The sequence below is a fragment of the Rana temporaria genome, chromosome 4 (genome assembly GCF_905171775.1).
Source record: "Rana temporaria chromosome 4, aRanTem1.1, whole genome shotgun sequence".
Taxonomy (NCBI): Eukaryota; Metazoa; Chordata; class Amphibia; order Anura; family Ranidae; genus Rana; species Rana temporaria.
The window spans coordinates 271,547,324-271,619,412 of record NC_053492.1 but is presented as its reverse complement, the minus strand read 5'-3'; the positions used below and the strand labels follow the sequence as shown (position 1 = coordinate 271,619,412).

The following is a 72,089-nucleotide window of genomic DNA, read 5'->3' as shown; positions in this document are numbered from 1 at the left end:
AAGTGTCAAAAGTGTCACTTAGTGTCCGATAAAAATTCCATAGAAATATCCCATAGTTTGTAGACGCTATAACTTTTGTGCAAACCAATAAATATACGCTTATTGTGATTCTTTTTACCAAAAAGATGTAGCAGAATACATATTGGCCCAAATTGAAGAAGAAATTATAGTATATTTTTGAAAAAATAATATTCCATGTGTTTTATAGCACAAAGTAAAAAATATTGGATTTTTTTTTTCAAAATGATTGGTCTTTTTTTGTTTTTAATGCAAAAAATAAAAACCACAAATACCACCAAGAAAAATCTCTATTTGTGGGAAAAGGACATCAATTTTATTTGTGTACTGTGTTGCAATTGCCAGTAACATAGTGCCGTATCGCAAAAAATGGCCTGGTCATGAAGGGGGGAAAACCTTCCGTAACTGAAGAGGTTAAGTGGTAATATTATCCACTCTATGATACTACACAGAAATCAGACCACAAGCAATTTGAGAATTAATAACATAAATGTATTATTAACCACTTCAATACCAGGCACTTACGCACCTTCCTGCCCAAGCCAATTTTCAGCTTTTAGCACTGTCGCAATTTGAATGACAATTGCGCCGTCATGCTACACTGTACCCAAATGAAATTGTTATCATTTTGTTCACAGAAATAGAGCTTTCTTTTGGTGGTATTTGATCACCTCTGCGATTTTTTTTTTTTTTTTTTTACGCAACTAAAAAAAAGACAGAAAATTTAGAAAAATATAATTTATTTTTATCTTTTTCTGTTAATTTATTTTGTAAATAAGTAAGTTTTCTTCTTCAATTATGGGCACTGATATGGCTGCTCTGATGGGCACTGATTGGCACTGATAGGCGGCACTGATGGTCACTGATGAGCACTGATAGGCGGCGCTGGTATGCGGCATTGATGGGCACTCATAGGCAGCACTGATGGGCACTCATAGGCGGAACTGATGGGCACTCATAGGCGGCACTGATGGGCATTTATGGGTGGCACAGATGGGCACTGGTGGGCACTGAGAGGTAGTACTGATGGACACTGAGGGGTGGCACTGATGATACTGATGGTGGCATTGCTGGGCATCACTTGTTTTTATGTTGTGCCCATGTTGCCAGTCAGTGCCCATTTGTGGGTGCTGATTGGCATCTATTGCGAAGATTTTTTAACATGTGGATGGCCATGGGGTACATACCTGGCCATCCACATGTTGCCCCCTTCCCTGGTGGCTTCCCTGGTGGTCCAGTGTGGGCATCTGTGGGGGGGCTACGCTGATAAACAATCAGCTTATACCCCCCTGTCAGGAGAGCCGCTGATCGGCTCTCCTCTACTCGCATCTGTCAGACGCAAGTGAGGAAGAGCCGATCAACGGCTCTTCCTGTTTACATCGTGATCAGCCGTGATTGGACACGGCTGATCACGTGGTAAAAAACCTCCGGCCGGAGGCTCTTTACCAAGATCAGAGATGCAGGGTCTCCCCAGCTTTGTTTCTAAGGCACAGCAACTCTCTATGTAGCTCAGTCTCTCTCTTGGGTCCTCACATGTCTGTCCTTAGTATAGGCAAGCACCTCATTGGTCCACTCACACTTGTTTTCACACACTGCCTGCCTGGTGTCCTGCACAGACTCCAACAACAGGTCTGTACTGTCTTATTCCCCGCACTGGCTGTCATTTTTTTCTTGGGAAAAAGCTGTATCTCTCCTCCTGCTGACACAGAGCATTCTGGGTATTGAAGTCCTGCAGTCCCTAATCTCCCAGTGTCCTTTGCAAGAGGCATCATCACCATCAGATCTTACCTTCTACTCCCAAGAGGGGTGGCAGGAAGAAGCAGGAGTGAGCAGAGGATTACCCACAGAACTACTGTGTCAGTAGCTGCCTGCAGGTTGGGTGAGTCGGGGGTTGAACACACACATGCACTTGCTCAGCCCGCTCCACACAGCAGCAAAAATGGAGAGGAGAGAGCCAGCTGAAGTCCACGCAGCCTAGGGCTCCTCTCGGCAGTAACGCAGCAGCAGGGGAGGGGGAGAAAGGCAGATGGAAGTTCCCAACACAGAACTGGCAGGCAGCCAGCTACACTTAAAGGAGTTGTAAAGGTTTGTTTTTTATTTTCTAAATGGGTTCCTGTAAGATAGTACATTGTTGGGTCACTTACCTTTTCCTTCTATTTCCCTTCTTAAAGGGGTGGTTCCCCCTAAAACACATTGCTAACAATAGATTCGTAAGACCCGTTACACTGCGGGTAGGCTGGTTTTTTTTTTTTTTTTTTTTAAGTACATACCGATATCTCCCCGTCTCGTTCCTTGTCGGTGGGCGTTCCTAGTTGATTGACGTTCCTCGGACGGGCGCGTACGTGACATCACGACTTTCCGAAAGAAGCCGAACGTCGCTGCGCATGCGCCGTATAGAGCCGACTCTATACGGCGCATGCGCAGCGACGTTCGGCTTCTTTCGGAAAGTCGTGACGTCACGTACGTGCCCGTCCGAGGAACGTCAATCAACTAGTTCTGCCCACCGCCTAGGGACGAGACGGGGAGATCTCGGTATGTACGAATAAAAAAAAAAAAAAGCCAGCCTACCCGCAGTGTAACGGGTCTTACGAATCTATTGTTAGAAATTAGTTTTAGGGGGAACCACCGCTTTAATGTTTTTTTTTCTTTGTCTGAATTTCTCACTTCCTGTTTCTCCTCAGTAAGCTCGCCCCCATCATCCGAGCGGTGGTTAGTCAACCAGAACAGCTTACTGAGGAGGAACAAGAAGTGAGAAATTCAGACAAAGAAAACAAACATTTAGAAGGGAAATCGAAGGAACAGGTAAATTGATCCAATGCACTAGCTTAAAGGAACCTATTTAGAAAATAAAAAATAAATCTTTACAACCTTTTTAATATATACAATTGGATGATGGAAGTCAGAAGAGCTCCACTACATACTAAGCTCTGGGGAACATTCTCTTGCAATGTGCAACTCCTCTTAAAAATTGAGCTTCATATTTATATATTTAGTACATCAACCCTAATGAAACTCTAGCAGACTTAAAGAGCAATGCCACTTTTGTAGAGACAAAACAATCCTCTCAGGGTGATCAATGTACGATGCAAGGGTTTTAGCAAACTTTATTGCAGATTCCTATCTGTTTTTGTTCTGAAGAAATGTCTATTTGTTTTGCCATGTCTTGCCCAGAATGATTCTGAATGGGAGCGGTTGATTCATTTAAACTATCTCACAAAATATTATTGCAGAGGATGCCTAAATCCTGACTTGTACATTAGTGCAGAATTCAAACGCAATGTTCCCCAAGTACACTATCAAGAAACTGGATGTTCAGTGATGCTGGGTAAGGATGAGCTTTATATTCGAGTCGAACATGAGTTTGAGTCGAACATTGGCTGTTCGCCCGTCTGTCGAACAGCGAACAATTTGGGGTGTTCGCTGCAAATTGGAAAAGCCACCTTTTAAAAGTCTATTAGAGAAATCAAAAGTGTTAATTATAAAAGTTAATATGCAAGTTATTGTCATAAAAAGTGTTTGGGGACCTGGGTCCTGCCCCAGGGGACATGTATCAATGCAAAAAAAAAGTGTTTTAAAAACTGCAGTTTTTTCGGGAGCAGGGATTTTAATAATGCTTAAAGTGAAACAATAAAAGTGAAATATTCCTTTACATTTCGTATCTGGGGGCTGTCTATAGTATGCCTGTAAAGTAGTGCATGTTTCCCGTGTTTACAACTGTCCCTGCACAAAATGTAATTTCTAAAGGAAAAAAGGTAATTTAAAACTACTCGCAGCTATTCATGATCTGTCGGGTCCCAGCAAAACAGATCAAAGTTTTAAAAAAAAAACGGCAACCAACGGCAAACCAAAAAAAAAAAAGACATCCTTCCCATGTTGTTCCCATGTTGAGGGCATGTGGCCTGGTACAGTTCAGGAGGGGGGGGGGTGTGCTATCTCTTCTCTTCCTCTTTCCCTGCGGCCTGCCAGGTTGCGTGCTCTGATAAGGGTCTGAAATGGATTTTTGGGGGGAACCCCACGCCAATTTTTTTTTTAATTTTGGTGTGGAGTTCCCCTTAAAATTCATACCAGACCTGGATGAATTTTTGGGGGGAACCCCACCCTATTTTTTTTTAAATGGCGCGGGGATCCCCTTAATATCCATACCAGACCTGAAGGGCCTGATATGGAATTTTGGGGGAACCCCACGTTTTTTTTTTGTTCGGGGTTCCCCTTAATATTCATAGCAGACCCAAAGGGCCTGGTAATGGACTGGGAGGGGGGGCTGCCATTTTTTTCAATGACTTTGATCTGTATTGCCGGGACCCGACAATTCATGAATAGCCGCGAGAATATTTCACTTTTATTGTTTCACTTTAAGCATTATTAAAATCGCTGCTCCTGAGTTTTAATATTTTTTTTTTGCATTGATACATGTCCCCTGGGGCAGGACCCAGGTCCCCAAACACTTTTTATGACAATAACTTGCATATTAACCTTTAAAATTAACACTTTTGATTTTTTATGTTCGTGTCCCAGACTCTAATGGTGTTCGCGTGTTCGAACAAATGTTTTGCCTGTTCGTATGTTCTGGTGCGAACCAAACTGGGGGGGGGGGTATTGGGGGGTGTTCAGATAATCCCTAATGCTGGGTGCTGTAATTACCATAGGCTGGAAGCCATGGATAATCAAAGTGAAGAAAATGTCATCAGCATACCAAGCATTCCACAAAAGGGTCCAAAGCTTTATTCTGTGGTCACATGAAATATATACAGCAATGTTTCAGAGCCACGCAGGGCTCCTTCTTCACTTGCCTGACATAGAGGCCCTGCGTGGCTCCAAAATGTTGCATTATATTTATCATGTTACCATGGAATAAAGCTTTGGACCTTTTGAGGAATCCTTGGTGTGCTGATGACATTTTCTTCACTAAAGTCTTGTACACACGATCTGATTGTTGGCAGGGGATTGTCTGTTGACAGACTGTTGTCCTAAAATCTGACCATTAGTACTCTCCTTCTGACAATTGTTGGCCAACTTTCAGCCAACAAATGATGGATGGCAGGCTAGTACATTTTCGGCGGACAACAGTTTGTTGTCTGATTTTCGTATTGTCAGTACACAAGTCCATCACACAAAAGTCAAAAGTACAAACACGCATTCTCGAAATCAATGCTCACCAAACATGAAATTAGCAGAAGGGGCCCAAAAGGGTGGCGCTCAAGAGCTGAAAATCCTCGTAGTACGTCACCACATTCGTGTTTGTTGCCCGACAATTGGGTACCGTTAGTATCCAAGACAAGTTCCTGGCACACACCCTTTGGACAAAAATCAGACGCTCGTTTGGCCAACAATCAGCTCGTGTATTCGAGGCTTTAGTGCACAGTTCTTTACGCAAGTGGGAAAATAATTTTTTAAAGGCATTCTGTACATTTATTAGACAACCAGCCAACAGACGTGTCTCTGACTGGTTGTATCATGCCTGTATGTCTCACTGTCTTCATATGCTTATGGCTAGCTTTACTCACAATTTTTTAAGTTGACCTCAGACAAAAGATAAAGTGTACTTTATGAACTATGGTGCTGTCCCTGTAGGCACATGCAAATCATTACACTCTTCCGTGAATTATTGTCGGGCAGGAATCCCCTACATGTAACTTACCCAAGATGTGCAAAATAGAACTCATGTCTTTTCTCTTCATTATGTGATGTTTTCCTTTGCTTTGCATTGCTCACTGCCATCTGTATGAACATCTCCCATTGCTCTTCATCAGGCACTGTTGGTGACTGGAAAAACAGAATGACAGTGGCACAAAGTGAGAAGTTTGACATTGTTTATAAGGAAAAGATGAAGGGTCTGCCTTTCAAGTTCTTCTGGGACATCAATGATGAAGAAGCAAGCATGATAGAATGATGTTGCTGGAGAGATAAGCTATTACATATCTCTCCAACTGCCTGTGCCAATGAAACCTGCTCAATTAATGGGGAAATGTACACCATAGCCTCCTATACAACTAACACTTCTAATCATTCTTCCCTGTCTCTTGATACTCTCAGTGGCTCCTCGTGTGTGGGCTTCACATCATTTTTCAGGTTCTGAAAAATGACAAAAAAAAAATTCGAACATGCTCCATTTTTTAACATCGTTTTAAACTATGCCGTTTTTCGGGTTGTAGAAAATGATCGTGTGTGGGCTAAAACTACGGAAAAAACCTGCGCATGCTCAGAAGCAAGTTATGAGACGGGAGCGCTCGTTCTGGTAAAACTACCGTTCATAATGGAGTAAGCACATTCATCACGCTGTAACAGACAAAAAAGCGTGAATCGTCTTTTACTAACATGGAATCAGCTAAAGCAGCCCAAAGGCGAATGGAACGTCCCCTTTAAAGTGCCATCGTACGTGTTGTACATCACCGCGCTTTGCTAGATCATTTTTTTAAAACGATAGTGTGTAGGCAACATCGTTTTAATGATGAAGTTGGGAAAATTTTGTTTTTTAGACATGCTGAAAAACAACGTTTTTTTTTCATGCTGAAAAATGATCGTGTGTACGCGGCATCAGGGTTACAGTGCCTTGCAAAAGTATTAACCCCCTTGGGTTTTTTACTTATTTTGTTACATTACAGCCTTTAGTTCAATATTTTTTTAATCTGAATTATATATGATGGTTCAGAACACAATAGTCTAAGTTGGTGAAGTCAAATTAGAAAAACATATACATAACTATTTTTCAGAAATAAAAAACTGATAATTGGCATGTGCGTATTTATTCACCCCCTTTGTTATGAAGCCCATAAAAAGCTCTGGTGCAACTAATTACCTTCAGAAGTCACATAATTAGTGAAATGATGTCCACCTGTGTGCAATCTAAGTGTCACATGATCTGTCATTACAAATACACACCTTTTTCAAAGGCACCAGAGGTTGCAACACCTAAGCAAGAGGCACCACTAACCAAACACTTCCATAAAGACCAAGGAACTCTCCAAACAAGTAAGGTATACTATTGTTGAGAAGTCAGGGTTAGGTTATAAAAAAAAAATCCAAATCTTTGATGATCCCTAGGAGCATCATCAAATCTATCAAATGGAAAGAACATGACACAACAGCAAACCAAGAGACGGCCGCACACCAAAACTCATGGACCGGGCAAGGAGGGCATTAATCAGAGAGGCAGCACATAGACCTAAAGTAACCCTGGAGAAGCTGCAGAGTTCCACAGCAGAGACTGGAGTATCTGTACATAGGGTGACAATAAGTTGTATGCTCCATAAAGTTGGGCTTTATGGTAGAGTGGCCAGAAGAAAGACATTACTTTCAGCAAAAAACAAAATGGCATGTTTTGAGTTTGCGAAAATGCATATGGGAGACTCACAAAATGTATGGAGGAAGGTGCTCTGGTCTGATGAGACTAAAATTTAACTTTTTGGCCATCAAAGAAACGCTATGTCTGGCGCAAACCCAACACATCACATCACCCAAAGAACACCATCACTGGGAAACTGGTCAGAGTTGAGGGAAAGATGGATGGTGCTAAATACAGGGATATTCTTGAGCAAAACCTGTACCACTCTGTGTGTGATTTGAGGCTAGGACGGAGGTTCACCTTCCAGCAGGACAATGCCCCCGAACACACTGCTAAAGCAACACTTTAGTGGTTTAAGGAAAAAATTTAAATGTGTTGGAATGGCCTAGTCAAAGCCCAGACCTCAATCCAATAGAAAATCTGTGGTCAGACTTAAAGATTGCTGTTCACAAGCGAAAACCACCCCAATTCCCGCACCTTCACACCTCAGATTACCGTAATTCCTACACCTCCACACCTCAGATTACCATAAATCCTTCACCTTCACACCTCAGATCACCCCAATTCCCACACCTTCACATCTCAGATCACCCCAATTCCCACACCTTCACACCTCAGATTACCGTAATTCCTACACCTTCACACCTCAGATTACCGTAATTCCTACACCTTCACATCTCAGATTACCGTAATTCCTACAAATTCACACCTCAGATTACCATAATTCTTCACCTTCACACCTCAGATCACTGTAAATCCTTCAACTTTACACCTCAGATCACACCAATTCCCTCACCTTAACACCTCAGATTACTGTAATTCCTGCACCTTCACACCTCAGATTACTGTAAATCCTTCACCTTTACACCTCAGATCACACAAATTCCCTCACCTTCACACCTCAGATTACTGTAATTCTTGCACCTTCACACCCCAGATTACCATAATTCCTTCACACCTCAGATCACTGTAAATCCTTCAACTTTACACCTCAAATCACACCAATTCCCTCACCTTCACACCTCATATTACTGTAATTCTTGCACCTTCACACCTCAGATTACCATAATTCCTTCACCTTCACACCTCAGATCACTGTAAATCCTTAACCTTTACACCTCAGATCACTGTAAATCCTTCACCTTCACACCTCAGATCACCCCAATTCCCACATCTTCACATCTCAGATCACCCCAATTCCCACACCTTCACACCTCAGATTACCGTAATTCCTACACCTTCACACCTCAGATTACCGTAATTCCTACAAGTTCACACCTCAGATTACCATAATTCTTCACCTTCACACCTCAAATCACTGTAAATGCTTCAACTTTACACCTCAGATCACACCAATTCCCTCACCTTAACACCTCAGATTACTGTAATTCCTGCACCTTCACACCTCAGATTACTGTAAATCCTTCACCTTTACACCTCAGATCACACAAATTCCCTCACCTTCACACCTCAGATTACTGTAATTCTTGCACCTTCACACCTCAGATTACCATAATTCCTTCACCTTCACACCTCAGATCACTGTAAATCCTTAACCTTTACACCTCAGATCACTGTAAATCCTTCACCTTCACACCTCAGATTACCGTAATTCCTACAAGTTCACACCTCAGATTACCATAATTCCTTCACCTTCACACCTCAGATCACTGTAAATCCTTCAACTTTACACCTCTAATCACACCAATTCCCTCACCTTCACACCTCAGATTACTGTAATTCTTGCACCTTCACACCCTAGATTACCATAATTCCTGCACCTTCACAGCTCAGATTACCATAATTCCTGCATCTTCAAACCTCAGATCAGTCCAAATTTCTGCACCTGGCACCTTCAGAACACACAAAAGGCAACGCAGGTAGTCACTCACAGGTGTCAAAAACAGTAGCAGGAATCAGCAGATTCCTGCTCCTGACATTTGCATTTTGCCTAAACACGTGTGCAAATGTAGCCTTAGAGCAGGGTTTAAGAGCTTTTACTTTAGAAAACAAGTCACCAAACCCTGTTATAAAGTGCAGTTCCCTTTTAAAACTTCTAAAGTATTGGTTCCAAAGCCAGTTATAAAGCATGACTCACACCAGAGTACTCACAAAATCAGTTATTAAGCAAAACTTCTTTATAACTAGCCTCTGAGAATGGGTTTTGTGACTAAAAGCCAATTATAGTATAAATTATTACTCACAGAGCCATGTATAAATTATTACTCACAGAGCCAGTAATAAATTATTACTCACAGAGCCAGGTACAAATTAGTATGCACAGAACCAGGTATACAGGGGGCGTGGCGACCGGGCTCTAATATGGACGCTTAGCCCAGGAGCTCCGCTCGTTCACCGGAGATATCAGCGCACAGCAGCGTCCACCAGTGCCTCTCACAGCTCCACTTGCGGGCATTCGACCGCGGACCTACGGCGGCATAGATCGACCATGGGGAGAAGCAGGAATAAGCCCCAGCAGCCGCAAAAGCTGGATGGCTTCTTCATCCACGCACGGCGCACACAGCCGCAAAATGGCGGCGCCGCGGGAAATGCCAGGCAGGACAATGTCCAGCTTCACGGAGGTGATCCGGCTCATAACACAGATCACCCGAGCCTGCCGATCAGTGCTTCCTCCTCTGATACGTCTAGCCCCACGACCAGGAGCCCGGCAAAGTCCAGACAGCGGAGGGACTCTCCGCCCAGGCAAACCAGTGAAGGTATGGACGTTACAGGCCCTCACCTCTCCTCAGCTGACACGCACAAGCAGGGAAGGGATCCCATAGCAGAATTTCCCACTGCAGACGGCCCAGTATCTGATACCATGATGAAGGAGATGCTGCTCTCCCTAAGATCCTCTCTGCAGTCTGATCTGATTAGGGGGCTGAATGAATGCCGCAGAGAAGTGCAGGGACTGGGACACAGGGTGCACACAGTAGAATCCAAAATGGAGGACTTCACCTCATCCTACAACACAATGGTGGAAGCACATACAGCTCAGGGTGAAGACATAGAATGGATTAAAGACAAGCTCTCGGACCTCGAGGACAGGTCCAGGAGGAACAATCTCAAGTTGCGGGGTGTCCCTGAATCGGTCCCTCCCAACCAGCTCCTGCAGTATGCCCAAACCCTGTTCTCCTCACTGCTTCCTGAGGCGACAGCACATGATCTGCTTGTGGATAGGATCCATAGGCTCCCTAAACCATCCTTCCTACCTGATGATACACCCAGAGATGTCCTGCTGAGGGTCCATTTCTATCACATCAAAGACCAAATCCTCCAGGCTTCCCGCAAACCAGGGGGGCTCCCTCAGCAGTACGCTACATTTAGGTTGCTGCCAGACCTGTCCAGGCACACCTTGCAACGCCGTCGCAACCTGCTTACTATTACTAAGACGCTGAGGAACCATAATATCCTCCACAAGTGTAAATATCCTGCCACACTTGTCATTACTCATAATGGGACCTCGGTGTCCGTGTCCAAACTGGAAGAAGGATTGGGTATCTTGCAGCAATGGGGCATTCTCCCTGAACAACCGGCTCCACACCTACCCCGTCCGGGTGTGCGACCCATGCAGAATGATTGGCAGGTGGTGTCTCACAAGCGCTCCTCTAAGAAAAAAAACGGTGGTATCGCCTAATATCGTCCCACCACAGTTCTCAAGAATCTCCGGAGAAGAGAGTTTCAGTTCAATTCTCTTGTTCACCCCTTTTCTACCTATAGCAGCTACGTCTGCATGGGGATCCGTTCATGGATCCGTTTCTTACCATTTTTTCACTGAATTTGTTTTTTGTTCTCGTTTCTTTTTTCATTTTTTTTGATGTACACAGATCCAGAGACGTTGTCAGAACCGCCGATGTGGAGGACGTTATACCGGGTGCCTGCTCCTGCATGGTACGTCAACATGCCCGGAAGGCCCCCTGGGGAACAGTGAGTAGTAGTAAGGCACTTATGCGAACTAGTTCATACCCCGCAATGGTTGTGAGTGTCTGCGCTGTGGTTAAACTAGTGGAGAATGGACAGGGAAGCAGTGGTGGTGGAAAAGGGGAGGGGAGAGGGGGGTGTTTGAATCAGGGGAGTCAAACGTATACAAATGCAACAAAAAGTGACCTACAAAAAGGTGAATCTGATCCTAGCTGGACTGGGTGATAAAACACAAAATAGACAATGGATAGGTAAAATGAGTGATATACCTAATGTGTACTACAAATGACTGTGAAATGCATGCAATTGCAGTGAGTGGGAACCCAAATCAATGGGAATCACAGTGAGGTAAAAAAGTGACTTGAATAAACAATAAGGTTGAGTGCCAGAGTCCAATAAGTGAAGGAGTGCAACCCAATTCAATCCACGGATCGTGCAACCCACACCGTTGGGTGAAATAAACGGCTTACCTCCTGGTTGTCACTCACACATAAGGTAAATTGCTGGTACTTCAGCCTCTAGTTTGTTGAATATCCTCTTAACAGATCACAATTTTTGACCATACATGTAGAGAAAAAGATAAATGTATATTGTAGCTTGGCCTCCTGCCACTCAAACGAAAAAGAAAAGGTTTCTCAAGGATGCAGTGGGTAAGTGTACACTTACACAACTCACACTGTGTATAAGGGGAGGGTGCCTGTCTCCACGAGCGCCGCGCTCGTATCCCGATCTTCTCACTGTCAGCACTCAGCTCCTCAGATATCCGTGGAAGCGGCCGCTCATAATCGAGTAAAGGAGCAGAGAGGGGAGAGGAGAAGGAGGAGAGGGGGCGTATCGCGTGAGACTGCACAGCACAGCAAAACTTTTAATAACCAATAAAATGAAAAACTCACATTGAGCAGGGAAAATACGGTCACATCTCCCCTCCCCTTTTCCACCACCACTGCTTCCCTGTCCATTCTCCACTAGTTTAACCACAGCGCAGACACTCACAACCATTGCATTTACTTTTGTCCTTCATTGGAAAGACTTCCCTTTCTGTTTGCTGCAGTTCCCACCCCTAGTTTAACATTTTTCCCTCCCCTTTTTTCCCTTGCCACTCCATTACCTATCCATCACAGCGCAGGAGTATCACCCAGTTCCATACACTAGTTCATACCCCGCCTGCAATGACGATCACATTTTTATCTCTTAATGCCCGGGGTTTGAATCACCCTGCGAAGCGTTTTTCCATGTGGTCGGAAGCCACAAAACGGGGCGCAGACATTCTCTGTGTTCAAGAAACACATTTTCAACTGCATAAATCCCCTCCTTGCTCCCATAGGAACTTTCCGTTTGTTTACACGGCCTGCACTCCAGAAGGCAAGAAAGGGGTTGTACTGCTTGCCCTCAAGAATTCCCTCTCCTTCCAGCCTAAAGACACATTCATAGACAAAGGTGGCAGATTCATTATCGTCTCTGGGGACATAAACTCTAAACCTTACACGATCGTATCGGTGTACGCACCCAATAGGCACCAACTTCGTTTCCTGAAAAAAGTTCTAAAAAAAGTGCATCCCATGAAGTATGGAAATCTTGTGATGTGTGGCGATTTTAACATAACTTCAGACCCTAGAATGGACACAACCTCTGGCACATCCAAGAGAGTGCAATCACTTCAGGCTCTGACACACGCTGAAGAACTGTTTGATGTTTGGAGGTGTCTACACCCTACTGAGAGAGACTATACCTATTTCTCGAGTAGACACAACTCTTACTCTCGTATAGACATGTTCCTGCTGGACAAGTGGCTTCTGCAAAATGTGGACACAGTGACAATTCATGACATTACGTGGTCAGACCACGCTGCCATTTCCATGTCGGTAGTAGAAAGGGGAGTTTCTTCCTCACCCCCCATATGGCGTTGTAACACAACACTTCTACAAGAACAACATTGTCAAAAACATATCTCCTTACACATCCAAAACTACTTCCTAGATAACGCTACCTCGGTTAATGACCCTTACGTAGTGTGGAATGCACACAAAGCCTATGTGAGGGGCATACTAATTAAACTGGGCGCCACAGAAAAGAAAAAGAAGGCCCAACGGTACAATAAAATCCTTCTGGATTTGAGAGACCTTGAAGCGCAAAACAAAAACTCACCATCACCTTCCTTAGCCACTAAACTGTGCTCTCTTAAAGAAGACCTTAGAGAGCTATTGACCCAACAATACGACAGACATTTCAGCCGTCTGAAACTAAATTACTATTCTAACGCCAATAGGGCAGGAAAGTACCTAGCGAATAGGCTTAAAGCTGCCCACACCAAAGTAAGGATAGCCTTCCTGAAACACCCTACTTCACAGCATAAGGTTGTCAACCCCCAAGAGATTGCAAACCAATTTGCTGACTATTATAGTTCACTGTACAATCTGCACTCGGATCCCGACACGCCACAACCAAATACTGACAAAATCAAAAAGTTCTTGAAAAACATACAACTTCACTCTCTCTCGGAAGAGCAGCTTAGAGAACTCAATGCCCCAGTCACCCGCCAGGAAATAGAAAAAATTATTATCTCCCTCCCTAATGGAAAATCGCCAGGCCCGGATGGGTTCACGAACGAATATTTCAAAGTATTTCGATCTGTCCTATTGCCCCACATGTCAGGTGTTTTCAACAAGGCTGCAGAATCTGCAACCCTTCCCCATGAGATGTTAAGAGCACACATAGTGACACTGCCAAAACCGGGTAAAGACCCCAACACCCCTGCAAACTTTAGGCCCATATCCCTTCTCAACACGGATACCAAAATATATGCTAAACTGTTGGCTAAAAGGCTTACTAACATAATACCTACACTCATACAACGCGACCAAATAGGATTTGTGAGGGGGAGACAAACCTCAGACGCCACAAGACGTATTATAAATGTGATCCACCGAGCTGAGGTAACCCGAACGCCTTCTCTGCTGCTCTCCATAGACGCAGAGAAGGCATTTGATAGAGTTCACTGGAATTATATGGGACAGGTCTTAAGTAAGTTTGGTTTCCAAGGGAATATATTAAATGCTATCATGGCCCTTTATTCGTCTCCATCCGCACAGGTCTTTGCTGCTGGGTTTCTGTCCTCATCCTTCCCGATCTCGAACGGTACCAGGCAGGGTTGTCCTCTGTCTCCGACCATTTTCAACCTCATGATAGAACCTCTAGCGGAGGCTATCCGCTCTCACCCACTGGTCTCGGGCTTCCAGTTTGGCTCTCGCAAACATTCCATCAACTTATTCGCAGACGATGTTATCTTAATCTTGTCTAATCCAATTGTTTCACTGAAAGCCAGACACGATGTCCTCACTGAATTTGGGGAGATCTCCTACTACAAAATTAATTTCTCTAAGTCCCTGATACTGGACCTAGGAGTCCAAACACACATTAAAGTGGCATTGCAAAACCAACTCCCTTATACATGGAGCAAGGGCAGCGTTACTTATTTAGGTTTAGTCCTCACGAATAGGATCGCCACACTTGCCAAAGCTAACTTGCCTCCTCTAATAGCCAAACTGGAAGCCCAGTTCAGGGACATGGCCAAAAAGGAAGTGTCTTGGATGGGTAGGATTGCGGCCTACAAGATGATGATCCTGCCACAAATTTTATATGTGTTCCGGACTCTTACAGTCCACATCCCTCACTATTATATTAAGAGTCTGTCAGAAATTGGGTGGAAGTATATCTGGAATGGTAAAAAACCCAGGTGTTCGCGGAACAATTTAATCTCCCACAAAACAGCGGGGGGAGCGGGAGTAGTTGACATCCATGACTATCTGTGGGCGACCCGGTTGGACCAAATAAAATACTGGTTTAGAGACGCAGACGCACCTCTGTGGGTAGATATTGAAAGGGAGATATCACCGCTGAAAGACCTAACACTGTTACTCTCAGGAGATGGTTGGGCTCATTGGGATGTAGATGGAATGTCACCACCAATGCAAACCTCCATCAAGACTTGGAGGCTACTTCTGGAACGAACACAACACGACACGCGACTCACTGGCCTCGAACTGCCCCTACAACTCTTGGAAGCCGAGATCCCTGCTCTAAAAGTACAGGACTTGACTGAACGGGGTATCCATCGCCTATCGGATCTATATGAGGGTGTTCGACACAAATCTGCACAAACACTTATGACGCAATACCGACTACAGACTACACATTTCTTTAAGTGTCTGCAAATTACACATCTTACTAGACAGAGGCCCCCGCCACACGTTGACCTTCCGGGTACAATATGGCATTTCTATACCACAGCTACGCAGAATACGAAAGGCACCTCGTTCTTTTATAATTTGTTCCAGAATAAGCTGCAGTTTTCCAAAACGGCAGCCATGCTCAAGTGGGAGGGGGACTTAGGGTCATCTTTTTCCGATGACCAATGGAAACGTGCGGACAGGGCATTACACGGGGCTTCTCACTGTGTCAAGCACTGGGAGTTGGGGATTAAGATGGCAAACAGATGGCATTATACCCCTTTTAGGTTATCAACATACTTCCCTGGGACATCCTCTAATTGTTGGAGACAATGTGGACAAGTGGGGAACCTACTACACATGTTTTGGCACTGCCCTACTGTCAACAATTTATGGAAACAGGTTTTCCGACTAATCTCCTCACTGACGGGGTATACCCACCTCGCCAGACCCAGCGCTAGCACTCCTCCATTTAAACATTGACAAATTCCACCACGACTTCAGACAGGTCATATCCCATATTCTCTTGGAAACACGCGCGTTGATACTGCGCAACTGGAAAAGCGACAAAGACCTTATCCTATCTGACGTCACAAAGGCAGTTCATAGGAACTACTCGTTTGAACGACTACTGGCTATTAACTCACTCAAATGCCAAAAATTTGATGAATGTTGGTCTATTTGGCCCAAGCACCTATGACTTACTGAAAGGATGTATATCTGATGCTGTGTATATCTCTCTTCCTTATTGTTTCAGTATTTTGCTTTTCTTGTAAAATTGAGAAAAAGTTCAATAAAAAGTATTGAAAAAAAAAAAAAGAACCAGGTATACATTTTACTCACAGAACCAGTAATAAATTATTACTCACAGAGCCAGTAATAAATTATTACTCACAGAGCCAGGTACAAATTATTACTCACAGAGCCGTAATAAATTATTACTCACAGAGCCAGTAATACATTTTTACTCACAGAGCCCGGTACAAATTATTACTCACAGAGCCGGGTACAAATTATTACTCACAGAGCCAGGTATAAAAAAGATCATAGTTATCATTAACCACTTTCATACCAGGCACTTACCCCCCTTCCTGCCCAAGCCAATTTTCAGCAATTGCGCGGTCATGCTATACTGTACGCAAACAAAAAATTTATAATTTTGTTCCCACAAATAGAGCTTTCTTTTGGTGGTATTTGATCACCTCTGCGGTTTTTATTTTTTGCTAAACAAATAAAAAAAGACTGGAGATTTTGAAAAAAAATAACATTTTTTTTTGTTTCTGTTATAAAATTTGGGCACTGACGATGGGCACTGATATGCAGCACTGATGGGCATTGATAGGCAGCACTGATGGGCACTCATGGCTGGCACTGGTGGGTACTGATAGGTGACACTGATGGGTATTTATGGGTGTTACTGATAGGCGTCACTGATGGGAACTGATACGCGGCACTGATAGATGGCACTTATAGGCATGACTGGTGGCACTGGCAAGCATTGCTTATGGGCACTGATTGCCATCTCCCTGGTGGTCCGTGTTGGCATACCATGTGTGAAAAACTCTGGTTGCCATCCTTGGTGGTCCTGGGTGGGCTGCGCTGATAAACAATCAGCACAAACCCCCCCTGTCAGGAGAGCAGCCGATCGGCTCTCCTCTACTCGCGTCTGTCAGACGCGAGTGAGGAGAAGCCGATCAACAGCTCTTCCTGTTTACATCATGATCAGCCGTTATTGGACACGGCTCATCACGTGGTAAAGAGTCTCTGTCAGACTGACACACCGCAACAACGATCGCTGCGATGCATGTTCTTGGGGGCGTGCAGCAGCTTGTTATCCTGCGGACGTTATACGACCTCCTTTGATATATGGTGGGCGGCAAGTGGTTAAAGAAAGGAGCACTCTCTTGCCCTGGAGTATCGGATCTAACTCCTTCACAGGCGGGAAGAGAAGTGGGCGTACATTAGCCACACTGCTTTCCCTATATGCGGCCGCAGCACCTCTTCGGCTTTTATGTGCAAAGCCAAAACTTGAAAGCCAGCAAGGTGCTGTGGCTGCATATAGGGAAGGTGGTGGCCTTGGCTTCTCCTCCTCTCCTGACGTCCTGGTTGCCAGGTGACCAGTGGCTGTGGCTTTCAGTTGCCATAGTGGGGAATGGAGAGACTTTCCGATCCCCCCACCATCACCAGGCATATGTGTGCATATCCTCCCACGGCCGGCACTACCAGCTCTTTTTAAGACATGCGGCCTGGCGGCCCCCCGGTCTTCCCTATGGCCAGTCCGGGCCTGACCACAGCGCTCACTGGTTATCTCTGTAAAATATCAAAGCCCTGTCCATATCAAGGGTCCTGTCCATTATTCCATGCAGCGTGTGCTCCAACATGTGAAGGAGGCTTCTTTCTTCCTAATATCAGCAACTGCAAGATTAAAGGTTGATATACGGTAAATAATATCTATACAGTGGAAACTCGGATTGCGAGTAACGCGGTTAACAAGCTTTTCGCAATATGAGCACTGTATTTTAACATATCCTAACTCGGTTTGTGAGTGTTGTCTCACAAAGCGAGCAAGATTCAGGCCAAATCAGTGTGCAGTACAGTGTTTGGCCTGAGGTGGGGGGGGCGCCAGAGTCGTTCAGAAATGCACAGAGTCTTTCCGGGGTTTGCCGAGGTCAGCCGAATTGTCCTCTGGCCTTTCCGGCTGTTTCCTAGGCACTCCGGTGCCCCCCGCCTGTGGCCGCATGCTTATTGCATGCCATTGAAGTCAATGCGGAACAAATTATTTTTGTTTCCTATGACTTCAATGGGGAAACTCGCTTTGATATGTGAGTACTTTGGATTACGAGCATTCTCCTGGAACGGATTATGCTCGTAATCCAAGGTTCCACTGTATATGTTTATGTGTATATACATGTGTTTGTAATATATATATATATATATATATATATATATATATATATATATTACAATTACAAACACACACACACACAGTAGTTATAATGTATTTTCTTTTAGGACCCATTCACATCTGAGCAATGCAGAATTGTTGGCAGAATTGTGTGTAGAGCCTGGTTACTTCAAAGTACCGGTGCTATTTAAATTTAGAGGGAGATCAGAGTGTAGTTAAACTCTGATCTGGTTAAAATGTTCAAATTGGGTCTCTGTCTCGGCTTGCCTGTGCTGTGGGCTCATTCTGTTGTACTAGGGTGCTTTTCCCACCCCGGTGCTGTGGAGTCAGGGTTTGGGTGCTCTTCCTCGGCGGCCAATCGGGAAGGTTGAGCCTCGCTTTGCATGCTGGGGGAGGGTATTTATGGGGCAGACGCCATTGGTTCTGGGTCTTCTTCAAGTGCGGCATCCATCTTTAGGGTGTCTGCACTGCGGCACCCGGCATTATGACCTACCTGGTTGGGGCATGCGTGCCACGCGAAGTTCCTGGTTCCGGAACCATGTGGGTCCGGAACATTTGAGTCGTGGCGGTGGGCCCAGTGATCGACTGGGTTCCCAGTCCTGAGGATCCCAAACGGTATAGCTGTTTGGTGGGGAGTCCATCTGGGGAGAGCCAGTGAGAGGCTGGCGATCCAATAGGGTCTCGACAATCCACCGGGGATCGAGGCATCCAGACACTGGGAGGCTTGTCATCTGTCAGTCAGTACCTGAAAGAAATTAGAAGGAGATCCAGGTGTAATTCCACTAAGGAGTAGGGATGAGCCGAACACCCCCGTTTGGTTCGCACCAGAACCTTAGAACGGACCTAACGTTCGCGCGAACATTTAGAACCCCATTGACGTCAATGGGACTCGAACGTTCGAATTCAAAAGTGCTCATTTTAAAGCCTAATATGCAAGTTATTGTCAGAAAACGGGTTTGGGGATCCGGGCCTTGCCCCAGGGAACATGTATCAATGGAAAAAAAAGTTTTAAAAACGGTCGTTTTTTCTGGAGCAGCGATTTTAATGATGCTTAAAGTGGGAAAAAAAAGAAAAATTCCTTTAAATATCATACCTGCTGGGTGTCTATAGTAGTGGCACGTGTTTAGAACTGCCCCTGCACAAAATGAGAAAAAAGTAATTTAAGACTGCTTGCGGCTTTAATGTAATGTTTGGTCCCTGCAATATGGATAAAAATCACTGAGAAAAATAGCATGGGTTTCCCCGCCCCCCTCCCCCCAGATCATTACAAGCCCCTTTGGCCCTATATACTTTGAAAAGCAGTATACAGGCGGTGCAAACAAGACAGGGACTGTAGGTTTGTTGTTAAGTAGAATCTGTTTGTAAAAGTGTAACTCCAGCCATAAAATCGTTTTTTAAGCTTTTCTGAAAACATAGTGAAGGGTTATCACCCCTGTAACATTTGTTTTGCTGTCTGTGTGTATCTGTTCAGAAGATTGCACCTCACTTTCTGTCCCAATGACAAATGATTTTTTGAAAAAAAAAAAAAAATGTGAAACAAGGATTGTGATAAAGCATCAGTGGACAGGAGACACCTTTTACAGAAGAGAATTTCCCTTCCTAGGGGTAGATTTCCTCTCACTTCCTGTTGTCTCCTTCCGTTTGCAAGTAGGAGTCGTTTGTAAGTTGGATGTTTGAAAGTAGGGGCCTGCCGTATATACTCTGCATAAATTTGCGCCCTAGGTGTTGGTGTTGCCACAACACTGTAAGCCCTCACAGTTAGTCTTGGTGGGCGCTGGAACACCCTGCTGTGAAATATTAGATCAAGAATTGTAATTACATGCCCCTGTTGAACAGGGGCTGAAAAATTGGGCCTTAGGCACTGGTGCTGGTGCCACAACACTGCAACCCCTCACAGATACACTAGTTGGAGCGCAGCAATGAGCCCGCTGCAAAGTATTGCATCAAAAATTGTAATTACACGCCCCTGTTAAACAGGGGCAGAAAAATTGGGCCTTAGGCACTGGTGCTGGTGCCACAACACTGCAACCCCTCACAGATACACTAGTTGGAGCGCAGCAATGAGCCCGCTGCAAAGTATTGCATCAAAAATTTTAATTACACGCCCCTGTTAAACAGGGGCAGAAAAATTGGGCCTTAGGCACTGGTGGCGGTGCCCAGAACCAACAATGTTCTTACAAGCTATCAGCAAGATCATTGAGGAGGAAAATGATATTCACTCAGCATAACAAGATAGTCACTCAACATCAGCATAGGCAGTCTTGAAGAGATCTGACATTTCAAAAAAATTATTCAGTTACATCAGCATTAGGTGCTTGGTAGCTGGTGGTGATCCAAGCCTGATTCATTTTTATGAAGGTCAGTCGATCGACCGAGTCGGTGGAGAGGCGCACCCTGTGATCGGTTACAAAGCCTCCAGCAGCACTGAATGTGCGTTCTAAAAGAACGCTGGATGCAGGACAAGCCAGTAGCTCAATTGCGTACTGTGCAAGCTCTGGCCAGTGATCCATCCTCAAGACCCAGTAAGCCAGAAGATTTTTGGTGGGAAAGGTGTCCAAGTCTGATCTTCCCCCTAGGTATTCCCGCACCATGTAAAACAGACGCTGGCGATGGTTGCTGGAACCGGTCATACTTTGGGGCTGCGGACTAAAAAATTGTCTGAACGCATCGTTCAGACACCCACCTTCTCCACCGCTCCTTCTGTAACTGACCGAAGCCTCAGAAACACGTTGTCCAGGACCAGGATTTTGTAACCCCCAGTCTCTGGGAACGTGTTGCAAAGACCTTTCTGCAAGGCCTCCCGAAGATATTTCATCTTCTGCTCCCTCTGCGCCGGCAAGGTAAGGTCCGCAACCTTATTCTTGTAACGTGGATCAAGGAGAGTTGCCAGCCAGTAATGATCCCTCTCCTTGATAACACGAATACGAGGATCCTTCCGTAGGCTTTGCATGATCAGGGAGGCCATGCAGCGTAGGTTTGCTGAGGCATTCGGTGTGGAGTCCTCTGGGTCACTGAGGACGACATGATCCGCAGCCACCTCATCCCAGCCACGTACAAGTCCATGGGTTCCTTGGGACTGTAATGTGTGCTAGGCTCCACCTCCATGCTGACACAATCCTCCTCCTCTTCCTGTGTGATAGGCAGGCAAGCAGGAACACAGTCTGGATAAAGGGGGCCTTGAGAGGTAAGGAAGTCCTCCTCTTCCTCCCTCTGTTCTGCCTCAAGGGCCCTGTCCATTATTCCATGCAGCGTGTGCTCCAACATGTGAATAAGAGGGACAGTCTCACTGATGCATGCACTGTCACTGCTCACCATCCTTGTGGCCTCCTCAAATGGTGACAGGACAGTGCATGCATCCCTGATCAAGGCCCACTGGCGTGGGGGTTCTTGGTCAGGTTGTATTCCCTTTTGGAGGTCTGCCAGTCGAGCACTGGCATTATATGACCGTCGGAAATGCACACAGACTTTCCTGGCCTGCTTCAGGACATCCTGTAAGCCTAGGTATCTGCCCAAGAACCGCTGCACCACCAAATTAAGGACATGAGCAAAACAGGGCACATGGGTAAGTTGTCCCTGTCGCAGGGCGGAGAGAAGGTTGGTGCCATTGTCGCAAACTACCATTCCTGGCTTAAGCTGGCGTGGCGTCAACCACCTCTGAGCCTGCCCCTGCAGAGCTGACAGAACCTCTGCTCCAGTCTAGCTCCTGTCTCCCAAGCACACCAGCTCAAGCACCGCATGGCATCTCTTTGCCTGCGTACCTGCATAGCCCCTTGAACGCCTATGGAGCACCGCTGGTTCCGAGGACACATCAGCACAGGAAGAGGCCACAGAGGAAGAAGAAGAGGAGGGGGTGGAGGAGAGAGGTGTGTCACAACCAGAAGTAGCATTTTGGAGGCGTGGTGGCGGAACAACCTCCAACACTACTGTACCTTGTCCTGCGTCCTTCCCAGCTACCAGCAGAGTCACCAAATGCATTGTGAAAGATAGGTAACGTCCCTGTCCATGCCTGCTGGACCATGAGTCAGCAGTAATATGCACCTTACCACTGACCACCCTGTCCAGCGAGGCATGGACATTGCCTTCCACATGGCGGTAGAGAGCCGGAATCGCCTTCCGTGAGAAAAGGTGGCGTTTGGGAACTTGCCACTGAGGTACCGCACATTCCACAAACTCACGGAAGGTGGCAGAATCTACCAACTGAAAAGGCAGCAGTTGAAGTGCTAGCAATTTAGCTAAGCTAGCATTCAACCGTTGGGCATGGGGATGGCTGGGAGAGAACTTCTTTCGGCGCTGCAGCAGCTGGGGCAGGGAAATTTGCCTGGTACAATCTGCCATCGGTGTACCGATAGTAGATTGCCCGCATGTACTAGGCTGTGACACACCTAATTCTACACCTTCAGTCCTATCAGTGCAGGCTTCAGAGAGGACTGAGGGTATAGTGGGGTTGGAGATCCCTGCTGATGAGGGGCAAGGGGAGGTCCGCTTTTTTCTTTGGTGTGGGTCTTTGAGGTACGCTTGCCAACGAACTGCATGGCAGGTCGACATATGTCTGGTCAAGCATGTGGTGCCCAAGCGGGTGATGTTTTGGGCACGCGAGATACGCTTGAGACATATGTTGCAAATAGCAGCCGTGCGATCTGATGCACTCGTCTCAAAAAGGCCCACACCAAAGAACTATTGGAGTAACGCTGAGACACAGCAGCGCCCTGCACATGCGTAGCTCTGCATTGTGATGCAGTCGGTGTGCTGCCCTTAAGCTGGCCCCTGGAGGGCATCCTGCCTCGTTGGAGATGTGCCTGTGCCTCATCCTCCTCTCTCCTATCAGGCACCCACGTAGAGTCAGTGACCTCATCATCCCTTCCCTCCTCTTCACTGTAGAAAACCTGGCAGTATGCTGCAGCTGGGGGAACATGACTGCCAGATTGCTGTCCTTCTTGGGCACCCCCTCTCTCTGGGCTCACGTTACTGCCTTCCTCTTTCTGTGTACCATCATCAGAGCCTTCAAAATGCTGCGCATTCTCATGCAGCATGTACCCAACACTGAGGTCAAACAGTTAGGGGAACTCCTCAGGAGGACATGGTGGGGCTAGGGAAGGAGTGAGTGATGCCATTGAGCAGAGGAAGGAGGATGCCTTGGCAGCTTCTTTGCCAGACAAAGTACCCTGAGCCTGAGTGAGAGAGGATGAGGAGGATGAGGACAGCTTGGTCATCCACTCTACCAAGTCTTCGGCATGTTGCGGCTCAACACGGCCAGCTGCCAAAAAAAAGGACGAGTGTGTCCAACGGCCATGTGCTGATGATGAGTGAGTGAGAAACTTGTAAAGCGCAACACATGCGATTTGAATCGCCTCTGGGTGCTGTATCCATTTCATGGGTAAGGAACCCCTTGACCTCAGAAGAGATGGGTTTTAATCTTTCTCCTGAAGGCCAAGTGGTCCGACTCCAGTCGGATGGTGGTTGGTAGTGCATTCCACAGGCGAGGTCCCTGGTCTGCAAATCTTCGATCTTCTTTGGACTTCGATTGGGGTTATGGGCTTTTATTTTTTCGCATAGATATTGGGGGGCGTTGCCTTGAATACACTTATGTATTAGGCAGAGTGCCTTGAAAGTGATTCTGTCTTTTACTGGCAACCAATGAAGGGATCTCAGTGAAGGTGAGATTGATTCCCATGTTTTTTTTTCCGGTCACCAATCGAGCAGCCGTATTTTGAACGACTTGTAGACGAGTGATTTGGTATTTGGGGAGTCCTAGATAGAGGGCATTTACGTAGTCGAGTCTGGAATTGATGATTGTTCCCACCACGACTGCAATGTCCTCTTTCGGGATAAAGGGCGTGAGTCTGCGTAGTAGGCGCAGCAGATGGTGGGATCCGCTGACTACAGACCCTATTTGTGCATCCATTGTCATGTAGGTATCGAAAATGACTCCAAGACTTTTGACTTTGGTGCTAGGGGTGATAGTTTTACCCAGAATGGGCGGGGGAGTCCATGTTGACGCGGGGTGATTTTTCCGGTTGGCGTGAAACAGGAGAAGTTCTGTTTTCGAACCGTTGAGTTTAAGATAACTGTTTGTCATCCAGTTATCTATTAGAGTAAGGCATTTCTCTAGTCCAAGAGAATGATCCTTTTTGTTGCAGATGCGGAAATACAGTTGTGTGTCGTCTGCATAGGAGTGGTAAAGTAACTTCTGGTTACTGATGATTTCAAAGAGAGGGCGAAGATAGATATTAAACAATACGGGCGACAAGGGAGATCCCTGAGGGACTCCGCATGATACCGTACGTTTTTCAGAAGTGAAAGACCCCAGTTTCACTATTTGTGATCGGTTTTCCAAGAAGGAGGAGAACCAGGGTAAAATACCTTCAGCGACTCCGGCTACTTCAGCTAGCCTAGCCAGTAGTAGTCTACAGTGTCAAAAGCCGCGCTTAGGTCCAGCAGTATCAGGAGACAAGATTCTCCTTCGTCTGCGGCCTCTAGAGCGTCATCCCATATTTTAAACAGCGCCGTTTCTGTTCCGTGACCCGGACGGAAGCCTGATTGAAACGGGTCGAGTAATTTATGGGTGTTTAAATGCAGTTGCAGCTGTTGTACAACTACTTTCGCCATTACCTTGGAGAAAACATTTAGACCTGTTATGGGCCTCCGGTTGTTTGGGTCTTTGGGGTCGAGGGTAGGTTTTTTTAGAATTGGTTTTATTGTACCTTGTTTCAGCAAGGTGGGCACCATGCCCTCCTTGAATGATTGGTTTATGAGCTGCGTGATAGCTGGTGCCAGTATATCGACACTTTCTTTCAGCAGTTTAGGGGGGATGATATCATTGGGTGCGTGCTGTTACGCAGAGTCCCAATGATATTTTTTGTGGCATCGATGGAAATGGGTTTTAGAGTGAATTTTGGTGATTGCGGCGGATTTATGTGGGTATTGGGTTTGTGATTTGGGGGGGAGTTGGTGACGGTTCCATTTTGCTGAATACTTTCACAGATTTTTTCAATTTTATTAATGAAATAATCTGATAATACGTTGCAAAATTCTTGTGAATCAGAATTGGGGGCCTCTAAACAAGCAGGATTCATAGTCTGAGTGACCAGCTTGAAGAGTTAAGGGCATTTGCGATGATGTTGGAGAAATGATTTTTTTTGGCCGTGAAGATTTCTTTGTGATATTTCTTTGTTATTATCCTGTAAATGTTGAGGTTTTTATCTGAAGAGCACCTTTTCCATGCAGCTTCTGCTCTTCTACGCTCTTGCTTTAGCAACGTCAGCTGGTCATTAAACCAGCTGGAGTTGTTTTTCCGGATGCAAGTTTTGCGTTTTGGTGCTACTAAGTCAGCTGACTGTAGTAGCACCTTGTTGATGGCGTCAAGTGTTTCTGTGGCTGTTTGTTTTTGTTGGGTTGTTTTTATTTTGTTCCCTAGTGTTGTTTTGAAGAGTTCCGAGTGGAGCTTCTTCTGAGATCTAGTCCAGTGAGTTGTCACCGGTTTTGTCATTTTTTTGGGGCTGGCGTTTTTGGTGATTGTGAATTTAATGGCATGGTGATTGTAACGGAATGACCCATGACACCCAGAGACTTTGTGAGGATGGGGGATACTCCTGTGTCAGCGTCACTGATAACTCTTGGGTCTAAATCCACCCTGTGCCCTTTGGGCATGGGGTGGCAAGTGAATCATAATTCATGTATTACATGACATGGGGTACACATGTTGGATTGTTTTGGCGTGGACAGTGATTTACAGTATATTCCTTAATGCCTGCAAAGAATATTCTATGACTCATTTCTATGATTAGCCCTGACTAGTGACATGCTAATTGAGTCAGGGCCTGGAAGACATTCCATTGTCCTTGTGTAAAGGTGTTAATCCAGGTCTGCTCCCAGACCTCTAATTATGTATGCTAAATACTGTTTATGTGTGGAATATTTCTTCCATGCCTTGTACTGTATATAAGCTGAGAAGAAACCATTAAAGATGGCTTCATTTTGAAACCAGTAATTGAGCAAGTCTCGTTATTCTGGGATGTCTGATGTCTGTTGGACGGTTGGAGTGTCAGATGAGCTGTTGTGGATGGGATAGAAGGTCGTAAACGGTGGTGACCGTTACAGTGATCGGTCCATGGTTGCGGCTCATTTTCCAGGACGTCAATTTCCAAATCTTGTTTGAAAATGAGATCGAGCGTATGGCGTGAGGCATGAGTGGGGTTTGTATTAGTTGCTGCAGACCTAATCCTTCCAGATGGTCGATGCAGGTGTCGGCTACGGGGTCCAGCGAGGAGTTGGCCCAGAGGTTGAAATCCCCAAGCACCAAAAGGTGTTTGATGTTGAGGGTATATGTGGAGATGAATTCCGTCAACAACGTGAGAAGGTGCGTTTTTGGGCCTGGTGGTCTATAGCAAAGTAGCATATGGACCGTATCTTGGGGATTTGTTTGCAGCTGCAGAGTGAGGGTTTCCATGAATGGAAGTGAGTTTTGAAGGTCTGGCTTGGTGATCGAGAGGTGAGGCTTGTGGATCACCGACAGGCCCCCCCCTCTTTGCCCCACTCTGTTTTGCATTTGAATGCGATAATTTGCTGGCACCAATTCTGTTAGAATGGTGTTGCAGTCGGCTGTGAGCCAGCTTTCTGTGATGAAGAGGCAGTCTAGATCATGTTGAAGGATGAAATCATAGATTTCTTGTCTGTGTTTTACTGCCGATCTTGTGTTGACCAAAGCGCATATTATGCGCTTGGGCTGGGGTACCTGTGCGTAGTTTTTGATTGTTGAATGTCGATTGATTCTCAACAGTCGCTCATTCCTTAGATCTTTTTTGGTGACAACTGGGAGTATAGAGGCAAATGGTTTTAGTTCCCGGATGGTTTCTGCAGAGTATTTTAGGTAACCCATGGTCGCAGAAAAAAATGCAGGGAAGTAATGTTGATTGGGGGGGTCTTTTATAGTGATGGGCGGAAGACTGTCCAAGTGAGCCGTCACTCGTTCTGTCTTTTCTCCCCGATTGGTCCAGAGGAAGGCGAAAATCCCCAAGCGTGCTGTGCCAATCTGCAGCGACCGGGGGGAAAAAATTCCTTCCTGACCCCTCAACGGGCGATCGGTGCAACCCTGGATCAATTGCCTGGGGGGGGTATGTACCCCTGTGTTAAACTATGGGAGTCCTGGTTGTTTGTGCTGTGTCTGCAGCAGCCGAGAGCTGGGAGGACCCTGCCTGGCTGCACTATCCCTGGGGAGAGCCGACTCGTTTGAGAGCGTCCTGCTCTCACTGTCCCTGGGGTGAGCAGACTAAGGTGAGAGCGTCTGCTGCACCGCTGAATCTATATATCAAGAGTTCTAACTTTACTAGCTGCAAGCTGGTTCTGGGTCAGTGATTGATAAAATAATGAAGACTCCTGTCTTAACTCCTGTTTAAAACTCCTGGTTTTTAACTCAACCACTTTTGTTCAAAGAATCCACTTCTGTTCAGAAAATCCACAAGTGAGCCACCATCAGCTGGGAGCACCGTGTCCACGACCAGCACTGTTGCCTCTAGACGCAGAGCCTGCTTGCCCTTGTGACTCTCTGCCTCTCCTTGTTGTCCCTCCAGATATACTAATGGCCTGCAGAGGACAAAGGCAGTATACACACCTCGTAGTTTTAGGTGCAAACTACAGAGGACACGTGCAGTACACACCAAGTAGCTTTAGGTGCAAACTACAGAGGACACGGCCAGTACACACCAAGTAGCTTTAGGTGCAAACTACAGAGGACACGTGCAGTACACACCAAGTAGCTTTAGGTGCAAACTACAGAGGACGTGGCCAGTACACACCAAGTAGCTTTAGGTGCAAACTACAGAGGACATGTGCAGTACACACCAAGTAGCTTTAGGTGCAAACTACAGAGGACACGTGCAGTACACACCAAGTAGCTTTAGGTGCAAACTACAGAGGACACGTGCAGTACACACCAAGTAGCTTTAGGTGCAAACTACAGAGGACACGTGCAGTACACACCAAGTAGCTTTAGGTGCAAACTACAGAGGACACGTGCAGTACACACCAAGTAGCTTTAGGTGCAAACTACAGAGGACACGTGCAGTACACACCAAGTAGCTTTAGGTGCAAACTACAGAGGACATGTGCAGTACAGACCAAGTAGCTTTAATTACAAACTACAGAGGACACGTGCAGTACACACCAAGTAGCTTTAGGTGCAAACTACAGAGGACATGTGCAGTACACACCAAGTAGCTTTAGGTGCAAACTACAGAGGACACGTGCAGTACACACCAAGTAGCTTTAGGTGCAAACTACAGAGGACACGTGCAGTACACACCAAGTAGCTTTAGGTGCAAACTACAGAGGACACGTGCAGTACACACCAAGTAGCTTTAGGTGTAAACTACAGAGGACACGGCCAGTACACACCAAGTAGCTTTAGGTGCAAACTACAGAGGACACGTGCAGTACACACCAAGTAGCTTTAGGTGCAAACTACAGAGGACTCGTGCAGTACACACCAAGTAGCTTTAGGTGCAAACTACAGAGGACACGTGCAGTACACACCAAGTAGCTTTAGGTGCAAACTACAGAGGACACGGCCAGTACACACCAAGTAGCTTTAGGTGCAAACTACAGAGGACACGTGCAGTACACACCAAGTAGCTTTAGGTGCAAACTACAGAGGACACAGGAAATACACCACGTGAGAATACTGCAGCTAGTACAATCAACTGCCTGCCAGTAAATTAGGAAGAACTGATCTAGCTAAACTTTACAGTGTATAAATATATGTACAACACCTGGGATGTATATATATCCTCTTCACACTGTGGCCCAGATTCTCAGAAAAACGCCTATCTTTAGGCTGGCATACGCTACGCCGCCGTAACTTAGAGCGGCAGGTCCCGTATTCAGAAACATTTTCCGCTCTAAGTTACGGCGGCGTAGTGTATCTGATACGGCGTAAGCCCGCGTAATTCAAACTAGGCAAGTGTGTGCGTGTTTTATGTTAATGTATCGTGACCCGACTTCAAATTAAATTGCGCCCGCTCAATGCCTAGTCGATGTGAACGTAACTTACGTCCAGCCCCATTCACGGACAACTTACGCAAACGACGTAAAACGTGAAATATTCAAAGCTGTTCCGACGTCCATACCTAACATTAGTATGCCTCATCTACGCCTCATAGAGCAGGGGTAACTATACGCCGAAAAAAGCCTTACGCAAACGATGTTTGAGAACTGGCGTATCTAGCTCATTACCATATTCGACGCGTATATGACGGAAGCGCCACCTAGCGGCCAGCGTAAATATGCAACTTAGATACGACGGCGTAAGATCTAAGACAAATCTATGCGTAACTGATTCTAAGAATCAGGCGCATAGATACAACGCCTCAAACTCAGAGTTACGACGGCGTATCTGGAGATACGCCTGCGTAACTCATACGAGAATCTGGGCCTGTAACTTTAACTGACTTGCCTGCCTGCTCTATCTACCTAGAAAAAAAGACACTCTCTCTCTCTCTCTAACCCAGTGCTTCTCAAATAGTGGGGCGCGCCCCCCAGGGGGGGCCCGAGGCTCCATAAAGGGGGGCTCGTTCCGGACCGCGGCGATCGCGCCATTTAGTATCCGCTTCTGTCCCCAGCCTCCTCCGCTAGTTAGAGGAGCGGACGGCGGGAGGCGGGACATTTTTGAACTGGGGGACGGAACCAGAGAGGTAGCAGCCTGTCATGTTGGACGGCAGGTGATTGGCTGCTAGGAGGCGGTCCTAGCAGCCAATCACCAGTTCGCCCAAAAGTCTCCCCGCCCCGCCCAGTGCTGCTGCGGCTTCACTTGACGAATGTCCCGCCTCCTGCTCTGCGCGCTGAAAAGTTACAGGTAGGAGTGGAGAGGGAGGAAGGGAGGAAAAATATATGGAAATGTTAAGGACGAGGAGTGGGGGCTGTGCTGTGGGGGGAAAAGGGGGGTTATGTGATGGGGGAAACTGTGTGCAGGATATGTGATGGGGGTCATGTAAAGGGGGCAATACTTTGTGGGGGGGTATGTGATGGGGTCATGTAAAGGGTACAATACTGTGTGGGGGGATATGTGATGGGGCAATACTGTGTGGGGGGGATATGTGATGGGGCAATACTGTGTGGGGGGGATATGTGAAGAAGGGCAATACTGTGTGTGGGGGGATATGTGAAGAAGGGCAATACTGTGTGTGGGGGATATGTGAAGAAGGGCAATACTGTGTGTGGGGGGATATGTGAAGAAGGGCAATACTGTGTGGGGGGATATGTGGATACAGTGTTATGCAGAGGTGTACTTATAACAATTTTATAGACAAATGATACTATTTACAGTCGCGCGGGGGGCGCGAAATGTTTTCTTCTTCCTAGGGGGGGCATGACAGAAAATAATTGAGAAGCACTGCTCTAACCACAGCCGCAACACACTACACAAGGCCGACCTGCAGGCGGCATTTTATAGTGTGGGGCGTGTACTAAACCCCCTGAACCATAATTGGCCAAAGACACCCTGGCTTTGGCCAATTATGGCTCTCCGTTTTTTGCGCGCTGTGATTGGCCAAGCATGCGGGTCATAGTGCATGCTTGGCCAATCATCAGCCAGCAATGCTGCAGTGAATTATGGGCTGTGACACGCCACTCAAATTTGGCGCGAACGGCCCGTAACGTTCCTATTTCGACGAACGATCGAACATACGATGTTCGAGTCGAACATGGGTTCGACTCGAACACGAAGCTCATCCCTAGTCCACAAAACAACTCTGATATAAATAAGAGGAAAAATACAAAAACATATTAAAAGGATCACTCTAGGATGAATCAACACTGATATAAATAATATAAATTATATACAAAATATATATTACACACAGAGCGAGCCGCACCCACAGAGAAAGAGCCAGCCGCACCCACAGAGAAAGAGCCAGCCCCCCCCCCCCCCAAACACACACACAGAAAGAGCCAGACACACACAGAATGCAAAAGTGCACCCAGTGACTTCAATGCAAGAGACATACAGTAAGTCCTGTGGGTTCTATAGCTGGGTGTTGATTGGGGACAGTAAGTCCTGTGGGCTCTATAGCTGGGTGATGATGGGGGGGCAGTAATTCCTGTGGGTTCTATAGCTGGGTGATGATGGGGGACAGTAAGTCCCGTGGGTTCTATAGCTGGGTGATGATTGGGGGCAGTAAGTCCTGTGGGTTCTAAAGATGGGTGATGATGGGGGGCAGTAAGTCCTGTGGGCTCTATAGCTGGGTGATGATGGGGGACAGTAAGTCTTGTGGGCTCTATAGCTGGGTGATGATGGGGGACAGTAAGTCCTGTGGGTTCTATAGCTGGGTGATGATGGAGACAGTAAGTCCTGTGGGTTCTATAGCTGGGTGATGATGGGGACAGTAAGTACTGTGGGTTCTATAGCTGGGTGATGATGGGGACAGTAAGTCCTGTGGGTTCTATAGCTGGGTGATGATGGGGACAGTAAGTCCTGTGGGCTCTATATCCAGGTATCTCTTTGAAATCTTCCTGTTATTGGGCACCATTCTTCAAACAAACGTCACAGCTTTACTGCAGTTCGCAAAGAAAAGGACAAAGTTAGTTTTTCTGCCCAAAACCAGTTTGCAACCAGATTTAAACCCTTCAAATCCCTCCCCTTGCTGTCTAAAAGTCCATTTCTCCAATCTAACCATTGCTACACTTTTACTTGACATCTAGCTTTAACCCAATACCTTCCCCCCTCCAAAGGGTTCTCTCAATTTCAGATCAGAGAAAATCCTTAAATTCTTCCCTTCCCATACAGTCAGCCAACACTGATATAAATAAGAGGAAGGAAAAAAAAATACTAAAACATATTAAAAGGATCACTCCAAGTTGAATCAACACTGATATAAATAATATAAATGAAATAGAAATATACAGTATATTACACACAGAGCCAGCCACATCCACAGAGAAAAAGCCAGCCGCACCCTCAGAGAAAGAGCCAGCTGCGGGCCTCCCTCCTCCTCCTACACACACACACACACACACACACACAGAAAGTGCCAGACACACACAGGATGCAAAAGCGCCCCCATTGACTTCAATGCAAGAGTTATACAGCAAGAGACAGTCCCATATACAGTGAGAGAAAAGGCCCACATATACAGAAAGAGACAGTCCTCATATACAACAAGAGACAGTCCCCCATATACAGAAAGAGACAGTCCTCATATACAGCAAGAGACAGATCCCATATACAGCAAAAGACAGTCCTCATATACAGCGAGAGACATCCCTGCTCCTTGGCAGAAGTCCCAGCAGAAAAAAAATCAGTGTAAATACCTCTAATGCAGAGCAGCTGCAAGGCATCCTATCCAAGTTGCAGTATAACAGCAAAAAATTACAGAAAAAAAATGAATACGCGTGTAGCAGCATAAAGATATATAAGCAAAGATATGTGTGACTTAATAACAAATCTGTGGATTACCACTATAATACAAATGTCCAACACTAAAGTGCTTGTGCTGCAAAGCCAGTGAAAGAAACACTAGAAAAATATAAAAACAATGAAGTCCAAATAATAAATCCATGGGTGTTGTGTAAACACGTGAAGCACCTTCATTGTGCCTCCACCTTCACATCTATGCGCTCACCTCCATAAAGGACCAACAACTGGTCACCATGCTGGGTATATGGATCCTTAGTGGACGATTGTAGCCTCTGTAGCAAACCCCCGAGTGAGCTGCTTTTGTTTCTTCAGTCCATTACTCTCCCTTTCAACCCCAGCCCCTCTGGCACACCTAGCAATGTAATTAATGGAATAACTCAGCAGGAATACACAACACAGTTCTTCTTGTAGTTTACTTGAAGAAAAGTAGAATTCAGGTTAACATTAGTCAGCCAGGACTTGTGTAAGTACCCAGGACTTGGTTGAAACAGTTTAACCACTTAAGACCCGGACCAAAATGCAGCTAAAGGACCTTGCCCCTTTTTGCGATTCGGCACTGTCGCTTTAACTGACAATTGCGACGTGGCTCCCAAACAAAATTGGCGTCCTTTTTTCCCCACAAATAGAGCTTTCTTTTGGTGGTATTTGATCACCTCTGCGGTTTTTATTTTTTGTGCTATAAACAAAAATAGAGCGACAATTTTGAAAAAAATTCAATATTTTTTACTTTTTGCTATAATAAATATCCCCCCAAAAAAAAAAAATATATATATATATATATATATAAAAAAAAAAATTCCCTCAGTTTAGGCCGATACGTATTCTTCTACCTATTTTTGGTAAAAAAAATCGCAATAAGCGTTTATCGGTTGGTTTGCGCAAAATGTATAGCATTTACAAAATAGGGGATAGTTTTATTGCATTTTTATTAAAAAAAAATGTATTTACTACTAATGGTTGCGATCAGCGATTTTTTTTCGTGATTGCGACATTATGGCGGACACTTCGGACAATTTTGACACATTTTTGGGACCATTGTCATTTTCACAGCATTGTTTATTGTGAAAATGACAGTTGCAGTTTGGGAGTTAACCACAGGGGGCGCTGATGGAGTTATGTGTGACCTGAAGTGTGTTTACAACTGTAGGGGGGTGTGGCTGTAGGTGTGACGTCATCGATTGTGTCCCCCTATAAAAGGGATGACACGATCGATGCTGCCGCCACAGTCAAGAACGGGGAAGCCGTTTTTACACACGGCTCTCCCCGTTCTTCAGCTCCGGGGACCGATCGCGGGACTCCATCGGCGATCGGGTCCGCGAGTCCCGCTGTCACGGAGCTTCGGACCGGGTCGCGGGCGCTCGCCCGCGACCACACGGGCGCGCGCCCGCGACCCCACGGCTGGGCTTAAAGAGCAACGTACCTATACGTTGATGTGCCCAGCCGTGCCATTCTGGCGATGTTTATTGGCGTGAAGGGGTCCTTAAGTGGTTAAAGAAAACAGTCAGGAACACTATGCAAACAACGGAAACAGTAGGTAACAATATGTACAGATTAAATAGACTCCCCAATAACTTTTGGTGTGTGTGGGATGCTGTGACTAAAGCGGAACCCCAGGCCGGCCTACGATACCTCTTGTCCACACCCAGTGAAATGATCTCAATATCCGTGGTGTGTTCCCTTTAAGAGCAACCGTGGTAATGTCCTGGAGGCAAAGCTTTGCGTTTTATTATCTTCACCGGCAATGTAGGAGGTCTGTGGACAATATTTGGATGTGGTATTTATGAAAAGCATTAAAGGTTCCAGGGCAAAGCCCCCTCACCAAATCCTGTACACAGTCAGCGGTCCTCCCCTGATCGATTGATTGATCTTAGATGCAGGTGTGTCGCAGTGGCATTCAGTCCTTGAGCTGTTGCAGGGTGTCCTTCTTTAGCATGGACAGTCTGTTCCTCTGGGCTGGAGCTGCATGAACAATCTGTTCCTCTGGGCTGGAGTTGCAGGCTGTGTGCCCCTTGGTAGGCCGCGATTCCACACACACATAGAGTGCAGGAGATGCTCTCCTGATGGGGTGCAGGCAAAAAAGAGGCTCTGGCCTAGTTCCTCTGGCTTTTTATCTCCTCCCCCCACAGTCCTTTGCTGCTGCCTGATGATTGGCTCAGGCTCTTCCAATAGGGAGTTTACAGACAACTTCCAACAGGGAGTTTACAAACAAGCAGTTCTGAGTGTCTGTGTGAAGAGGGAAAGGAGGGGGGACGAAAAAGCCCACGCTGCTGCAACAGACAGCTCTGCCATCATAGATTAGATAAGTCTGGAGAAGTATCTGCTACACCTCCTTGGGTTCAAGAGAATTCTGGGTGGTCCCCAGCAGTAGTACTCATAAAAGTATATAGGAAACTGGCATAATGCTAAATAGTTTTTTAAAACTTTAAAAAATATCCAAAATTAAAACGCACATATTTCTGTGCACTGACACTGGTGCACTCAGATCGCTCGCATTGCACATATAGGGTGTGCAGTGCAAATTAGGATACCACAGTATAGTAGACTCTTTTGAGCAGGACCATACACTAAGACTAACTGCGCTACCTTTCCAATAATGCTCCTCCCCCAATTAATCCTCCCCTAGCAGATAAAAAGAAAAAAACAAAAAGAAAACAAAGATCCCTTGAATTTAATCCCCCACCCCCATCAGCCCAATCCACCAAAGAGACATCTCCATATATTCAGCAATGAGATGACCCAATCCAGCAAAGAGACATCCCCATATAGAAAAGAGACAGCTCAATCCAGCAAAGAGACATCCCCATATAGCAAAGAGACGGCTCAATCCAGCAAAGAGATGGCCCAATCCATCAAAGAGACATCCTCATAGAGCAAAGAGATGGCAAATCCAGCAAGCAGACAACCCTATATAACAGGGGTGCCCAACCTTTTGAAGAGTAAGGGCCACTTAAGCGACTTGGTCACGGGGGAAACAATGAGCAGAGCGGGATGTCCGTGTCCATTCTGCAAATGCAGATTGGATTGGACATAGGACACAAGTCGGTTTACGTCTGACACTCCTTGGAGGTGCATGGAGGATCGAATTGAGTCAGACTGACCGTGTGAAAGGGGCCCAAGGCTGCTTTCACACTGATGCGCTGCGTTTTTTACCGCACTGCGGGTGCAACACAGTTTATCTTTGGCTTTCCTGCACTTTGCAATAGACTTCTATTATAATCTGTAGGTTCGGTGCACTTTCAGAAAGCTCACCAAACTCGCAGGTAATAACAGAAGTCTATGGCTCAGTGCAGGTAACCCGATCAGTTTGAAAGCAGCCCAGTAACCACTGCAGAACAGATATGCCCATATATACCCTGTGATTTTAGTAATAAAGATACCTTTAATAAAAGTATTCTATTCTATCCTGAACCATCCCAGAGCAGGAGGTCACAGGCCACATCAGAGGGCTCAGCGGGCCACTGGTTGGGCACCACTGCTATATAACAAAGAAACGGCCCCATATAGCAAAGAGACGGCTCAATCCAGCAAACAGACGTCCATATATTCAGCAAAGAGACATCCCAATCCACCAAAGAGACCACCCAATCTACCAAAGACACATCCTTATAGAACAATGGTTCTCAACCTGGTGGTCGGGACCCCCTTGGGGGTCAAATGATGATTTGCCAGGGGTCACCGAATCCTGGGCTGTTCCTGAAGCCCGCACCACTCTCCCAGCCTTTTCTCAGCCGCCCAGCTGGGCTGTCCCTGGAGCCCACGGCCGCCAACTTAGCCTCTTTGCAGCCGCCCATTCAGTTCACAGCATGGCTTGGGGGGCAGAAACAAAAGGTCAGCTAACTGGTGAGGAATGTGAAGTGGGAGGGCTGATGGAGACCCTATCTCCTGATTTTGGCATAGGTGTCACTGCTGCAGGACACCACAAAGTCAGAGACATAGTGAATCTGGAGACACAGTAAGTAACAGTTGCCATTAAAAGTCCCCACTACAGTTCTCAGATCAGCAGATGACCTTGATCAAGAGCACCTAAGTTGGCTGATCAGAACCTCCCCCCAGCACTACCATTCATCCCAATCCCCCCACACCCCACCAAGGAGTAATAGAAGGAATAAAATAGAGAATACATGGAAGGGAGAGGAAAAGAGGGGGAGGAACAAATAAAAAGGGAGAGAAAGAATAAGAGAAAGAACAAAAAAAACGGCTAGAGAGAGGGTTGGGGGGGACAAGGAATTAGGATAGAGAGGCATAAAGGGAAAGAAAGGAGAACAAAGAGAAAGAGTGGCACATCCTAAAATGTACCATAAGGCCGCGTACCAGGTCCTTGAATTATGCACCCATTCCATTGGGAGTGTCTTTGATGCTCACTAAATTGTTTTCCCTGGAGAAGAGGGGGAAGGCTGGGCATATCCAAAAAGGGTTAATAGTGGTAACAGATGACGTTATGCAATATCTGCTGTAAGGCGGGGCTTTTAGTTTTAAACGCCATCACATTTTATATCTTTTGCTGTGTAGGGACATATACCTTGAAATCTAAACTTTAGAGCACTGAAAATAAAGACTGAAAACATGTCTAGCACCAGTTTTAACCTGAAAATAACATCTGGATTAGAAAAAAAAATTGAAAAAAGAAAACCTGCGCCAACTAATAAATATACTCAGCAAGAGTATATGTCAAGTGCACCTGGGTGTTGTTCGTCCTGATTCCTACTATCTAAAACGTCCATTCAATACTCAACATTTATTTGGACTTTGTTCACACTGTCATATTTATACCGGCCTTGCTTGCTGAGTATATTTATTAGTTGGTGCAGTTTTTCTTCTTTTTTCCATTTGTATTTGTGTTTGTATCACATAATTGCAGCCTTCTGGTTTTTACACCTGTTGAAATTTTTTTTCGGATTAGCGCAGTTTTTTCTTGTATTAACATCTGGATTAGCCAGTCACATATTTTACTGTTCAGTGTGGAAATGGATGATAAATTAAAAGGTAAAGGTACAGGATTCAATTCAAGTACGGTAGTTACTTTTACATGGACATCTTGGCACAGCAGTCATACAGGATTTATATAAATATAACTTTTGTGACCCCTTTGTACGTTATAAACGTGTATTTACACTGAGCGAGGGGTAAGATCAGAGAGCAGAAAGGTATCATCTTTTTTAATACCGTGAAGTATGTGAACATTTATATTGTCATTTTTCTTTAACTGAACTCATACAATTATTGAAATTGTAGATTTGCTAAAATGGCACAAGAAGGTCTGGAAGAGGCACTAAATTCTTTTCTATTCAAGCATAAGGGAATTTATTTCTATACTGGAGCCACAACACCTGAAAAAATAGATTTATTGGAACACATGGAAATTAGAGACAGTGATGTTTTTATAGTCGCATATCCAAAGTCTGGTAAGTATTATTATTATTATTATTATTATTATTAACAATTACTAATTAGCTGTAAAGCAACAATAACTATTAAAGTGGACTTAGAGGGTAAAGCCCCATACACGCTATTAGATTTTCTGCAGATTTTTGTCTTCAGATTTACCAAAACTATGCAGTGCAAGGGCCTGCCTGATTGTATACAAAATTAAACTCTTATGCCGCGTACACACGACCGTTTTTCATGTCATGGAAAAAAACAACGTTTTTCTCGACGTGATTCCTCTCAAGCCTGCCTTGCATACATACGATCGTAATACAAAATGCTCAAGCAAATCGCGGTGACGTACAACACGTACGACAGCACTATAAAGGGGAAGTTCCATTCTATTGGTGTCACCCTTTGGGCTGATTATGCAAATTTCCCTTCTCATAACTTGCTTCTGAGCATGCGTGTTTTTTCCCCGTCGTTAAAGCCTACACATGACCGTTTTTGATGACGAGAAAGACGACGACGTGAAAAATGACGAGAAAAAATAGAGCAGGTTCTAAATTTTGAATGCCCATTTTTCTCGTCGAGAAAAATGCTCTGGAGCCTACACACGATTGTTTTTAACGACCAATTTAAAAAATGGCATTTTTCTCGGCATGAAAAACGGTCGTGTGTACACGGCATTAAGGTTTGACATCATTTTATATGGTTTTGGTAAATCTAAAGGAAAATCATATATCCAGTATAGTGTATATCCAGCTTAAGAGTTGAAACCACTTAGACCCGATACACACTATTAGATTTTCTGCAGATTTTTGTCTTCAGATTTATCAAAACCATATAATATATATGAGGTCAAACCTTAAGGCTACTTTCACACTGCAAAGCGCCCTGAAAGAGCCTCTTCTCTCACTCCAGTGTGAAAGCCCTTGGAATGGCCTAGTCAAAGCCCAGACCTAAATTCAATAGAAAATCTGTGGTCAGACTTAAAGATTGCTGTTCACAAGCGCAAGCCATCCAACTTGAAGGAGCTGGAGCAGTTTTGCAAGGAGGAATGGGCAAAAATCCCAGTGGTAAGATGTAGTAAGCTCATAGACACTTATCCAAAGTGACTTGGAGCTGTGATAGCCGCAAAAGGTGACTCTACAAAGTATTGACTTTAGGGGGGTGAATAGTTATGCACATTGACTTTTTATGTCATTTTGTCCTATTTGTTGTTTGCTTCAGAATAAAAAAAAATCTTCAAAGTTGTGGGGATGTTCTGTAAATAAATGATGCAAATCCTCAACCAATCCATGTTAATTCCAGGTTTTGAGGCAACAAAACACGAAAAATGCCAAGGGGGTAAATACTTTTGTAAGGCAATTACGCCCCAGTGGCGAGTATGGCGTTCTAGGGACATAAATTACACATATGATTTCTAGACAACCTCTAATGCCCCGTACACGCCATCACTTTATGTGATGAAAAAAAAACGACATTTTCTGTTAAGTAAAAAATGACATTTTTGAAACTTCAATTTTCAAAGACGAAGTTGCCTACACACCATTGTTTTTCTCACAATGTTCTAGCAAAGCGAGGTTACGTTCCACCACGTTTTTCCATTGAAGCTCGCTTCATAAGTAGCTTCTGGGCATGCGCGGGTGAAAAAACGTCGTTTTAAACTACGTTTTTTGCTACACACGGTCAATTTCTGTGAAGTAAAAGTTGACGTTTTGAAAAACGACACATAAAATTGCTTCAATTTTTTTTGGTCGTTTTTTAGAAGACATAAAACTACGTTTTCCCCCACACACGGTCAATTAAAGTGATGTTTTTAAAAACGTCATTTTTTTTCATCATACAGTTTTGAAGGGCCTGGAGCACCAGGACAATGGAAACGGCCCTAAAAATTACCCCGTTTTGGAAAGTAAATACCCCAATGTATATTCTATGAGGCATAATGAGTCTTTTGAACATGTCATGTTTTGAAAATGTTGAAAGAAAATTAAAACACATTTTTTTTTAAACAAAGTTATCCATTTATAACATTTTTATAACATTTTTATAAAACATAGCATGTGCATACCAAAAATTATGCCCCAAAATACATTCTGCCACTCCTCTTATGGCGATACCACATGTGTGAGACTTTACCACAGCCTGGTCGGATACAGAGGCTCAACATGCAGGGAGCACTATCAGGTGTTCAAGGGACGTACATTTCAAATCAAATTCGACTTCCTATTCCACTTTCATGATGCACTGATGGGCATTGTAGTGGCATTAATGTGGCACGAATGAGCACTGATGTGGTACAGATAAGAGTACTGATGTGGCACGGATGAGTACTGATGTGGCACGGATGAGCACTGATGTGGCATGGATGTGGCACGGATGATCACTGATGTGGCACAGATGAGCACTGATGTGGCATGGATGAGCACTGATGTGGCATGGATGAGCACTGATGTAGCATGCATCTGGCACAGATGATCAATGATGTGGCACAGATGATCAATGATGTGGCATGGATGATCACTGATGTGGCATGGATGTAGCATGAATGATCTCTGATGTGGCATAGTTGAGCTTGAAATTGGCCATGGATGGGGATGGATGAGCATGAGTGAGGATTAATGAGCCAGGGATGGAGCATGGATGAGCATAAATGAGAATGGATGGAGCATGGATGAGCATGAATGAGGATGGATGAGCCTGTGATGGAGCATGGATGTGGTTGGATGAGCCAGGGATGGAGCATGAATGGGGATGGATGAGCCAGGGATAGAGCATGGAGGAGCATGAAAGAGAATGGATGAGCCAGGGATAAAGCATTGATGCAAATGAATGTGGGTGCCTGAGCCTGTGATGGAGCATGGATGTGGTTGGATAAGCCAGGGATGGAGCATGAATGAGGATGAATGAGCCAGGGATGGAGCATGGATGAGCATGACAGAGAATGTATGAGCCAGGGATGAAGCATTGATGAGCATGAATGTGGATGACTGAGCCAGGGATGGAGCATGGATGAGCATGAATGTGGGTGGATGAGCCAGCGATGGCACACAAATGTGGATGGATGAGCCAGGGATGGGGCATGGATGAGCATGAATTCTGGATGGATGAGACCGGGATGGAGCATGGATGAGCTTGAATGTGGATGGATGAGCCAGGGATGGAGCATGGATGAGCATGAATGTGAATGGATGAGCCAGGGATATAACATGGATGAGCATGAATGTGGATGGATGAGCCAAGAATGGAACATGGATGAGCATGAATGTGGATGAATGAGCCAGGGATGGAGCATGAATGTGGATGGATGAGCCAGGGATGGAGCATGGATTAGCCAGGGATGGAGCATGGATGAGCATGAATGTGGATGGATGAGCCAGGGATGGAGCATGAATGTGGATGGATGAGCCAGGGATGGAGCATGGATGAACATGAATAAGGGTGGATTTGCCAAAGGATGGAGCATGGATGAGCATACATGTGGATGGATGAGCCAGGGATGGAGCATGAATGTGGATGGATGAGCCAGGGATGGAGCATGGATGAGCATGAATGAGGATGGATGAGCCAGGGATGGAGCATGGATAAGCATACATGTGGATGGATGAGCCAGGGGTGGAGCATAAATGTGGATGGATGAGCCAGGGATGGAGCATGCATGAGCATGAATGAGGATGGATGAACCAGGGATGGAGCATGAATGTGGATGGATGAGCCAGGGATGGAGCATGGATTAGCCAGGGATGGAGCATGGATGAGCATGAATGTGGATGGATGAGCCAGGGATGGAGCATGAATGTGGATGGATGAGCCAGGGATGGAGCATGGATGAACATGAATAAGGGTGGATTTGCCAAAGGATGGAGCATGGATGAGCATACATGTGGATGGATGAGCCAGGGATGGAGCATGAATGTGGATGGATGAGCCAGGGATGGAGCATGGATGAGCATGAATGAGGATGGATGAGCCAGGGATGGAGCATGGATAAGCATACATGTGGATGGATGAGCCAGGGGTGGAGCATAAATGTGGATGGATGAGCCAGGGATGGAGCATGCATGAGCATGAATGAGGATGGATGAACCAGGGATGGAGTATGGATGAGCCAGGGATGGAGCATAGATAAGCATGAATGTGGATGGATGAGCCAGGGATAAGCATGGATGAGCATGAATGAGGATGGATGAACCAGGGATGGAGCATGGATGAGCATGAATGAGGATGGATGAACGAGGGATGGAGCATGGATGAGGATGGATGATCCAGGGATGGAGCATGAATGTGGATGGATGAGCCAGGGATGGAGCATGGATGAGCATGAATGTGGATGGATGAGCCAGGGATGGAGCATGAATGTGGATGGATGAGACAGGGATGGAGCATTAATGAGCATGAATGAGGATGGATGAGCCAGGGATGGAGCATGGATGAGCATAAATGTGGATGGATGAGCCAGGGAAGGTGCATGAATGTGGATGGATGAGCCAGGGATGGAGCATGGATGAGCATGAATGTGAATGGTTGAGCCAGGGATATAACATGGATGAGCATGAATGTGGATGGATGAGCCAAGAATGGAGCATGAATGAGCATGAATGTGGATGAATGAACCAGGGATGGAGCATGAATGTGGATGGATGAGCCAGGGATGGAGCATGAATGAGCATGAATGAGGATGGATGAACCAGGGATGGAGTATGGATGAGCATAAATGTGGATGGATGAGCCAGGGATGGAGCATAGATAAGCATGAATGTGGATGGATGAGCCAGGGATGGAGCATGGATGAGCATGAATGAGGATGGATTAACCAGGGATAGAGCATGGATGAGCGAAGGATGGAGCATGAACGTGGATGGATGAGCCAGGGATGGAGCATGGATGAGCATGAATGTGAATAAATGAGCCAGGGATGGAGCATGAATGTGGATGGATAAGCCAGGGATGGAGCATGGATGAGCATGAATGAGGATGGATGAGCCAGGGATGGAGCATGGATGAGCATAAATGTGGATGGATGAGCCAGGGAAGATGCATGAATTTGGATGGATGAGCCAGGGATGGAACATGGACGAGCATGAATGTGGATGGATGAGCCAGGGATGGAGCATGCATTAGCATGAATGAGGATGGATGAACCAGGGATGGAGTATGAATGAGCATGAATGTGGATGGATAAGCCAGGGATGGAGCATGAATGTGGATGGATGAGCCAGGGATGGAGCATAGATGAGCATGAATGTGGATGGATGAGTCAGGGATGGAGCATGGATGAGCATTAATGAGGATGGATGAACCAGGGATGGAGCATGGATGAGCATGAATGAGGATGGATGAACCAGGGATGGAGCATGAATGTGGATGGATGAGCCAGGGATGGAGCATGGATGAGCATGAATGTGGATGGATGAGCCAGGGATGGAGCAAGGATGAGCATGAATGAGGATGGATGAATCAGGGATGGAGCATGGATGAGCATGAATCAGGATGGATGAGCCAGGGGTGCAGCATGAATGTGGATGGATGAGCCAGGAATGGAGCATGGATGAGCATGAATGTGGATAGATGAGCCAGGGATGGGGCATGGATGAGCATGAATGTGGATGGATGAGCCAGGGATGGAGCATGGATGAGAATGAATGTGGATGGATGAGCCAGGGATGGAACATGGATGAGCATGAATGTGGATGGATGAGCCATGGATGGAGTGTGGATGAGCATGGATGAGCCAGGGATGGCGCATGGATGAGCAGGAATGTGGATGGATGAGCCAGGGATGGGCACAGATCAGCACTGTGGGCACTTTAGATCCAGCCCACGGCGCTGCCCTCAGCGCTACAGACCTGCCTCCTCACAGGCTGGTGTGAGGGGAGGGAAGGACGTGCTTCGGTTTGTTTACAAGTGATCACTCCGTCATTGGACGGAGTGATCACGTGGTAAAGGGCCGCTGTCATTTGCCCCCTTACCCTAATCCATGACACGCCGGGTCTGGGAGACTCGGCGGTCATGGACATTCCCCGGAGCAACTGGATAAATTGAAAAGGCGTTAGAGTCAAAGCCATGAAGTCTTTTTTATGATATTGTGAAAAATGTCCTAAAAGACTAAGATACTGAAAGTTGGTTTGTACATTGAGTCTATGTTTCTTCAGCCATCTATACTGTGTTTGTATACTGAATCTAACAAGTGAATTCTTTCACATAGATTACATACTATGGTGGCTTTACTATAGATAAATAGGGCCAGATTCTCGTAGAATCCGCGGCGGCGTAGCGTAAGCCATTTACACGCCGCCGCAATTTACTGAAGCAAGTGCCGTATTCTCAAAGCACTTGCTCCGTAATTTGCGGCGGCGTAGTGTAAATGGCCCGGCGTAAGGCCGCGTAATTCAAAGGGGGCGGCTTGTATTTAAATTAAGCGCGCCCCCGCGCCGATCGAACTGCGCATGCGCCGGGCGTAAAAATAGCCCAGTGCGCATGCTCCAGCTCACGACGGAAAACGTCAATGAAGCCGACGTGAGCGTCATTTACGTAAAGTCCTATTCGCGAACGACTTAGTAAAACGACGTAAACGACGGAAAAAGACAACGCTGTCCCGACGCCATACTTAACATGGCATACGACGGACCTTCGTAAACGTTCCCCCCATATAGCAGGGGTAAGTTTACGCTTACGGAAACGACGACGAGGCGGCGCAAAATCGTTCGGGAATCGGCGTATCGGGCTCATTTGCATAGTCAAATGAGAAATCGTCGTAAACGCCATCTAGCGGCCAGCGTGGAATTACATCTAAGATCCGACAGTGTAAGTGACTTACGCCAGTCGGATCTACGCCGTAACTATGCGTAAATGATTCTAAGAATCACTCGCATAGATACCCGGGCTCAGAAACAGAGATACGACGGTGTATCTGGAGATACACCGTCGTATCTCTTTTGAGAATCTGGCCCATAGGCTTTATACTTTGCAGGGGAATTTTCCTTTGGAGCAGTGAATGTGGTGGAAATTCACTTTGCAGGGAATACCCAATCACCTACAAGGAAAATTAAAAAAAAGTCAGCCAAGCATCACCTCATTCACTAAGCTAAGGAAAAACTTCCTTGTAGTCAATGCCTTTAGTAAATCAACTCCATTGTGTCCCACATCCCACAGTCTTCATCTATCTATCCATCTATCTATCCATCTATCTATATACCGTATTTTCCGGCGTATAAGAGGACCTTTTATACTTAAAAATATCCCCCAAAAATCGGGAGTCGTCTTATACGCTGGTATTAAATGTCGGACGCTTGATGTTAGCCCGCTGGATGCGTGGTAATACGGTATGTAGCTTTGGCTACATACCATATACCGCGCTGAGCCAATCAGGGTGAGCGATGTATTCTATTAACGAATACAAAACCTGCTTGGATTGGCTTGGAGAGTCAGAGGGGCGCGGGCTGATGATGTTCCAACCTCTACCAATCACAGCGAGCAATGTATTCTATTAATGAATACAAAGCCTGCTCGGATTGACAGAGGTTGTAACATCCTCAGCTCGCACCTTTCTGACTCTCCAAGCCAATCCGAGCAGTCTTTATATTCATTAATAGAATACATCGCTCACCGTGATTGGCTCAGCAAGGAATACTGTATGTATACTGTATACCGCGAGGGTGAAGCTTGTCTTTGACAGTGTGGCTGCAAACTAAGGGGCAGTATGGGCCACATCTAGGCCAGAAGTTTTGGAGCAGTCAAAACTTTACATTAAGATTCAAGGTGTAGATCATGGAGCAGAGAGGATAGAGAATAAGGAGAGCAGCTAGGGAGCACCTTTCTAGCCAGGGAGCACCAGTCTAATTACAGGTACCCTAACATACTGAGGCTGTTTTTTTTTTTTAGCTTTAAGAAATACATACCTGGAAGGGTTTTATTCTGTCCAGAATAACCCTGCTACTCAGCTGAGTTGCTGTATTGATCTCTGGGAGTGTTTACTTATGAGCCTACTAGATGATCAAACATTAGATTAAAGATTTGAAAAAAGCTGAATAAAGCCTATTCCTGTCAGCGGTTGTTCCGGCTACCCCTCAGCTCCTCTTCCTTCCACGGCCATCTCGCCATCCACCACCGGAGCTTTGGTATGAAACACCTGACCCTCCATCTGGCTCTGCACACATTGGTTTTCCCTCTACATTGGATTTTGCCAGGCACATGAGGTATTTACCACCGCAGCATTGCTTCACAAAGTTGCACAAACGTATTATTGCTCTTTCAGTATGTTACCGAAGGTTCTAGACAGACTATTCGAAAGGGGGTCGTCTTATACGGCGAGTAGGTGCCCCTGGAAGACGCCATCTGTGACGAAATGGCGTAGGGAGGGGCGGCGTGCTGACGTCACCACAAACAAATGCTAAGTCACCGGAAGGAACGGGTGGATATCGAGACCCGGCCGGCTTGAAAATTTAATGACATGCTTTTAACTTTCTGCATGATTGTAAGTGTACATCTATGTTTTTAATAAACCTGTTGAATGCAGTTTTACACTATGAGAGTTTTTCTCACCCACATGGGGAACTATTAATTACGGATTATTCCGAGGATTCTTGGTGCAGAGGACTCAGGAGTGTTTGCTGTCCAGTATAGAGGGCTGGGGTAATTAGCCACAAGCGGTTCTGATCTCCCTAAAAAGAGATCAATCTATCCGGTAAGCAGCATTGCTGTTATAGGTGGACGACCTTTTTCTATCTTTATTCATCACTCTTCCTCTGGTGTTAATTGGTTTGAAGTCACCGCGGATCTCTTCACCGAAGATGTGTTTTAGAACTGTGTCCTGGAACCTTGTGGTGGGGGAGCTTACCGTTATTGGGTTGATACTATCAGTGATTTGAGCACTGGAAAAGGAACTTATCCTGGTTGTATGTGATTCATTTCCAACATCTGGGTCCATCCTTTTTGTTTTATTTTACTTTTTTGGACTCAGGAGGATGAAACCCAGGCCTTTTGGATTGTAATTGGCTCATGTTTTATGCATCACTTAATTTATGTTTATATATTTCACTTATTTATTCCTCATTTTGCAGCGCAGCTTATATAAATATCCCAAAACAAACCTTTTAGCTGGAAAATTAGGGGGTTGTCTTTAACGCCGGCAAATACGGTATCTGCTGTATCTATATATGTGTGTTTTATTGTTTAACTTAAAAGTAATAGAAGTTTGTTCATGTGTAATGAGTGACAACATAATTATCTATTTTGCTGACATTTATAGATACCAGCTTTGACTTGTTTTATTTGATCCAACCTATTATTTTGTTAGATGCAATACAATTAACTATGGTTTTAGCACTTCAAAACATATTTGGTTTACTCAGAAGCTGTTTTTTTTAAATGTATCTTATTCTAGTTTACACCAGAACATATTTACTTATTTTGATCTCTCTATGTTAGTAATGTATGTTTTCTTATTTTTACCTGTATCGAATCATAAATCGTTTTTCTAGTTTTAGTTTTAAACAGAATTGTTATGTTATTTTATTTAGTGGTCCTTTAATCATCCTCAAAGAATACTCTATTTATTTTCTTCAGCTCTCTGGTATATTATGTTGGCTTGCTGCTAAAAAATAATTTTTACAGTTGCGCCTAATTCTCTTGAATTGGCTGAATGGGATATTATGGAGCCATAGCTTATAATGTAAACCTAAAAAATATAACAGCTAATAATATCAACAGTTTTAAAAAAAATGCAGCAATGATGAATGTTTAGTGGTTTACAGCATTTGCTGTAAGGATAAAACATTTTAAAACCACTGAAACTATATTTGCAGGTACAATTTGGGCACAGCAAGTTCTAAGTCTGATCCTTCATGAAGGACATAGGAATGGATCAGAACATATTGACAATTTGACCAGAGCTCCATGGATTGAATATAATTCATACAACATTGACTATAATATCCGACAATCTCCTCGCCTCTTCACAGCACAACTGCCTTACTATCTTATGCCAAAAGATGTCGGGTTCAAGAGAGCAAAAGTAAGCAACATGGGTGGTATTTTAGTGTTCCAATTTCTGCAAAATATACAAATAATATGTGTGTGTGTGTGTGTGTGTGTGTGTGTACAGTATCTAGTAGAGCCCTCACATTTTTGTAAATATTTTATTATATCTTTTCATCAAAACCTCCTCCAGATACCCAAGGCCAGATACAAGTCCAAAGGAGAACGAAGATTTGCAGTCCAGGGACCTCGCCTGTGGAATGCACTACCAACCACCATCCGACTGGAGTCGGACCACTTGGCCTTCAGGAGAAAGATTAAAACCCATCTCTTCTGAGGTCAAGGGGTTCCTTACCCATGAAATGGATACAGCGCCCAGAGGCGATTCAGTTCGCATGTGTTGCGCTTTACAAGTCTCTCTCTCTCTCTCATGTGACAGCACTGAAGAAACGACACTTTACTACAATGTAAAGTAGTGACTGTACAGCTTGTACAACAGTGTACATTTTCTGTTCCCTCAAAATAACTCAACACACAACCATGTGTTAAATTTGGTGTTATCGCTCTCACTCTCTCATCCTGGTCACTGGATGTTCAACATGGCACCTCATGGCAAAGAACTCTCTAAAAAAAATAAAGAATTATTGCTCTACATAAAGATGGCCTAGGCTATAAGAAGATTGTCAAGACCCTGAAACTGAGCTGCAGAATGGTGGCCAAGACCAAACATCGGTTTAACAGGACAGGTTCCACTCAGAACAGGCCTTGCCATGGTTGACCAAAGAAGTTGAGTGCACATGCTCAGCGTCCTATGCAGAGGTTGTCCCTGGGAAAAAGACGTATGAGTGCTGCCAGCATTTCTACAGAGGTTGAAGGGGTGAGGGGTCAGCCTGTCTGTGCTCAGACCATACGCCGCACACTGCATTAAATTGGTCTGCATGGCTGTCGTCCCAGAAGGAAGCCTCTTCTAAAGATAATGGAAAAGAAAGCCTGCAAACAGTTTTCTGAAGACAATCAGACTAAGGACATATTACTAGAACCATGTCCTGTGGTCTGATGAGATCAAGATAAACTTATTTGGTTTAAATGGTGTCAAGCATGTGTGGTAGGAACCAGGTGAGGAGTACAAAGACAAGTGTGTCTTGCCCACAGTCAAGCATGGTGGTGGGAGTGTCATAATCTGGGGCTGCATAAGTGCTGCGGGCACTGAGGAGCTACAGTTCATTGAGGGAACCATGAATGCCAACATGTACTGTGACATACTGAAGCAGAGCATGAGCCCTTCCCTTCGGAGACTGGGCCGCAGGGCAGTATTCCAACATGATAATGACCCCAAACACACCTCCAAGATGACCACTGCCTTGCTAAAGAAGCTGAGGGTAATGGCGAGGGACTGGCCAAGCATGTCTCCAGACCTATACCCTATTAAGCATGTGTGGGGTATACTCAAGTGGAAGGTGGAGGAATACAAGGTCACTTACATCCACCAGCTCCGTGATGTTGTCATGGAGGAGTGGAAAAGGACTGCAGTGACAACCTATGAAGCTCTGGTGACCTCCATGCCCATGAGGGTTAAGGCAGTGCTGGAAAATGATGGTGGCCACACAAAATATTGACACTTTGGACCCAATTCTAACATTTGCACTTAGGGGTGTACGCACTTTTGTTTCCAGCAATTTAGACATAAATGGCTGTGTGTTGAGTTATTTTGAGGGGACTGCAAATTTACACTGGTATAAAAGCTTTACATTGTAGAAGTGTCATTTCTTTAGTGTTGTCACATAAAAAGATATAATAAAATATTTACAAAAATGTGAGGGATATACTCACTTTTGTGAGATACTGTGTACATATATATATATATATATATATATATATATATATACACATATATATATATTAGGGCTGTTACTGATTAACATGTTCGATTAATCGATTTTTTTTTTTTAATCGACTAATTTCGATTAACCTCCCTGGAGGTATGATTCTGTCTGGAATTACGTACCAAAAGCGGTACAATTATTTTGCAAGGAAATTTGGCGTTTTATACTGTAGGCCTGCAATTCTTAGGAATAACTCATTTAATTCTGACCAAACAAGAGTGTAGTAGGCATCCCGGGTATGATTTTTTTTTTTAAAACAAAATTATAAATTATAATATAATAAATAATTATAAATAATTATAACAAATAATAATATAATTATAATAAAAATTATTCAATAATGTAATCAACTCAAAACCACTGAAATTTGCTCAGTTGCAGAATTGTCGCTGTCATTACTTTTATTTTTTTATGACGAATTTCCCCACAAATCGCTATAGCACAATTCTGCAAGTGATTATAATTTATTATCGCTGTTTTCTAGCTGCTCTAAAACCATTTTTGACATAAAGGGACACTTTTGGACAATCTACAGTTTTCAGGCAGAAAGAACAGTTTTTATTTTATAAAAGTACATGTAGGGCACTGGGCAGACCACTAGGGACAAGGGGTGTGTGTATTATTTACATACAGTACTGTAATCTATAAGATTACAGTATACTGTATGTAATGTGTTTGTTTATTTTTTTTAATTTGGCGCCGTTCTTCGCCCCCGTGCGTCGTAACGTCGCAGGGAACGGAGATCGGCGGCACACGGGGACACTGTGAATCGAGCGAGGACCCGCTCGCTCACACAGCGGGGATGCATCGTTGGATCCAGGGACAAGGGGAGTAACTTGTCTGTGGATGCTGCGAGCAGGTAAGCCGCGCCGCTGCACACTCTGCACATCTACCCCGAGCGTGACTCGGGGATACCGATCCTAGCATCGAAAATCCACCCCGAGTCACGCTCGGGGATACCACCAGGGAGGTTAATTATAACGCACATAGAGATCCAACTACTTTTAGCTGATCTCCTTGCATTGCAACTCTGCATTAGTCAGTGGTAAATGTCGTATACACTATATACAATCACCCGACACTAGTTAGTTTCCACAATCCATGACTTAACTTCACAGTTCACACAAATACGTTTTAAATTCAAATTGTAGCACTGACGTAAGTAATTTTTTCTTATTAAACTTTAAGAAAAATGTAGAAAATTAGTTTAACTTTAATTATAAAACGTATCTAGTATATTGACTGCAAGTCACTTTATACGGTAGTAGGCAAGTAGGCATCACTCTAGCCAGTCGTGCAGATATACCAGAGTGTTTACATTTTCTGGAAGCAGACATGATAACATTTTATTGACAATATACCCTAAGAGCCGGTTCACACTGGGGCGACTTGGGATCCGACTTGAAGTCGCCTTAAGTCATCCCAAGTCGCGCTGTCGAGAAAAACAATGCAAGTGAATGGGAGCGGTGTTAATACACACGACTCGAGTCGCTCCGACTTCAAAAGAAGTTCCTGTACTACTTCAATCCGACTTGTAGGCGATTTGTACCCATTGATTTCAATGGAAGTCGCCTCCAAGTCTGATCCAAGTCTGATCACTGTCTTAACTGAAGCGACTTTCCAGGAAGATAACATGCATTTCTCAGGCAAACCTCTCCCTCCCCCTCCCTCCCCTAGAGCTGATTGTTGTTTGGTTGGCCACTGGAAAGTCTCCTGTCCTGGAGACGACTTCAAGTCGTGTTGTAAATCGCCCCAGATCGCCCTGTGGTTCATGCTCAAGTCGTGTCGGAGTCGCCTCTGAAAGTCACGCTGGAAGTCATGTCGCCCTAGTGTGAACCGACTCTGAAGAACTGAACATTCTTTCGCACGGAACAGATGTTGTCGATACACAAAGAATTGTCTGCACAAAACTGCTTAGGACAGGAAAACGATGATTATTTTTGGCCCCTTCCCCTGATGCATCCTCCTGCTCCACAGATGCAAAGGTACCAATGGGTGCAGTTTGCTCGCATCCAGCAGGGTAAGTCTCACTGTCCAGTGACATCAAGAATTTTGATCGATTAAAAGAATTTTGATCGATTAAAAGAATTTTGATCGATTAAAAGAATTTTGATCGATTAAAAGAATTTTGATCGATCAGAAAAATTAAAGATTAATCAAGGAATTAATCTTTAATTTCCCCAGCCCTAATATATATATATATATATATATATATATCTACATACATACATACATACACACACACACACACTTGGGGCAAGTGGGGGACAATAGAACTACACTCGCTAATTGCCTAGGTTCAAAGTTTAAAGCTATATATTTTTATTTTCTCTTTTTTATGCTTTCAGATTATCTATGTGAGCAGAAATCCAAAAGATGTCTTGGTGTCATCTTATCACTTTCATGAATTATATACCCAGTTACACATCAAGTTGCAGTGGGAAACATTCTTGGATCTGTTCTTGTCTGGGAGAGGTAGTTCACTAATAAATATTGTATTTACTGAATAGAGTACCCACTGATCACATATTTGCACTAACTTAAAAAACAATAAACGAATTTCATATTTAAATGATTATTTTTCTAGTTTTGGATAATATGGAAAGGGTTTGAACCTTTGATCATTGTTGGCAGAAGTGTCCCTTTTGAGAAATATTGCCTCTATTCCTGTTCCAGTGACAACCATTAAATGCGGGGTTCCCCTAGATTTCTCTCCTAATGGCAGTGGTCCCCAGGATAAATAGTATGATTAGACATCTTACAAGAAATGGTCAGAGAATAGGCACATAATACAACATATGGTCAGAGACTGCAGGCATAAAACAGGAGATGTCAGAGACAGCAGGGCACAAAGTCTGTGAGCATTCTATAGGAGTTGTTAGAGATTGGGGACATGCTTCAGGAAACAGTCATGGACTGGAAACATATTACATAAGGCTGCTACAAGGTAGTGGGAAAGGAAAACATACAGTATGTCACAAAAGTGAGCACACCCCTCACATTTTTGTAAATATTTTATTATATCTTTTCATGTGACAACACTGAAGAAATTAAACTTTGCTAAAGTAGTGAGTGTACAGCTTATACAACGATGCAATTTGATGTCCCCTCAAAATAACTCAACACACAGCCATTAACCACCTCAATATAGGGCACTTACACCGCCTTCCTGCCCAGGCCATTTTTCAGCTTTCATCGCTGTCACACTTTGAATAACAATTGCGCGGTCATGCTACACTGTAACCATGTGAAATTGTTATTATTTTCTTCACACAAATAGAGCTTTATTTTGGTGTTTTTTCCATTCTGGGTTTTTTATTTCCCCCCCCAAAAAAGACAGAAAAAAAAGGTGGCATTGATGGGCACTGATGAGGCGGCACTTATGGGCACTGATTAGGTGGCACTGATGAGGAGGCACGAATATGCTGCACTTATGGGCACTGATAGGTGGCACTGATGAGCACTGATAGGCGGCACTGATGGGTGGCACTGGTGGGCAGCACTGGTGGGCAAAGATAAGTGGCACGGATAGACGGCACTGATGGGCATTGATGGGCAGCAGTGATAGCCAGCACTGACTGGCCTCACTAATGGCCACTGATTGCTGGCACTTGTGAGCACTGATTGCTGACACTTGTGGGCACTTAATTGAATACAGGGCACTGATGATAAGTGCCCTGATTACATACCTAGATGTCCTCTGCGAGGAGATGCCGCTGATCGGCTCCCCTCTCCTCACACTCTGTCAGTGTGAGGCGAGGAGTGCTGATTACTGGCATCTTCGTGTTTACATGTGACCAGCTGTGATTGGACACACCCGATCACATGGTTAAAAAGCTGCAGCCACAGCCCTTTACAGAGATTGGGTTCGTGCCATGTCCTAGCAATGAGAGCGGTCGTTCTGAGAAGCCGTCATATGACGTCCACCCAAAACGAGAGCTGCCCCACCGTCATTTGAGTTGTTAATGTCTAAACAGCTGGAAACAGCTGGAAACAAAAGTGAGTACACCCTTCAGTGAAAATGTCCAAATTGGGCCCTAAGTGTCAATATTTTGTGGCCACCATTATTTTATAGCACTGACTTAGCCCTCTTGGGCATTGAGTTCACCAGGGCGTCATAGGTTGCCACTGGAGTCCTCTTCCACTCCTCCATGGCGACATCACAGAGCTGATGGATGTTAAAGACCTTGCGCTCCTCCAGCTTCCGTTTAAGTATGCCCCACAGATGCTCAATAGTGTTTAGGTCTGGAGACATGCCTGGCCAGCCCATCACCCTTACCCTTGGCTTCTTTAGCAAGGCAATGGTCCTCTTGGAGGTGTGTTGGAATACTGCCCTGCGGCCCAGTCTCTGAAGGGAGGGGATCATGCTCTGCTTCAGTATGTCACAGTACATGTTGGCATTCATGGTTCTCTCAATAAACTGTAGTTCATCAGTGCTGCAGCCCCAGACCATGACACTCCCACCAGCATGCTTGACTGTAGGCAAGACACATTTTTCCTTGTACTCCTCACCTGGTTGCCGCCGCACACGCTAGACACCGTCTGAAACAAATGCGTTTATCTTGGTCTCATCAGACCACATGTCATGGTTCTAGTAATCAATGTCCTTAGTCTACTTGTCTTCAGCAAACTGTTTGCGAGTTTTTTTGCGCATTATCTTTAGAAGAGGCTTCCTTCTGGGACGACAGCCATGCAGAGCAATTTGATGCAGTGTGCGGCGTATGAGGAAAACAAGTGTATAGGTGCTGCAACCTTCCCACATAAGTGTGCGGCTTATGGTCTGAGCACTGACAGGCTGACACCCCACCCCTTCAACCTCTGTAGCAATGCTGGCAGCACTCATACATCTATTTCCCAAAAACAGCCTCTGGATATGACGCTGAGCACATGCACTCAACTTCTTTGGTCGACCATGGTGAGGCCTGTTCTGAGTGGAACCTGTCCTGTTAAACCACTGTATGGTCTTGGAAACCTTGCTGCAGCTCAGTTTCAGGGTCTTGTCAATCTTTGTGACCAGTATGAGAAAGTGAGAGTGATAACGCCAAAATTTAACCCACCTGCTCCCCATTCACACCTGAGACCTTGTAACACTAACGTGTCACATGACACAGGGGAGGGAAAATGGCTAATTGGGCCCAATTTGGACATTTTTACTTATGGGTGCACTCACTTTTGTTGCCAGCAATTTAGACATTAATGGCTGTATGTTGAGTTATTTTGAGGGGACAGCAAATTTACACTGTTATACAAGTTGTACACTTACTACTTTACATTGTAGCAAAGTGTCATTTCTTCAGTGTTGTCACATGAAAAGATTAAATAAAATATTTACACAAATTTGAAGGGTGTACTCACTTTTGTGAGATACTGTAGATTAGTGTCTTCAGGGGCTTCAAGGGTCGCACAAACAAAATCAAAGGGCCACTTTAAATTGTAGAAAGCACATGGTATCACACATTTTGAATTTGTTTACTATACATTATAAAATCTTGGTACCGTTCCTTTATTTTACAGTGATTGGCGGGTCATGGTTTGATCATATTAGAGGCTGGCACACCCACAAAGAGGACTACAATATTCTTTTTATGACTTATGAGGAGATGAAAAAAGCAAGTACTACCTAATTGCTTCTATTTGATACCTGGTAGATTTGTGCTTTTACAGATGAACATAAATTATTCTGCCGCCATTGCCAATTTAAATATACTATACATTGTGTTGTGTTCTTTTTCTGAATGCGTTCACAACATTCAATTTGTTTTAGGATCTTAGATCAGCTGTAATAAAAATATGCAACTTTATGGAAATCAAACTTGATGACCAAGCAGTAGATACAGTGGTGGAGAAGTCATCATTCAGAACAATGAAACAAGATCCTCTTGCTAATTATGAATTTATTGAAAATAAGTACTTGGACTTTGAAAAAGGAGACTTTCTTCGCAAAGGTAACGTTTTGTTAAGTTATTTCAGTTAACAAATATGAAAGTATCGTGTTGAGAGGGATTTTGCCTGCAGGACCTGCAATTTCAGACACCTGCAGAAGAAATCTGGTATCATAGGTCAACTTTCCAGGTGAAAAGAGATTGATTTACTAAAGACAAATGGGCTGTTTACTTTTGCCACTGAATTTACCCCAGAGCTAAGTTTTTTGGTTGGTGAAGTTTCACTTTGCAATGAATATCCAATCATGTGCAAGCAAGGAAAAAAAAAAAAACATGCAAACACACACAATTTTTTTTCACATACGATTGGAGCAGGGCTTTACCTCATTTACTAAGCTCTGGGAAAAATTGCCTTTCAAAATGCAACTCCTCTTGCAAAGTGAACTTCCTATTTGTCTTTAGTAACAGAGAGTAATTCCACTTTTGTTGAGAAAAAAAATAATCCGCTCTGGGTGATCTTTAGTAAATCAACCCCAGTGAACCTCTAGCAGAGAGTAATTCCACTTTTGTTGAGAACAAAAATAATCCGCTCTGGGTGATCAATCTACTGTATGCTGCAAGCATTTTTACAAACTTTGCAGATTCCTACCTGTTTCTGGTGTGAAGAAATATCTGTTTGTTGCACCATATCCTCTGCAGAGTGATTCTTAATAGGGAGGGACTGGTTTATTATAATAAGCTGATGCACTTTCAGTGTTGTGATGAGAAAATTGTCAGTGTCGGCATCTCTTTAGAAGTTATAAATCCTTGGGCGAAGCCTGAAGCGGCGTGGAATAAGATTCTTGTAAGAGGAGCTCTGCTTGCATCTCTCTTTCTTTTCTCCTATATCCTGCAACTAACTCCTCTGTTTGCACACCTTACACCACTCCTGGTGTGCCCAATATATCTGCTCAATATGACCCCACCTCAGAAGGCACCAAAGACTAGCTCCAAGCTTTATAAGTTCCGACGACAAGGCTAGGAACAGGCCGGGGAAGATGGCAGCCCATCCTTCTCAGATACAGACCAGTCAGCAGCAGATACAACAAAAGTGCTGGAGGCTATATCCTCCTGTCAAGCAATTCTCACTACTAAAACTGATGCAGTAAACATGGATATCTCTTTGATCATACAAAATTTCTGAAAACTCAGGGAGAGTCACTGAGTCAGAGACAAGAATCAGTCGGGTAGAAGATGCCCTGTTCCTGCTACAAAAGCTCTTTGGACTGTATACAAAAGCAACTGCATCAACTGCTACAGAAAAAGGATGACTTGGAGAATAGACTGGGCCGCAGTAACCTCTGGTTCATCAGTCTTCTAAAAGGTGCAGAGGGCTCCAAATCAGCCTTCTTTTTGGAGAACCTGCTGATCGACACCTATGGCAGGGATGCCTTCTCCACATTTGTTGTGGAGCGCGCCCATCGCATCGCGATACAGCAGGCTCCTCCAGGCGCATCACCACCACGCTCCTTGATTGCAAAGATACTTAATTACAAGGACAGTGATACTGTCCTCCACCTTACTAGGGAAAAGGCCTACATTCTTTTCCTCAATGTGAAACTTGTCATCTACCCTGAGTCTTCCGCTGAGGTACAACGACCAGGTAGAAAATTTCTGGAAGTAAAACAATAATTCAGGATGAAAAACATCAATGATGCCATGTTGTACCTGCTTGCCCACAGGTGGTGGGCGATAACAGAGTTGCTTCTTTGATAACCCCCAAAGCTGTGTCAGTTCCAACTGGCCCCAGCTGCTTATAGCTACTTAAGTACCCTATAATCAGCTGGGGCAAGGGGGAACTGATTGCAGGAACCTGTTGGTTGCTGGGAGACACCCGCAGGTGGTCACTGGTGGTCACTGGTGGTCCCACAGTGCCACCAGCAGGTGATCCAGGTGATCCAGGTCCACCCCTGTTTTCAACTGGTTGGAACAGGGGACACCTTCAAGTGCTAATGATACTTAGTGTTGCCATTCAGTTTCTTCAGTCTGTGAGCACATGTTTCTACCCCCAAGCAGGCAGAGCTTTATGCCCTGAAACAAGGTAGCAGGTTCCCATTCCCTCTACCATGTCCCTCTTTTCCTGCTGCCCTACTTCTCCCTCCCTTCCCCTGCTACCTCTCCTATTATTTCCTCTCCCCGCCTCCCCTACCTATATCCCTTTCCTACTGCCCAGGCATGCTTTAGAAATGCCAACAATCCTGGCTCTCATGCCTTTCTAGCCTGCTGATCCATTTCCTTTAATACACAAATCATTCTGAAGCTGTTAAAGGGTTTGTAAAGGAAATCATTTTTTATCTTAATAGCTTCCTTTACCTTAATGCAGTGCTGTTTTCATATCCTCATTGTTCGTTTTTGCTCTCAAGTTTCTGTAATTCTTCTCTGATCTCCACACTTCCTGGTTGTCTGTTTCATGATAACCACAGTACTGTGAGCTTTCTCTCTGTGGTCACTAATCAAGGAGGTGTGATTACTGTGTGTCTAAAACCCCTCAGCACCAATCAGTTTTGTTTTCCAAACCATCACTACCCTGTATTGGCTGTGTGGCTCTGTACATCACAGAAGCAGGAAACAACATGCAAAAACGAAACTAGAAAGCAGGTGCATTATATGATTGATTGTTATCTATTTTTAATCACTATTATGTCTCTATACCCTGTAAACAGTAATTTCAGCAAAAAAAAAATGTTTTCCTTTACTTTAAGTACCTTTGCTTAGCATTTGGGAATCTCACTGCTCATCATGGGTCTCTCCAGCTGGAACTTTTATTTTGTCTCTGGACTCTCTGTGCATTCCATCTTTTATTAACAGGGGAACTCATGCACTTTAGGTACAGTTATTTTCTATGTTTTGCAAGTGGTGGTGTCCATTTACCATGGGTACCCTTCAAGGTATTCCCTTCCTAGCTCAATCAGGCAGTGCCCTACCATTTGTGTTGCTATGCAGCATATAGTCTCCATATAATTTTTTCTATCAGTTTTATATTGATGTTTGAGTTAACCATGTTACAACTGTTATTTATTTATATGGTCAACATGACAAAATAAAAGATCTGCTATTTAAAGGAGCAGTAAAGGATTTTATTTCTTTTTTTGCTGAAATGACTGTTTACAGGGTATAGAGACATAATAAATAGTTAACTGATTCATTTAAAAAAGTATTAAAAATAGATAAAAATCGATCATATAATGTGCCTGCAGTTTAGTTTAGTTTTTAAACTAGTTTCATGTTTCTGTGAAGTACAGAGACACACAGAACAAAAACAAACAAACACAGGGCAGTGTTTGTTTTTAAAATGAATCTGATTGGTTCTGAGGAGTTTTAGACACACAGTAATCACACCTTCTTGATCATGGACCACAGTGAGAAGCTCGCATGAGTTTTTTCATAAGGAGCCAGACAAGCAGGAAGTGTGGAGATCAGAGAAGGATTACAGCTACTTCGAAGCAAAAACGAACAATGAGGACATAAAACCAGGACTGCAGTAAGGTAAAGGAAGCTATTAAGCTAAAAAAAAAAAAATCCTTTAGTGACCCTTTAAGGGTCAACAAGCTGGTGTTGTTGCATTGATGGAGGAGACCCAAGTGGTGGATCAATTGCAATGTGCCCTAAGGACACCCTGAAAAGGGTGGGCACTTATTGCCACATATACTACTCGCTCCCATTTCCATACTTATAGCTAAATCTGTTCACTTTAAGCTAATGGAGTCAGTTTCAGATCTGCAAGATAGATATCTCTTCTTGTATGCTCTATTATCAGGCTCTCCATTGTTTATTATGGTGTTCTATATTCTTCCCCCATGCAACTCAGTGGTGCTTAGTGATGGCTTCTCCTTTATGGCACAATACCCATCGGTCCTGACTATCTCGCTTGGTGACTTCATGACCACCCTTATTTTTTTAGCCTGGATAAGTCAGGCTCTGCACCTAAACATTCAACCACTGATCACAAAACCAGATTCTCATGTCCTTTGACAGACTTTGCAATGGTAAATTCATAGACATAAGTATCCATCCACCACTGCCTACTCATGTTTCTCTGCCTCTCACTCTAGTATGTCCTGCATAGACCTTATCTTGCTGTCTAGAACTTTAATACCCTGGCTTTTCAATATGGAGTTTGTTCCTCTAGTACTCTCCGACCACTCTCCAATCTGGGCTGCAATACACACATATAGTGACCTACCCACTTTTCTCAACCCTCGTTGGTTGTCCGCCATACCCGATGCCGATGAGTTAAGTATTATTTTTAAAGCTAACGCCAATACAGCATCCCCCTTATGGTGTGGGAGTCCTTTAAGCTTCACATCCGTTTACTCAATACCAATCACATTTCTAGACTCAAATCATCTATAGCTAGGCACGTTCTCATACAGGCTACTAAACAGTAGGAACATGCAAACCAATTGAAGCTGCAGATCTGGGTGGCTGACCAACTTGTTACGAAAAAGCTAGACAAAAGCTGTTTTTTGTAAACAACATATTTTTGAGCATGGATAACACACTGGTAAACTTTTAGCTTATCTTGCTAATCAAAATGCCAGACACCCCATGAGGGGCGTGGCCGGCGCATGGACATGATGGCTGCTTAAGCTGAGAGCTCCTCACACCGGATCGTGAAATCAGTGTCCACCCGCACTCACACGGCTCACACAGCTTCAATGTGACCCGCAGGAGCTCTGGTCTATCCCTGCTCAGCATGTCACTGAAGAGGAAGGAGGAGCGGCTGCTAGGAAATTAACGGCATACATGTTCCAGTCAGCCATGAGGAGAGGACAAGATGGCGCTGCGGCAGATCCCTGCTCCACAGACATAGCAGCGCTCGCCACTCAGAAGGAGGAATTAGCCATCACAGTTCATGAGGGAAGGGGAAGCCCTCCAGGTTCAGGAGTGGGATCGCCACGGTGCCTTCCAAGTTCTCCTCTCTCTGCCAGCCCAGCAAAGGCTAAAATGAGATTAGATCCACAGGCTGCCAACACTGAGGTGAACAAGCTTACTTTATTATCCTGTCAAGCACCCCAAGCGGACTCGATAGCCTCCTTCCCTACAGCAGGACAACCTGTGTTAGACTCCACATTAAAAGACATGCTGATGTCCTTGAGGAGCTCTCTGCAGGCAGACATGTTCTCCTTTGTGCACAACTTTGGTAACAAAATGTCAGTGGTTGAGGAGAGAATATCCTGTATAGAATCTAACTTAGGTGACATCCCTACTATGGTCAATGATATCATTGATTCTCAAGATAAACAAATGGAGGATAATAAGTGGATCAAAGATAAATTGACGACATTGAGGACAGATCACGCCAAAATAATCTTAAAATTTGTGGCGTAATCAAATCTGTACCCAATTTTGATCTATCCCAATATGTGCGTAGCTTGATCAAGGTCTTGCTCCTCGATTTAAAAAATATTGAACTGACCATATATCGCATCCATAGGCTCCCCAAACCACTATTCCTACCAGAGTCAGTGCCTAAAGATGTGATCCTGCGAATTCACTTTTACCAATGTGAAAGAACAGCTCATGCAGAAAGCAAGACACATGGGCACACTACAAGACCAATATGGTCCACTCCAATTATTCACAGACCTCTCCCAACACACCTTAAGCCGCCATAGACAGCTCAACACTATAACCAAAGCGCTCCGCAACCACCATGTCCAGTACCAATGGATAGCTCCGGCAAAATGATCCATTATATACAATGGATCTAAACACATAGTCGCATCACTCCAAGTTGGCCTGTGGATCCTACAATGCTGGGGCCTAATCCCAGACTGACTGACCAGCACACCTATGGATCATTGCCCGGCTCCTGAGAGTCATCCCTTACCACTGCCCCAAAGGTCCAACCTTTGACACGCCATGTGAACACTCTTGTGATAAGCGATCCTGACATGTATGAGTTGTCATGAGTTGCTGCAACATGAGTTCTGACTGCAGCGCTTTCCTCCAAGTCTATATTACCCTATCACCGCTTTCAACCTGTGAAGGACCTCACCCTCTCACCAAGCATCCAGCTTTGTGGACCTTTCTTCACTGCCCCAACCTTGGTCTCCAAACGTTCCTACATTTACCTACAAAGCAGAGTGAGGCACTCAACGTGTCCATTAAAATTCTGGGAGGGAGGTTACCGCTCCAGATGGATGCAATAGGCAATCAGTGTCCTCTCAGAAACCATGGGTGCTGGCAATGCAAGAAGCAAAAATAGTAAGAAAATGTATGGACAGTTGCCTTTATTGGTGAAAAGGATAAAAAGCACTACAAATCACAGCAGACAGTGGGATATACAGCTAACGCGTTTCGCACTAAGATCTAGTGCTTAGTCCATTAAAATTCTGTCATTAAACGCCAATGGTCTCAACCATCCGTCTAAACAATCATCGTTGTGGAAACTTGCCTTTGTCCTCTGCAGTTTGCACCTAAAGCTACTTGGTGTGTACTGCCCGTGTCTTCTGCAGATTGCACCTAAAGCTATGTAGTGTGTACTGCCCGTGTCCTCTGCAGTGTGCACCTAAAGCTACGTGGTGTGTGTACTGTCTGTGTCTGTGCTATTTTTCTCAATGATTTTCATCCATATTCTCCTTTTTATCCAAACTCCTTATACGTCTAGTCTACAACCAACTGAGCGTCCACCTTGCTCATAATAACCTCAATGATCCCCTTCAGTCTGGATTTCGTCCTCAACATTCCACAGAAACTGCTCTCCTAAAACTAACAAACGATATACTAACGGCCAAAACTAAGGGACACTATTCTGTGCTCCTACTCCTGGACCTCTCTGCTGCCTTCGATACGGTTGACCACCCTCTCCTCCTCAAAAAACTCCACAATTTTGGTCTACGTGACTGTACTCTTCGCTGGTTTTCTACCTACTTATCCAACCGCACCTTCAGCGTTGCTTACAACTCTACTTCCTCCTCTCCTCTTCCATTCTCTGTTAGGGTCCCCCAAGGTTCTGTTCTTGGACCTCTCCTATTTTCTATCTACACCTCCTCCCTGGGTCAGCTGATAGCCTCCCACGGCTTCCAATACAATCTTTACGCTGATGACACTCAAATCTATTTCTCTACCCCTCAACTCACTCCTCACGTATCACTAATTTACTATCAGATATATCAGTTTGGATGTCGCACCACTTCCTCAAGCTCAATCTATCCAAAACAGAACTTATAATTTTTCCTCCCCCACGTGCCTCTTCCCCTGATCTCTCTGTCAAAATTATTGGCACAACTATCAGCCCATCCCCACATGTCAAGGTCCTAGGAGTAGTCCTGGACTCTGAACTCTCCTTTAAGCCTCACGTTCAATCACTGTCCAAATCTTGCCGCCTCAACCTTTGCAACATCTCCAAAATACGCCCCTTTCTAACCAATGACACCACAAAACTCTTAATTCACTCCCTGGTCATCTCTCGCCTCGATTACTGCAACTCCCTCCTCATTGGCTTACCTCTGCATACTCTATCCCCCCTTCAGTCCATCATGAATGCTGCTGCCAGACTCATCCACCTAACCAACCGCTCTGTCTCTGCTACTCCCCTCTGTCAATCCCTCCACTGGCTTCCACTCGCCCAACGAATTAAATTCAAAATACTAACAATTACCTACAAAGCCATCCACAACTCTGCCCCCAGCTACATCACTGACCTAGTCTCTAAATACCAACCTGTACGTTCTCTTCGTTCTTCTCAAGACCTCCTACTCTCTAGCTCTCTCATCACCTGCTCCCATGCTCGTCTCCAGGACTTTTCTAGAGCCTCTCCAAGCCTATGGAACTCCTTACCCCAATCTATCCATCTATCTCCTTTTCTATCAGCTTTTAGAGGATCCCTGAAAACCCTCCTCTTCAGAGAAGCCTACCCTTCCCACACCTAACTGTATTTTCATTTGAGTCCATCTGATCATCCCCCACAGCTAACTACCCTTTGTTCCACTTGACCCTCCCTTCTAGATTGTAAGCTCTAACGAGCAGGGCCCTCTGATCCCTCCTGTATTGGTTTGTATTGTGACTGTACTGTCTTCCCTGATGTAAAGCGCTGCGCAAACTGTTGGCGCTATATAAATCCTGTTTAATAATAATAATAATAATAATAATATTGCAGGGACCAGACATTACATTAAAGCCACAAGCAGTTTTAAATTACTTTTTTCTTATAGTAATCTCATTTTGTGCAGGGACAGTTCTAAACATGTGCCACTTCACAGGCATACTATAGACACCCAGCAGGTACAATATTTAAAGGATTTTTTTTTTAAAATTTATTTAAGCATCATTAAAATCACTGCTCCAGAAAAAACGACCGTTTTTAAAACTTTTTTTCCATTGATACATGTTCCCTGGGGCAAAACCCAGGTTCTCAAAGACGTTTTCACAGGCATACTATAGACACCCAGCAGGTACAATATTTAAAGGAATTTTTCATTATTTTTTTTTAAATTTAAGCATCATTAAAATCACTGCTCCTGAAAAAACAACCGTTTTTAAAACTTTTTTTCCATTGATACATGTTCCCTGGGGCAAGACCCGGGTTCGCAAAGACGTTTTCACAGGCATACTATAGACACCCAGCAGGTACAATATTTAAAGGAATTTTTCTATTTTTTTTATTTTTATTTAAGCATCATTAAAATCACTGCTCCTGAAAAAACGACAGTTTTTAAAACTTTTTTTCCATTGATACATGTTCCCTGGGGCAAGACCCGGGTTCTCAAAGATGTTTTCACAGGCATACAATAGACACCCAGCAGGTATAATATTTAACCACTTCTCTACTTTGGGTGTTTTTCAGATTTGGCGTTTACAAGACTAAAACATTTTTTTTTGCTAGAAAATTACTTAAAACCCACAAACATTATATATTTTTTTTTCTAATACCCTAGAGAATAAAATGGCGATCATTGCAATACTTTTTGTCACACCATATTTGCGCAGCGGTCCTACAAGCGCACTTTTTTTGGAAAAAAATCACTTTTTTGAATTAAAAAATAAGACAGCAATAAATTTGGCCCAATTTTTTTATATATTGTGAAAGATAATGTTACGCCAAGTAAAATGGTACCCAACATGTCACGCTTACAAATTGCGCCCGCTCGTGGCATGGCGTCAAACTTTTACCCTTAAAAATCTCGATAGGCGACGTTTAAAAAATTCTATAGGTTGCATTTTTTGAGTTACAGAGTAGGCCTAGGGCTATAATTATTGCTCTCGCTCTAACGATCGCGGCGATACCTCACTTGTGTCGTTTGAACACAGTTTTCATATGCGGGCGCTACTCACGTATGCGTTCGCTTCTGCGCACGAGCTCGTCGGGACGGGGCGCTTTAAAAAAATTTTTTTTTTTTTTTCTTATTTATTTTTATTTATTTTATTATTTTTTACACTGGAAAAAAAAAAAAAAATGATCACTTTTATTCCTATTACAAGGAATGTAAACATCCCTTGTAATAGAAAAAAGCATGACAGGTCCTCTTAAATATGAGATCTGGGGTCAAAAAGACCTCAGATCTTATATTTAGACTAAAATGAGAAAAAAAAAAAAAATTGGAAAATGTCATTTTTTCAAATGACAAAAAAAAAAAATGTTTCTTTAAGAGGCTGGGCGGGACTGACGTTTTGACGTCACTTCCGCCCAGCCGAGCTATGGGGACGGGCGAAGGAGATTTTTCCTTCAGTCTCGTCCCCGCTCAGCTCCCGAACGGTCGCGATCTCCTCCGCCGCTACCGACGGCTCCGGTAAGCGGCGGAGGGCGCGGGAGAGCGGCGGGAGGGGGGGGGCCCTCTCCCGCCACCGATAACGGCGATCTCGCGGCGCATCCGCCGCGGAGACCGCCGTTATCGTTACCAGAACCGCTGACAGTAAAGATAGATACCTCGGTTGTGGCAGCAGCTGCTGCCGTTACCGAGATATGTATCTTTAAAGTTAGGCCGTATATAGTCGTACAGCGGTCTGGAAGTGGTTATAGGAATTTTTTTTTTTTTTTTTTTTTTTTTATTTAAGCATCATTAAAATCGCTGCTCCAGAAAAAACGAGTGTTTTAAGACTTTTTTTCCATTGATACATATTCCCTGGGGCAAGACCCGTGGTTCTCAAAGACGTTTTAAGACAATAACTTGCATATTAGGCTTTAAAATGAGCACTTTTGAATTCGAACGTTCGAGTCCCATAGACGTCAATGGGGTTCTAAATGTTCGCGCGAACGGTCGGTCCGTTCTAATGTTCTGGTACGAACCGAACAGGGGGGTGTTCGGCTCATCCCTAGTGCTGGTGTACAGTGGCCTGACACCACTGCAATCAAGGACACTGTTTCTGGCAGCACAGGTGATACTGGAACAGGTGACCATTGCTGTTTTTTCACACTAGGCACTTTTGGGCAGAGATCAGGAACACTGAGCTAGATGGCAGTGTTTGTGTGTGTTTGTAAAAACTGTATGCAGAGGCTGAAAATGTACTTGCAGTTAGCTGCAACAACTTTCTCTCCACAGATGATGGTGGTGATCAGGACCCACTGATGTGGAGGTGATTAAGACACTCTTACACCATTGCCACAGTTTCTTCTTCCTCTCTTTTCACAGACCAATCACTGTGTTAGAGGAGAGAGCCGGAAGTCACACCAAGCAGCTTCTGTTTACCTTGTCACTGTGTCCTGATTAGACACAGCGATCACATGGTACAGGACCAATTTCAAAGGAGGCAATTTCATTGGTACTGTACCATGTCATGTGATAGGCTGTGTTCCGTGCAGCACACTGATCACCTGTTCACGAGTGTGTGCTCTAGGAGTGTTGGTGCGTCCAGCTGCATCGGCGTTCTTTCGGTAACTCGGTTTGCATCGGAAAGCAATTAACTTGTACTACTTGGCCATTCAAATATCTCATCTCTACCATAGACACAAATGACCAGCAACAGTATCAAGGCTTTGACTGTACGTGTCTGGCACTTGGCCTTGACCAGATCAAATGCTCCTCCCCGATTCACAGCTTTTCTCCCTTGTGGCACAACAGGGCAGCTGGAATTATCTCATAGTCCAGAGATATGGGCATCTAGGGGCATTTATTATTTGTGTCCCCTCTATAACACTGATGGTCCTACAGTTGAGACTACTACTGAATGTGGTATGTGGTCTGGAACCGTAAAAGTTGATCTCCGCATTCTACAAAATGCGTATTACACCCTAAGCCACAAAACTTGCCTACCAGACTAAATCTCACTGGGAAGTGGATGTAAATGATTTGAGTCATGAAGATTTGGAAGAAGATTTAGAGGGAGTGCAAACTGGTATCTCCCAGACTGTCGGATCATTTAACATAACTATATATACACACCATAGAGCCTACTTAACCCCTTTCTGAATTCTGAGTTTCACTCAACGCATAGCCCTCTATGCTCTATGTGCTCAGCTGGCCCTGGCACTTTCTTTTATTTGTTATGGGCCTGCCCAATTTTTCAGGGATATTGGCAACAAATAGTGGAGTTCCTTCATGACATCATGAGATCCCCCGTTTCTGTAAACCCTAAACAATGAACACTGACTCTGAAGTAGTTAAATTCATGGCTACATTTCTCCATGAAACCCTATTTTGTGCAAATAAATTGATAGCCAGGGGCAGGATGCAGGCTGTTGCTTTCACGTTCCAGGCCTTGTTTGCGGAGGTCAATGCTGCCCCGCCCCACAAAAAACATATTTCCTTATAGCTACTTTAGCTACTTTAGTTGATGAATGTATACCCCCTTGGCTGCACTTACCCCCTCCAGGTTCAGCCTCTCCTACTGTTGAAAGACCCAGATGGTTGGAAGTAAACCTTCCTGAAACGGGGGGGCCCTGTGTGCCGGGGCTCAGGCAGTGATGCTTAAACAACATTGATATTGTACAGGTATATTACTAGTAAGCTCTGCAATGTTGCCATTTGCCTCTCCCTTGGGTTTTTTCCTGTCTTGAATAGGCAGCACGCTGCACCACTCTCCTAGCTTTATTTCTAGACTGAGAGAGGCTGTAGATGATGTCACAGGAGGCAGGAAAATGGGGTGGAGCAGGATAGTGACCGCCAGTGGCCAAGCAATGGCATAACAGTTTTAGAAGTCTGCAGAGGAACTGGCTTATCTGCAGTCCTGCCAGGTAAAGACTTGTTGCTGTTGCTCCCCTGCTATGTTGTGTGCTCCTGAAGGTTTGACAGTCTGACTGGTTTTGGTTTCAGATTCTAACTGTCTCCTGTCTGCCTTTAGATGTGCTCCCCTGGCTCTCCTGCTGTGCGGTCCTGTAGGGTGGGCAGTCTGACTTTTTTGTCTCAGATTCTGACTGTGTCTCTTGTATGCCTGTGGAAGTGCTGCCTGGGCTTGCCTGCTACTACTTCTGAAATAAGTGGATGAGAACAGAGGGATCTTAAAGAGACAGTGTACCTGTTTTTGATGAGGGATTTATATGATTTTCTTCATATATTATGTGCAGATGTAAGCTTGCCACAACTGTTAGTGGCACAGAAGATTAGGGAAAAGTAGGAGGGGAAATGTGAGACATGTTTGTAAAAGAGTGCTCAAGGACCACAAATTATGGTGTTGCACTATTTTAGGAGCAGATGCCCTAAACACGAACACTTCAGAAAACATAAGACCCGCCATCGTCCATCTTCTCCTGGCCAGGGCAATCTGCATCCCCCAGATTCCCACACAGGGCAGCTGGTCTGACATACAACTCCATTAAAGTACATATCTCCTAACTTATCATCTTTCACAGGTGGTAGATGAGTGGAAGACCCATTGACTAGATGCTTCTTGCAGGTGACAATCTGTATACTGTATCACCCCCAAGGAAATCCTTGATCTCTTTGGGATTTAGGCTTGGTTCTGAAAGCACTGGTGCAGGGACCCTTTGCTCCATGTTACTATGTCCATCTTCAAATCTCATTTCTAAAGTGGTATGCAGTTTTGAGGAAGTCTGAGAAGCAGTCCATTCGCACAGGAGTCACTGAGTACACAGCAGGAAGACTTCAGTTCCTTACATATAGTCAAGTTGCTGAAAGTGGCCCAGATTCAAGAAGCACTTGCGCCCGCGCAACCATAGGTTACGCAGCGCAAGTGCTTACTTGCTCCGGTGTAACGAGTGCTCCTGATTCAGGAACCTCGTTACACCGACTGCAGGCTAAAATCTACGTGGCATAAGGCTCTTATGCCTCGCAGATTTTAGGCTGCATTCTTGCGGGGGCCGCTAGGGGGCGCTCCCATTGTGATCAGCGTGTAGTATGCAAATTGCATACTACCACTGATTCACAAGCTTGCGCGGGCCCGGTACGGAGTCTACGTACGGCTACTTTTAGCGCAAGGCTGCCCCTTCTAATAGCAGGGGCAGCCAATGCTAAAGTATAGCCGGCCTTCCCGCGCCGTGAAATTTGAATTTCACGGCATTTGCGTAAGTGAAACGTGAATGTCGCTGGACGCCATTCACGTTCACTTAGAAGCAAATGACGTCCTTGCGACGTCATTTGCCGCAATGCATTCCCGACGGAGCATGCGCTGTACGCTCGGCGCGGGAGCGCGCCTAATTTAAATGATTCCCGCCCCCGGCGGGATCATTTAACTTGCGCGCGCTTACGCCGGGCAAATTTGCCGGCGCGCCCTCGCAATTCACGGAGCTACTGCTCCATGAATCGAGGGCAGCGCAAAATATTTGCGGGGGCGCAGGGCAAAATCATTGCCCTGCTCCCCCGCAAATATCGCGCAATTCTACTTGAATCTGGGCCAGTGTACTTGCAGAGGTCAAATAATGTGAAGAAAATGGACTATCTTTTTTTTTTGCCATCAAGTCCTGAAGAGTCATCTTCTATTGTGTTTTTAGCATCTTTTCTTTGATTGTCAGTGTCTCTTTCTATGTGTTCTCGCCTGTGCATTTATTCTGCTATGTTATATCCCATTGTGTTCTGACATGAGGTAGGCCAGGAAAAAAATTGTTTTCAGATACTTACCATCAGTTTACTTTCCTGGCCTATCCTCATGTCATCACAGGACTCCCTCCCTAGGGACCTGTCACAGGCTCAGTTATCGAACACTTCAGTTTGGGAGGGGACTGTCTTTCATTGAGCTTGGAAGCTAGGAAGAGGTGTTCCTGTGGGTTCTAGAGGAGAAGTTAACCCATGCTGTGCTGACGTGAGGATAGGATTGTGGTGTACATTCTGTGCTGCTAATTCTTTCAATATTTTTTGGGGGAAATTCTTTCATCAATCACCTTCTTAATGCAAAAGTAGTAAGAAATCTTTAGGAAGTATCTCACCAACAATTTAATTTTTGTTGCAGAGGATGCCTTAAACCAGACTTAGCGTCTTAGTACAGAGCTCTTCCCAAGTAGAAAATTTAATTTTTGGTGGCATTCTGTACATTTATTAGACAACCGGGTGGTTGTATCATGCCTGCATGCCCCACTGTCTTTACTCACAATTATTTAGCGGCATTCAGACAAAGGAAAAAGTGTACATTATGAACTATGGTGCTGTCCATGTAGACATGCAAATCATTACCCTCTTCTATGAATTCTTGTCAAGCAAAACTCACCAACATGTAACTTACCCAAGGTGTGCAAAATAGAACTCATGAATTTTCTGTTCATTATGTGGAGTTTTCCTAAATTTGCTTTGCGTTACTCACTACCATCTGTATCTCCCATTGCTCTTTATCAGGCACTGTTGGTGACTGGAAAAACAGAATGACAGTTTCACAAAGTGAGAAGTTTGACATTGTTTATAAGGAAAAGATGAAGGGTCTACCTCTCAAGTTCTTCTGGGACATCAATGATGAAGAAGCAAGCATGATAGAATGAAGTTGCTGCTGAGTATCTAAAGCAACTTTGTTGCTTAATTAAAAACTGTACCTGCAAATACATTATTACACACTAATCTTTTCAGCTGCCTGTGCCAGAAGAAAAGACTATATCTCAGGCCTATATATCGTATATTTTATATTTAACATGAGAGAAGCCATTTTCCCTCTAAAGTTAAAACTAAGTTCATAGCTCATGAATAGACATTGTTACAAGAGTTTTTTTTAAATGAGACTGTGTAAATCTGGTCTGTACCATCTTCTCAGGTCATAAATTAAAGGTTTGAACACTTAGTAAAATACACAAGATAAGGAAACCATGAGCTTACAGACCTAATTGGTATTTCCAGAATAAGCTACAAAACAAGAGGGTTTATTCACAAATGAAGCTATTGTATTATATATTTTAAATAATAATGTTTCTTTCATAATATCTTAACAATGTATTATTTAGTTATTCATAAAACCCGTTAAATACATATATAGATTATTATGATAAAAGTTGCAAACATGGTATCCTATTAGTGAGAATGTTCATGAATAACTGTTATTCTTATCGTTAGAATTGTGACTTCATTTTCATGGCATTCACAAGTCTCAGCTAAATTGTGTGGGGTAGACATTCTCAACCCATATATTTCCAGGGGATGCCAGAATGGCTAGGGAAATTGACACATGATTGTCAACCATTAGACAATTAATGGTGTTTTACTAAGCCAGGGTCAGAAGGTAATGAAAATAACATTAGAAGTAATTTCTTATACAACATTGCCTCTAGAGGTTAAAAATAGTAAGAATTCAAGATGGCCGCTAGACTTGGTTGTCATGGTAACATATAAAACACATTGTCATATTACATCATCAATTACATAGTAGTGACACACACACACACACTTTTTGAGTGGGATAAAGTAGCTACCCATAGCAGAAGGGGGATTCTAAAAGATCTCTTAATTCTGGAAGGCGAGGAGATGCTAGACTAAAGGAAGATCTCAGAGAAGTCTTGTAAGACAAGATGAGGAGGAGATAACCAAGAGATGTAGGAATGTTGAAAGAAGTCCCTTTGGGACTCATCCCCTCACTTGAAGCTTTTCAAAACGACAGAATTCTTAAGTCCTGGTAAAGTATTATTCTGTTTATTTTACCTTTTTAGGTTATTGAAGCTTGGTTGAGCATATGCTTGACTAATCAAATCAATTGTTAGTTTAGTTTTGGAGTGGAGCGAATTCTAACTGCAGTATGAATTTATTTTGCTTTTAAAACAAGGGTGATACATATATTGTCATATCTCACAAAACTGACTTCAAAGTCATATGCCGCGTACACACAATAATTTTTCGCGTTCTAAAAAATGAAGTTTTTCAGGCTCTTGAAAAAATAATTTT

At 44.4% G+C, this 72,089-nt stretch overlaps 2 protein-coding genes across 3 annotated transcripts in view; both read left to right on the top strand.

Moving 5' to 3' along the window:
- Window positions 1-6,060, top strand: part of LOC120937238 (amine sulfotransferase-like) — a 31,668-nt gene extending 25,608 nt beyond the window's left edge. The window contains exon 7 of the mRNA XM_040350282.1: window positions 5,769-6,060. Within this exon, the coding sequence (XP_040206216.1) occupies window positions 5,769-5,908 (140 nt within the window). The 3' untranslated portion in view covers window positions 5,909-6,060. The remainder of the gene's footprint in view (window positions 1-5,768) is intronic.
- A 25,211-nt stretch (window positions 6,061-31,271) lies between these two features.
- LOC120937237 (amine sulfotransferase-like) lies at window positions 31,272-71,434 on the top strand. Of its 2 annotated transcripts, XM_040350279.1 has the most exons (7): window positions 31,272-31,348; window positions 37,989-38,158; window positions 47,927-48,135; window positions 52,330-52,456; window positions 55,496-55,590; window positions 55,746-55,926; window positions 70,566-71,434. In XM_040350279.1, the coding sequence occupies exons 2-7, from the start codon at window positions 37,999-38,001 to the stop codon at window positions 70,703-70,705; spliced, it is 912 nt and encodes a 303-aa protein (XP_040206213.1). In that variant the 5' UTR covers window positions 31,272-31,348; window positions 37,989-37,998; the 3' UTR covers window positions 70,706-71,434. The 2 variants fall into 2 exon arrangements, with proteins under 2 accessions (XP_040206213.1, XP_040206214.1); XM_040350280.1 differs by lacking the exon at window positions 37,989-38,158 and having other exon boundaries at window positions 31,318-31,348.
- The last annotated feature ends 655 nt before the right edge of the window (window positions 71,435-72,089 follow it).

Bases quoted from the DNA above. Each gene is read 5' to 3' on its own strand.
- LOC120937237 (XM_040350279.1), top strand. From the start codon at position 37,999: ATGGCACAAGAAGGTCTGGAAGAGGCACTAAATTCTTTTCTATTCAAG. The intron at 38,159-47,926 runs GTAAGTATTATT...CTATATTTGCAG, and splicing joins AGTCGCATATCCAAAGTCTG to GTACAATTTGGGCACAGCAA. The intron at 52,457-55,495 runs GTAGTTCACTAA...TTTATTTTACAG, and splicing joins TCTGTTCTTGTCTGGGAGAG to TGATTGGCGGGTCATGGTTT.